The following is a 63,175-nucleotide window of genomic DNA, read 5'->3' as shown; positions in this document are numbered from 1 at the left end:
AAGATATAAAGCAAGGCTCATGGTAAAGGGATTAACTTAGAGGAAAAGGGTTGATTACAAAGAAATGTTCAGTCATGTATCAACTAAAGATGCATTCAGAATAATCATGGCCATTGTCACACACTTTGATTTGATTCTACACCGAATGGACGTTAAAATAAGAATTTCTTGAATGGCGATTTGGATGAAAGTATTTATACGAAACAACCAGATGGGTTCATAGAAGAAAGAAAGGAAAAATTGGTTTATAAACTGAAGAAATCGATATATGGTCTTAAGTAGGCATCGAGATAGTGGTACTTAAAATTTTAGAAGGTAAAAAAAGATCATGGATTCCTAGAAAACCCTTCAGACACTTGCATTTACCTACGATCAGTGGGAGCTATTTCATCATATTTGTTCTCTATGTAGATGATATTTTTCTTGCAACAAACAATCCAAGTTTATAGATGAAACTAAACCTTTTTGTAGGAAAACTTCAAAATGAAAGACCTAAGGGAAGCCTCACATGTCCTTGGAATAGTGATCAAAAGAGATAAGAAGAGAGGGTTATTGGGATTGTCACAAAAGGGATATATAGAAAAGGTTCTTGAAAGATTTAATATGTCCTTACATGGCACTACAGATATGCCAATCTCGAAGGGTGACAAGTTAAGTAGAGAACAATGTCCCAGGAATGAGTTAAAAGAAAAAAATATGAAGGAGAGACGTATGCTTCACTTGTTTCTTTACTTGTCAGTAATTTAATGTACGTTTTGGTATGTACAAGACCTGACCTTGCCTTCACAAGTAGTGTACTTGGAAGGTTCCAAGATAATGCAAGAAAAGTCCAATGGAATGCAACGAAGAGAGACTTGAGGTATCTTCAAAGGAGGTTCACAGAAAATCTGATAGCGTTGATTCGAATTTTGTTGGATGTCCAAACGATCTCAAGTCCACTTTAGGCTTTGTTTTCACCATGGCTTGTGGAGTCGTGTCTTGGAGAAGTGTGAAACAATCAGCAACGGCAATATCAACTTTGGTAGCTGAGTATCTTTCATGTTGTGAAGCCATTGATCAAGTTATTTGGTTGAAAAACTTCATTACAGGTTTCAAAGTAGTTGATCCGATTGCAAGACCAATTCAGCTTTTCTGTGATAACAACACATCAATTTTTTTCATTAAGAATAACAAGAGGTCATCAACAACAAGAAACTTGTTTATCAAGTATCTCATTGCTCGAGAGAAAGTGATGCAAGGAATGGTGAAGATTGATTATTTGCAGATTGGAGAAATGGTTGTAGATTCGTTGAATAAAGAAGTTCCAGTCATGGTCTTCAAGAAACATGTTGCAAAGATGAGAGTGCTGGCAGAATTTGGTATGGTGGAATAGTGGGAGCTAAGTACTAGTTTAAAGTTCTTATTTTTAGTTGTTTACTGATAGTTGTTATAAACTCAGTTTCAATTTCATGTTTAAATATTATGAAAGTATGCTTAACTAATAAAGTTAAAGTTGTGGGGTTGTTAAAGTTCTTTCCCTTGAATGCACAATTTGGTTATGACAAAAACGTGTATTTGATATGCATGGTAGTTTACCGGTTTGTGTTACTGTTATCCATAAGTACAACGAAGGAGGTTTTCACTATGAACAACCGTCAAGATAAATTGATATTCAATTCTAAAAAGGACCAAGTATTAGATGTGAATAAACAGCATTACAGACACTTCTAATGCATTGTTCATGATTTGATTGGAGTTTGTTGGTTTGTCTAGCTTTATGCAAGTAGCTAAGGATATTATTTGAAATAATGAATATGTTACCCTATAGTTCTTCACAGATGTTGTTCAATGACCTAGAACTTGACATCAATACGGTGTTAATTCTAGTCTCGTGGCCAATTAAGAATAGTTTCATATTAAGATAAACAATGCCATGCCAAATGTAGCTCTAGTGGGAGAATGTAAGTTCTATAGAGAGCTATACACTTGGATGGCTATTGTTGTACACATGAGATTATCAGAGATTAGAATTAGCTATGTTTGTAAGCTGATAAGGAACGTGTATTATTAGAGATTCTAGCTTAAACAGTCATGACAATATTATAACACTTCTATAGGATATGAATGATGGATTGATAACGATTACTCAATGGGAAGAGTTCTTGTTATTCACCACCGCCCATGGTATAAATATTAAGGGTCCCTGCATTCCCTTTACATACAGGCAGGGAACCCTAAAGCTCAGGCCCCATTTACTAAGAATTGCATACAAAGAAGGAGAGTTGTAGAAGGGCCCTAGGACTTTCAAGATGTCTCCTTCAGGTTAGTGGTCATTTGGTATTGTGATTTACTTGTTTCGCACGTATTGATCTTTCGCATGGTCCCTTTAACTAATTTTATGGTTTACTCACGGCATCAAGGGTCAGACCATCCCATTAAGCATATTATCCACGTGTCCTCCTATTGGATGTGGTTAATTTATGTCCCTAAAAATACAGCATACCAAATATATTTTACACTCATTTTGTTATATGTAAAATAAAATAAAACTATTTAAAAACATTACCAAACAAACCCTAAATTTCTTATGAAAATCTGAATTTGTACATAAGTATTTCTAAGAATGGATAAATTCCCAAAGGGATACATAGTACTAGGAAATGCAATTCGAGTCCTTTCATCATCTGTTACATTTCTATGTTCTGTTTGTATGTAGCTTTATTGATGGCCCTTATCTTTGTCTTCATTGAGCATACAATAACCTTTGACCTAACAAGCATCATGAATATTTGATTGTAGGATAACATCAATATTACTCCGGTGGGTGAATTTGACAGATATATTCATTAACTTAATTTACAAATTAACTTCGTTATTCAGTAGATAAGTATAAAGAAAAATAAATGATTTAGAAGTAACACACAAATTAAGTACTCCAAGTCAAAGAACTTCCTTTTAAATTACTTTGTTCCACTAAATAGTAGGATAGGATGATTATCATATAAAATAAGCAACTAGCCAAACATGAAAACCAACGCTAGCGCAGCCTTGTCTGTGTACTTAGTGGCAGATTGGAGACGATGCAAACAATGTTTTGAGAAAGTAAGATATTAAGTTTATTGGTTTACTGATTGGAGGAAAAAGCTATGCAAAACACTTCAACTTCAACTTGTTACAGAGAGTGATATGATAATGAATTACTTGATTGCATGAGTGTTTCTATTATAATATCAAAAAAAAAAAAAAATTATGTCATTTAGAGTCATATATTACAACTTTCTGTATTAATTAATCATTATTTAGAGGTAATTGAAAGAAATCTGTTTCAAAGGGAGTTACTTATAAATAACAAAAAGGAGAATTTAAGAAGTATACAAGTGAAGACACTTACATGTTGTGTATGACAGTCCACATCCAAGTGGAGTACGTTGGAAATTCATTTGATTGATTGAACAAATTTTGGTAACTACTAAGTAGGCATTTCTGGCAGGACAATTGTAACTCCAATGATGTAGAGTAGTATTTTCCACATCCAAAGCCAGAGTTTATAACTCCCAATCTATTGAACCATAATGAAATAGAGGTTATTGTATATAAGAGCTTTTTTTAAAGGTAATTAGATCTATGGTTTCTGAATTTTGGTCAAATTGAAGCTTTGGGTCATGAACTAAACTTTGTGGGTATTGGTCCTTGAACTTATTACAATATGTAGCAATGGTCTTTTAGATGAATTTTCAACAGTGTTAAGCAAAGAATCATCGATTCACTTTGTCACAAGTTCCAGGATCAATACTTATAATTTATTTGTTAAAAAAATTAAAACTCCAATTGGGCCAAAATTTAGGGCTTAATGCTCCAATTTTCTATATTTATTTTATACACATATACTGTCAAAACAAAGGGATAATTTATTTATTTATTTATTTTTTTTAACAAATGATATTGTCTACACTAAGGGGGTGGAGGATTGGGCTAAACTTCATAATGGGCTAGCAATAATGTGGTTCAAATTCGCCTTTGGCGAAAATCGAACCTAAGATCTCTCACTTACAAGTGAAGAGGAATACCCACTAGACCGTAGCACAAAGTGGCAAGGGATAACCGAATATTGTACTTTGTATACAGTATGCTAGATGATGACATTTGAAGTGTTTTTAATGTGACACAATGGAGAAGTTATAGATTCAGGTTTCACAAATGGTCACCCTAGGATAAAGTGTTAAAACACTAAAGAATTGAGAGAAACTCAATTTCATTGATGCTAAAATAAAAAGATAACTAAAGAAGTTGTTTAAATAGTTTTACGAAATCCTAACTGTAAAAGGAAATATGACAAGAGATTTGTCTTGTCATTCCCTTTCTGAAAATGTATCTTGGCTAGAAACAGGCTTTGAAAACACTATTCATCGTAAAACACACTATTTGCACTAAAATCACTATTAACATTGGAATTGCCAATTTACGCTCGTCTTCTAGTGTTTTTTTTTTTTTTTTTTTTTTTTTTTTTTGAGAAATAGGTACGATATTCATTAATGCGAGAGATACGTACAGACTGATACAAAAGGCCTTGATAAAAACCTTGTCGAGGATTTCAACCCAGTCTAAGGGAAAAAGAGTCTCATGCACCAAACAAATTAAGAGTTACTATCCTCAAAGAGAAGCTCCAAAATTACATTAGTAGGTTCTTCAAACCAAAAAATAGAATTTACGCAATTCAGAATCGTCCGCGCTAATCTATGTGAAACTTTATTCATATCCTGTTCACTAATTCAATAGTCTATATGCCCGACTTTACTCCTGTTCACTAGTATATTTCCAAACGACGAAAAATCATCTTGACCATCATGTTTGAGGGCTGCTATGACAAGCAGCGTATCACCCTAAAAAATGTGGCTTGTAGATGTTCCTCTCTGACTAAACCCGCTGCATCTCTAGCTGCCAGAGTTTCGGCCAGTAGTGGGGAAGAGATGGCATTATACCTAGTTGACAAGGCTGCCACAAATGCACCCCTATAGTTCCGAATCACCACACCAACCCCACTGACGCCCCTTTGCTCGTCCCATGCCGCATCAAAATTACATTTAAACCACCCATAGTCCAGTTTCTTCCATTTTTGTGAAACTTTGGTGTTTCATTTTTCCTTTTTTTCCATGCCACTATTGGAATTCCTTTAGCTAACTAATTGCCCTGACATTTAATTATGTTGGTTCGAGTGCTTTTCCTTGCCACAAAAATGAGTTCCGTTCTTTCCACATTCCAGAGGAGAACCAAGAATAGATCGAAACTCTCTCTTCACAACTCACCTACAAGTCTTGCTATCCAATCCATTATATGCTCCTTTGCGGCCGTCCGACTACGGATCCCCAGCGGGCTTGACAACCAAATCGACACCGCTCGTGGATAGTTTCTCAACAAGTGTACTAAGGTTTCAGTTTCTCCATCACAAAACATGCATGTTTCGTCCGTGGTGATTTTCTTCTTTCTTAAATTATCCCAAGTTGGTAGTGCTTTCCAGCAAATCCACCAAACACAAATATTCACTTCCTCCTATACTCGAGCCCTCCACAAGGCTTTCCATAAGAATTTAACCTCTATGAAATCGAGGAGCCACCACTTTCTTGTCCACTTACCTCACCCGCAAATCTTGCTAAGTGATAGGCACTTTTCGTTGTGAATTTCCCATTTGGTTCTTCATTCCAAATCAAGTGATCTGGCTGTTGCAAACAACTAAAGTGTATGCTTTGAATCAAAAGAGCTTCTTCTTCAAAAAATAAGTCGTGTATAAGATCCAGATTCGACCTTACTCCCCCCTCCACTGAGATCAATTTATTCACAGTATCTGATTGATTATTTCCTACTGAGATAGGACTGAGCACTTTGAAGAATTTTTTTCCTTGGTAACCTACTATCACCCCAAACTTTAATGGATGCACCATCTCCCACTCTCCACCTACCTCCGCTCTAATTATTTTACGAGCATCCCTTATGCATCTCCAATAGTATGACGAGTTCGTCTTCACCAGAGCCAAAAGGAAATCCGTTTGAGGATAATACCTAGCCTTGAAAATTAGGGAAGCCAGAGAAGATTGTTGGTGTATTAACCACCACTCTTGTTTCACAAGCAAAGCAAGATTGGAAGCATAATATTTTTGAAGCCAAGACCACCGTCTCCTTTTGGTTTACACAAATTTTTCCAACGAGACCAATGTATCTGTCACTTTCCTTGTTCCTTATCCCACCAAAATTGTGCCACCATTTGATTTAACTCATCACAGAATGTTTTCAGTGACGAAAATGTTTGCATCGTATACATAGGAACCGCTTGGGCCATAGTTTTTATTAAGATCTCTTTTCTGGCACTACTCAAGAGGCTTCCTTTCCACTCATTTAGTTTCTTCGAGAGTCCGCCTTTGATGTAGGAGATTGTATTCTTCTTCGATCTTCCCATAAACACCAGCATTCCAAGATAACGATGATGGAAAGGAACCCGAGGCATATTCAGACAATCTGCCAAGAATTGATCATCATATTCGGTTAAGCTACTGCTGAACGCTACACAACTCTTCGAATAGTTAAGAACTTGCACCAAGACATTTTCGTTGATTTTCAGTAATTGCTTGACCTGTAAGCATTTTTGGTACTACGAGAAAAAAATGAAACTATCATCCGCAAACAGTAAATGGTTCATGGACTGGGCATCCTTGCATACTTTCACCTCATAATTCGGTTCTGATTTTTCCAAGCATAAAACAGTGCCGAAAGTCCCTCCGCACATAATACATATAGAAACGGAGAAAAGGGGTCTCCTTGCCGAATACCTCGTTTTGGAAAAACATATCCCACTGGCTCATCATTTAATTTGAAAGAATATGAAACAATAGACACACATGCCATCACCAAATTAATCCACATTTCCACAACACCTAATTTTTCCATTATTTTCTGAAGAAAATTCCACTCAATACGATCATATGCTTTAAATCAAAATGTATCATATTCTTATGAGGTTTACTATATCTTTTTGGCCTCTTTTGTACCAAAATCATCAAGAAAAACCATATAAGCCGGTGTTGGCACCTGGTAATCTACTCATATAGTTTTCTAGGTAATATTATTTCTTAAATATAAACTTTTAAGATCAAATTTAAAAAATCTCTCTAATTGAATGCTACATTTAACCAAGGTTCTAAAAGACGTTAGGCGCTAGTTGGGCAACGGGCTAGGACTTAGCGCCTAGGCGTGCTAGGCGGATTTAATAAATATATTATATTTCATATAAATAAATGTCTATTTATACTTAAAATATATATAATTTCACCATAAACTACAAAACAGAATGACATATATATTATGAAGTATTGGAACATAATGAAAACATAGGGAACAAGTGATATAATGTGTGTTTATTTAATTATGTAACAAGTCTCTTACAATTTATTGAAATAATAAAATGCAAAATGAAAGTTATCTATTTTCTGTCTAAGTGAGTCGCACCTAGGCAAGTGCCTAGGCGAGTCTGGACAGGCTAGACGGGTGTCTAGGTGGTCTAGGCGGGCACCTTAGCAAGTCCAGGTGCCATTTCTTAATTTTCAAACACCTAGGCATTAATCGGGATTGTGGCCAGCTGCCTAGCGCCTATGCAAGACCTAGGCGGGAATTTTTATAATAGTGCATTTAACTCATTTTTATACTACATTTTATATCACAATACGTGGCATTATGTGATGTATTGAATTTAATATTCAATGAGAAAGAACAAACATTAAATGAGATAAAATCACAAAATTGATTGTTACAATCCATTTATTACGAAGTGTTGTATGAATATCATTATTCCTCTAAATTTCACATTCTTTTTCTTTTCTTTTTCCAAAAAATGGTAGCCAATTTTCGTCTTCATATATATGAAATGTGAGTGCACAAAGAAACTAATCTGAACCTATTCTAATCCTAACCCATCACCCCACTACCCTCAGGCAAGCCTAATAACTTTGTTATACCACTTGAACTAACTACCCATGATCAGCTAGTTTTATCATTGAGCAAGTCAGAAGTGAAAATTCATCGAGAACGGCCTTGACCCAAACTAATTGGCATGAGATTAAGCTACAGTTTCAATTTACTCAAACACGCAATAGAAACATGGTTTCCAAAGGATGAAGAAATTTTGTCAATTAGATCTTTGATAAAACAGATGCATAAAACTACGCCTTCAAATTAATTCCAATCAAGAAAGCCAAAACACTTTTGTTCGGGCTAGATTGTCCCTCACACAACTCCTCTTGTCTTGCTTGTCTGTCAAGGATTTCTCGTTGGTTTACTACAACATAAGTTTAAAGTTAGTTTGAAAGGTACCTCTGTGGGGCCTTTATTAGGCCTTCAGGCTCAAATCAAGACTAATATAAATCCGAACATGCCACTGTTACCTTTGTTTAACAGATTGTGCTTTTAGCTATTAGATTAATTGATTACTTGCGCCACAAGTCACTTAGACTTCTTAGCTTGATCAGATTATTTACAGATGGGTTAAAAGTTTATCAAGTTCTTTTTGTTACCTTGTAAACAGACTTTTATTCAAATATCATATGTTTGGTTATAGGAAAGTTCCTGTTTTTTTTAAGTGCTTTCCTTAGTGGCAACTTGGGTTAACAACAAGGAAATAAGAGTTATTAGTTTGATAGGATTAAACATACAGAAAAACCTCAAAGTAAGCAATGGAAAATGACCTTGAGACTAAGTACGATGCATAAAAGTCAGATCTACTTTACACAAATGCAAATAAAGGAAAATCGGGCAAGGTTACAACCTTGGTGGGCAAGGTTTGTCTCCTCGCATACCACTTCTCCTTGTGTTTTTACAAAAGCAAGCACTTCTATTGAATAGAATAACAACAAAGGTCTACAAAAGGGATTCAACACTACAAAAGGGAATATGTAGCATAGCTTCTAAAACTAACAAAAGAAAGCTTTTCTATGGTTGAAATATAACTGGAAAGATGGCAGACAAAACAAAGTTATCTGGTTTTTTGTTGTTGAGTTCAGTGAGTGTGTTGAGAGAGCTTTCTGCTTGCTTTTCTTGCTGCTTTTATAGACTTCTTAGCCCGAGTGTCCAAGCTTTCCCTTTCTAGTGCATTGCTCTATCGGTGATTGCTCTTGGAACAGGGTGAGTCACCATTTTTCTTTTCATTATTTACTTACCCCTACCATGGAAAAGTACTTTTTCACCGAGGGTTAGCTGCCCTCTACTCCTTGTCACTTCCATCATAAGCTTGATGCCTATTAGCTGCCAAATAACTATATTTAAATCCACCCTGGGCTGCTGCCTTCACCAGCCCGAAACAAACAAGCTTTTTGCACACCTAGGCTTTAATTGAATTGAGTCCAATATTAATTATCCACCCAAACAATCCAATAAGTAAATTTCCTCGTTATCTCTCGTATACCTTTTTTGTTTTTGAGGTGTTTATTTATTTGGCCGATAAAGAAAAATGCATTGATAGTTAGAAATAGTTTTTAGCTTAAATGACTAATAAGACAATATACCCGAGGTTCTATTTTCATGGCTCCTCCTTTAGTTCGCTTCTATAAATTAAATAAACATAATTAAGGACCCATCTCATTAATTTATTTTGTGCTTGGGAAATTTGAACCAGTAAACACACATATGGATTGACGTTGAAGCCACAGTAACTGTCCTGGAATACAGAACATAGCCAGAGGTGGCCTAAGTTATTTAAATGTGTCTTGCACTAAAATCCAACTGCTTGTTGCCCAACTTCGGTGATACACTCGGTGTTAGGGTTTCATTTTGTCTCTACTATCTCCTCTCCTAAGCCCATCTCCCTATTTAATCCGTTTCACCATTTGCTTCCATATCAACTCATCCATCAATATCTCTCTACATATCTTAAATGTTAGTACAAGTACCATACTACCATGGCTGAACTCGGCCTTCTCTCCCGGACCGATCTCCAGAACTTACCTCTCTTACAACAAAATCAACACCAAACCCAGTTATCAAGCCCTAATTTGGTCCCCAAAGCCTGGATGTGGAACCCTAAGCCAGTTCAAGAACCCGAAGATGACTCATGGGAGGTGAGAGCCTTCGCGGAGGACACTGGTAATGTAATGGGCACCACATGGCCTCCAAGGTCTTACACTTGCAAATTTTGTAGAAGAGAATTCCGATCCGCCCAAGCCCTAGGCGGCCACATGAATGTGCACCGCCGTGACCGGGCTCGCCTCTACCAATCCCATCCTCAGATGAACCCGGCAGCAATCTCATCAGCTTCCACTTCCTCATTCATAATCCCAACTCAAGAACTTGTGAATAGAAATGGTGGATTATGCCTTGTTTACCAATTGCCAAGCCCTAGTAGTATAAATGAGGCATCCTTCAATACTGCGACAACTTTGATGAGCTCAAGTAGCACAAATGGTCATGGTGTTGAGTCATCACCATCCACTCTTCTTTCAGTTTCACCCAATATTCCACCTCATGATTACTTAGTCTCAGTTGTGCCACCAGCTGGAAGAAGCAATTCTAATTCCCAATATTGTCACTCAAACAAATCATCAGCTCATGATGATCCGGAACCCTTAACGTCCGGAACAGAAAATGGCAATTTTGAAGAGCTTGATTTAGAGCTTCGGCTTGGGCATGGTCGACCGGCAATACCATCTTGATTCTTCGCCAAACAAGAAATTAAGGGACGATTGATATACAAGCTTATTAAGGCGAGTGTGTCTGCAGCTAGAAGTTGGAGACAATTCATACACACACACACACACACACATATATGTCCGTAAGAGTAAGATGCAGTACTCTTCCTAGCTAGCTTTCACAGAAACCTGTTTGAGATTATTTATTTATTTTGTATGATTATTTTCTTGTTTGATATAACTAATTATTCTTATGTGTGAGTTTTGAAGCTCGTTACAAATGTAAGAGAAGAATTAAGAAGCCATTAAAGGCAAGGTTTTATAATTAATTATAACTAATAAATTCAAAGAAAATCAAGGTTTTATAATTAATTCTGGAATAAATTTCTATATTTTGTATTTTAATGAAACAAAATGTTTTAGTAGTAGTGATGGAGTGAGATAACAGCTTGCAGTGCAGTGTCATTTTCTGTTACAGATTTCTGAGTAAAGACTAAAGGTGTGCTGCTGTCTCTGGGCATACATTTCCGTGGGGATTATTTCTATAGCTTTTAATCCTTAAATAAGATGAAGTTTAGAAAAATGTCTTATACAAGATTAAAAATTAATTTTAGTCTCTAGACTCTATTTAATGCCAGCATATGTATTTAATGTTTCTTTTTTTTTATTTATAATTTTATGAATTTAAATTTTATGAAAATATTATAAATTTTAATTCTCATTATGGTAGGCATCTTATATAAGAAAATATTTTCGTACAGATTTTTCGGTACACTTATATTTTTGCATATTTTCTTACCTACCACTAATTCATAAAAATATATTTAGGTACGAACATTTCGGTACAATGGGTTAGTATTGTGACAGCCCGTCCTGGATTATTCGTACCGTAGGTGTGAAATGACGATTTTGCCCCTAGTGGTTATGTTTCATTTTGGGGTGTTTGTTTTGTGGGCTTGTTGGTTGCATTTGGACCACACACACACTCTCATCCCTATCTCTTTCTCGTATACCTTCCCTATCCCGTTTCTCTCTCTCTCTCCCTCTTTCCCTCTTCTTCTTCTTCGTATGGACAAGTACCAAAACCCTAGCAAACGTTGTAGATCGAGGTGAAAAACTATACCTTTGTGTTCGTGAGGTTCATACGAGTTCAACCATACCCATTTCAGGTAGGAAATCCTTCGATTTCACGTCGAACCATGGAACCCCGATTTTGGTCACTGTTTATGCATACGTGAAATGTTGTTTTTCAGGGAATTTAAAGCTTGTAGGAAGCTTAGTGAGGTCCTTAGGAAGCTCGGGGTGGTTCGTTGGAAGGTTTTGGACGTCGGGATCGTGAGTTGCAAGTTTGGGCGGATTTTGTGAAGTTTCTCCGGTGAGATTCCATGAATTTCAGGGGTTGAAAGTGGTAAGATTTTGTTCTCCTTGTTGTAAGCTTCATTTTGGTGCAAATTTCATGAAATTTGGTTGAAAAACAAGTGAGAAATGAAGGTTTGAAGTTTTTCCGGCGACACCGACGACACCGGAGGTGTGCTGGAGAAGATGACGGAATATTCCATCAATTTGGACGAAATATTCTTAACGGTGTTAGGTTAACTTTAATGAAATCTGTTAGTTTTAACGGAATATTCTTGACGGCGTTAACTGACGCCGTCAGTGTGCCTGGCACGTGGCCGCGTGTGGGGGGCACGTCTGGCCGTGCCTTGGCCGGCGCGTGGGGGCGCGTGAGACGTCGAAAAATTATTTTAAAATTATAGGGGTGTTCATGAGGTTGAGTAGATCACGTTGGTGTATTCATACACCCCATTTGAGCATTGTATGAGAAGTTATTACCTAGTTTTTGTTATGTGCTTTAAATTAACGTTTTTATAGTTGTTTCGCATATAAGTGAGACTTATCCCGAGGACAAGCGCAGTCACTCGAGACAAGGGGGTTACGACCCTTCCACATACCAATGAGTGGGCTTTTGGTTTTCCGTATATACCTATATATTGTGGTTTTTCCCATAAAATGAAATGGAATGTTTATATGTTTTAAATGCCATGCATAGCGTTTGCCTATTTATTTATGCATTAGTAGTTGCATATATGTATGTTCGGTGTTGCGGACGCGCAGGTAAGTGCCAGGTAAGTTATGGTTTATGATGATTAGTAGTTATGTGAGATACATAGAGAGCTTATAACCTGCACCCCCGGTGTTAGTGCTCCCGCTCAGAGTAGGGCACAGTCCTTCATGTGATATTCACCTCCTGCACCACACGCTCATCTTAGATCCAAGTTAGGTGCACAGTCCTGTTGTACAGACCACTTTAGGTGGTTCCGACTCGTAGGTGACCCACGATTATTCGCCCAGTCTTCACGTGATCATAGCACTTGAGCGTATTTATTTACACCCAGTCCTGTCGTACAGACTACTTTAGGTGGTTCCGACTCGTGTGTAGGTATAGTTAGTGAGTTAGAGAATTAAGTTCTAGATTCAGCCGTACATGTCACGTTAGGTGACTCTGGCTGACATATTACATTGCATTGATTGGCATTACCTAAGCTACGTACATTTTATGTAGAGGTATTCGGCATGGCATATTTCTGAGCATGTTTTCGATATATGTGTATATTCTATTTTCTGGGAAACTATACGGGTTTTACGGCGAGGATTTAGAACTTTTGATAATGAAATGATTTTGAAAAGCTTTGTTTTTGCCCACTCACACTTTCTGTTTTGCGCCCCTCCAGGTTCTAGTTTGGATTGCTCTTTTGGTGGCCCACGATGAATTCACGGCATATCTGACAGATTATCACCAGTGTAGGACCCCCTTTGGGTGTGTTTTAGTTAGTATTTGTTCCTCTAAACTGCACTAGGTTTTCTGTGCTCTGAATATTGTTTTTCACACTTACGCTTGCACATGTATGTTAATTACTCTGTGTGTAGTTTGATTTTTATTTATTCGTACTTTCATTATTATTCTTAGCTTCCGCACTGTGCACATGGTTACGTCACTCTCACGTGACAGCCAACATGTCCTGATTTCGATCGGGGTGTGTCAAGTATAATATGTTTAGGTACGGACATTTTGGTACACTAATTTAGTATAATATATTTTGGTACCGACATTTTGGTACACTAGTTTAGTATCATATAGTTAGGTATGGAATTTTGGTACACTTATGTTTTTACGTATTTTCTTATCTGTCACTAATTCACTATAATATATTTAGATACGGATATTTCGGTACACTAATTTAGTAAAATATATTATGATATGGATGTTTAGGTACACTAATTGAAGAAAGTTAAATAAAATTGTATAATAATAAATTTAAAATTTAATGTAATAACATTAAATAAATTATCTATTAAATATAAAAACTTTGACAAAAAAAAAAAATTCTATTAAATATAAAAACAAAAATACAATATGAATTTGAATTAAGTACATATTAAGGGTCTGAAATCAATAATCAATCTAACACCAGGTTTTCTTTTAAATTTTAATCTTCTTGAAGGATTAAAATTCAAAAACCCCTTATTCTATGTACGTATTAGGGCTTAATTTCCATAAAACCACAGAAATGCCAATTCTCCCGATAACCAAGTCCTGATTTGAGCATTTGATTGGTTAGCCAGCCACTAATAATTGCATGCATTAAAAGGGTTCCTACTTCCTAGTCATTTTTGGTAAATTCATAGAGGAGTTCATATATATCATGGTAAAATGCATTTACGTATGTGCTGATCTACGTGGATGTTTCCGGCAGAGAAACCTTATTTCCAACATCTTTTATTATGAAGGGTTTTGGGTTCCAATATACAGTTAACTTACACCACCAAATTATGATATTTCAAATGTTTTATTCGTAATCATTCTCCACTATCATATTTCAAAACTTAAGATTTCCAGTTTCAATAATACAAAAAAAATAAAAAAAATGAAAGGAAATATGTGTTCCATATTCAAAAAAATGACCGGTATTCGTCAAGACCAGTCTTTCCGCACACTAAAAACTCTATTATGTGGTTGAGTTCGGCCTTACTTTGTAACCCTTCTCAATTATCCTCCAACAAGAAAATGTAACAGCTCCAAGTCTACCACCTGAATAGTTCCACCTAAAAAGTTCCACTTTTTCAGGATTAAGTTTTGTCCTGATCTATCAGCTAACAAACATATATTATTACTTTTTAGAAAATCATGACAGGATGAATAGCTCATACGTACAACAGAGAATGCCTAGCTTCCTCCTCCTTTTAATTACGTTGTAATTTCAAGTCAGGATGTCCTTTATCATAAAATTATCTAATCTATGTGTACCACAAAATACATTTGTTCATAACCATCTATGTTTTAGCACCTCTTACAAATCAGCTTAGGAAATCGGTCATCTAAACTATACAAACATACATAGTTTGTCTATTAAGAACGATACGATACTGATGGAAATCAAGTGGCAAAAATTTCTAGGAGGAGCCTAAACTCTGCTCCTATACTAGTTTTAGAGCCTAAACCCTAGTATAAGAGCAGATATAGGTTTGGTTTGGTACTAAGGTGATTCTGAAAAACGCTGGGAGCTGTTTTTGTGTTTGGTAAACATTCAGCTTCAGCTTTTTTTTTCACAGTTTTGGGTGAAAAAAAGCCAAAAACAAGAAGCTGCAAAACCCAGCTTTGAAAAACTGGCTTTTTTTCACATCTGTTTTACATAAAAGTTTACTAAACACTATAATACTGCTTTTTTTTTCAAAAGCACTTTTACAAAAAAGTTTACCAAACACTCTGCTGCTTTATTTCACAGCTGCTTATTCTCATAGCATAGCAGAAACAGCTTTTTTTTTCAAAGCACAGCAATACCAAATCAGCCCATAGTATCGACGTGCGAGCCATAAACATGTGCCTGGTTTACTAATTAAACAACACACTTGAGAGCATCTCGAATTGGAGAATTGAAATTTTGCATGAATACTCTTTTTTTTATTATTATTATTAACTTTTTCTGTAAAAGATGACACAAAACGTTTTCAAATTACCTCTTTTTTTTTTTTTTTTTTTTTTTTGTGGACAAAACGTTTTCAAATTACCTGGATACCCAATTGTAGCTCAAATGAGTAATGCTAGGAAGACTAAATTTTCAAACCAATAATGTTTCACCAGTAAGAAATAGGCACGTTAATCGACACTTGATTAATAATTCAATAATTAATAACCACATCATTTGGTTTACACAATTTGTTTTTAAATTTTGGTTTCCTTAACTTTACCTTGGCCCAAATATATATAGCAAAGTATATATGGCAAATAAATATTCTTGTAAAAGGAAAACAGTAATCTACATACACTATGAACGCTACTTTTGAGCCGAAGCACTTGTCTATAAAGTGCGATCCCTTAGCTAACTTCCAGAATCTTGAATAAGATCATATGACACTAGAGATCCAATGTTTAAAAATTCTTAAGTTTTCTTTTTCCCTGCAAGACTGGCAACTATGATTGTCAGACTAAGTCCCAATGTAGGCTAGGTTTGAAGGACGTACTTGTTGTCAATGCAAATTTCCGCCGTCTCTAGTTTTGACGAAAATGCACCTGCAAAACAATCAACAATTTTGATCAAAGACCTAAGCCTCACGCGCCCACAAGGTGGGGAGGAGGGGCGTTAAGCCAATGGATCTCCGACACCTAAGTTAGTTTCTCTGAGAAGAGTAAAGTGTTTAGGGCTTTTAGGGGTAGCAAAAGCTTTTAAAATTTGGTAGAATATGAGGAATATATAGGAGGAGAGGGCCGGCCATAGTGTTAGAGTTTTGCCCTACACATGGCGGCATCCTATTGGCCAAGGTTTATGGAGAAATATTCTCATGATATTAAATGGGAAATAATATCTTAAGTTAATGAAGTAATTATCCCTAATTGATTTAAATTGGGATTACTTACTTGAATGGAGTCAATCTTCAATTGGGAATATAATAAAGATAAGATTTGGGTAATTAATCCTTATCTTTAATGCTTTGACTTTTCCTTGCCAAAGGCAGGTGAGCTGTGGGCAGTCGTATTCAGTTGCTGAGACCTTTAGGGGTGTGAACTGCACGTGAGAGTATTTGAGGAGCCTGCCCATTTAATGAGGGTAATCTTGTCTTTCTTGAGCAAAAGTCCAATTGTCGCCTCTAGAATTTTTTGGATTATTTTAGGCTCCACACTTGTGGCTTTACTTTCTGCAATAACTAGATGCACATTTTCAGAAACTCTATTCTTGGTTCTGCTCATGGAACCTAAATAAGTGTTTATGCCTGCAATGTCTCTAGTTGCTCTTGTACTTTCTCGAGGCATTGGGCCATCTTTCGATGCTTCGCTGCGTAGTTCCCTGAGGTTTGGTTGGTGATCAACTGGGAATCGGAATAGGTTTGGTTGGTGATCAACTAGGAATCGAAATAGATCACAAGCTTTTTCACTACTAAATCTTTCGCCAATCAGAAACGTGCTAGTAAGGCTTCATACCCTGCTTCGTTGTTTGATGTTTTGAAGCTTAGAATGATCGCCTACTCGAGCATCGAACCATCTGGGGTAGTGAGAACTAGGCTTGCTCCCGATCCCTGGTAGTTGGATGATTCATCGACGTGTAAGTGAGGCTGGTGCGACTACGGTGTGCTTAGCTGCCTTTGGGGCATTTCTGTCGGAACGTCTGCCAGTTTTCATGCCTTTAACATCGTGCGTCTAGATTGTGCGAAATATCGCATCATGACGATGACTACGTATGTTTGAAGGTATGGCTTGAGTTTCTAGGTTGCAACAACTGGTGCGAAAATCAAAGTTTTGATTTTCAAGTATATAGTTTCCGCATCGATAAGAGTTTTTGAACGGAATACAAGTGGTCAGGACCTCAGCCCTTTTCGTATAAGGGTAGAGCTCATTGTTGCTTCAGATACTGCCATATAGATGCATAAGTCATCCGCTGCTTTCGGCTTGGACAGTAGGGGAGGTGATGTCAGGTACTTTTACAAGTCCTAGACTGCTTTCTCGCTTTCTCACATTTTGGTCAGTGGATCGCGAGATGAAACGATTGAGTGCAACTGCTCGCTAGGTCAGACCTTAGATCTCCTTTAAGGTAGTAGGGGACTTCATATCCAGGATAACTCAGATCTTCTTTGGATGTGCATTCGACGTAGTCTGACCGCTGCTTAAGGTAAAGGAAGATGTGCTCGGCGCCTTCTTAGGGTTTCCATCCTGATTCATCTGCCAGGGCATTGTTGACTTTAACACCATCTTCTTGGCCCATCTTTCGTGGTTGCTATTTGGTGAAGGTAGAATTGTCTTTCTGCACTTCAGCTACTACTGCTGAGGCAAAAGGCTTCTTCTTCGTCTTCTTGAGAACTTGTACAGTGCATTGCCTAGACATGGCCTGGTCACCTTTGATCTCTCCGACTACTCCTATCGGGATACGAAACTGGATTTTCTAATACTTGATCGAGGTCACAGCTCCAATCTTCACTATCCATGGTCGACCCAAAATCTCGTTATGGGGTGATGGGTCGCTAATGATCATGAAGGTCTGCGATGAGACAATTGGAGGACTGGTTACGTCAAGTGTGATTGTGCCAATGGCAATTGAGGTAAATCCATTGAATCTGGTCAAGGCCTCTGCTTTGCGTTTGATCGTGCTTTCCAGGCCCATTTTCTGATAACTAATAGTTGTAGGATATTGACTGAGTTGCCATTGTTCACCATAATTCTGTCAACGATAGAGTGGGCCAGTTGTGCAGAAATCACCAAAGCGTCATCCTGGGGAAAGTTTACTCCCTTAGCGTCCTGCTCGGTGAAGCTAACGATTGGTCCAGGTACAGCATTTATGGCTTGAACATGAAAGATCGATCTTGCCTGCTGGATCTTTCTTTTCTTGGATTTATTGGTGGCCCCCAGATGCTCGGATTCAGCAAAGATGTTGTTTATTCGAATTGTCTTTGATAAGGTTCGGCTTTGGCATCTGCTTCGGCCTATCGACATACTGGTCGCACTAGTCTTCCTTCACGAACTCCTCAAGGTACTTCATCCATATGGTGCAGTCGTTGGTTGCGTGCCCCAGACCTCTGTGGAATAAACAGTACTTTGTCTGGTCCATCTTGGAGCTGTCCCTCTTCATGGATTGTAGCATCTCAAACCACGGCTTGTCCTTAAGGTCGCGAAAGATCTAATTGATCGGGACCGAGAACTTGGTGTGAGTTTTAGGCGTCATGCCTTCTTTCGTCAGGGATCGGTCCCTACGTCTGCTTCCTGGCTTGTTTTTGTCATTAAGCAGTTTATCACCTTCCTTCTTCTGAGCTGGTTCTACGTCTTTGCGCGGCTGCTTATACGGCTTCTAAGAGCATTTGACCTCATCCCAGAGGGAGTGTTTTTTCTGCCAAAGCATAAGAATCTACCAAGGTTAAGTTCTCGCCCATGATCAGCTCTCCTAAAAGTGGGTGATCTACTAGGAACCTCTTCCGAAAGGCTGAGCTTGCAATGCCATCATTGAGCGGTGTGACTCATTCGGTTCCTTCTTCATGTTGAAGAGGTGATCAGACTTCTTCTTGATTGAGCAATAGGAAGAATATTCCTTAATGAAAACCAAGGGAAATTATCTGAAGTTCCGGATTGATAGTAGGGGCAGGGTGTGGAACCAGTCTTACGCCTCACCTTAGAGCGTTATGGCAAAGATTTTGCACATGAAAGCGTCATTGTTGGTATAAAGGGTCATGGCACTTCGGTAGTGCATCAGGTGCCTGTCCGAATCTTCATCTCTTCTTTGAAAAAGGTGAAATGTAGCGGGCTAAACTTCCGCGGTGGCTCCATCTACTCAATCTCACCTGTAAATGGTGACCTGCTTATGTTGGCCATGTCTCTACGAAGAGCATCATCGATAGGCTCAATGCACTGGAATCCACGTAGCTACTTTGCTATGAGCCTTTGTATTTTCTCCAGTATTTGTGCTTGGTAGGGCAGCAGAGCCTCCAGCTACCCTTGGTATTGATCTGCTGGTCCATGTTGCTCTTTAGCATGTCCTGTTTGTTTATGCCGCAGTCGCAATACATGTGGTTCATTATGTGCTACTCGTCGTCCCGCTTGATGGGGGCTACCAGTGAAACTTGAGCTAGATTGTTCTCGTGCTCTCCTCGGTCCGTCATGTGGCTACCTACTTTAGTGCCTCACAAGATGATCTCTTTGTGGGCCTATCCTCGTGTGGACACTTCGCATGGAATGTCCTGAGTACTCATCGAAGTGTGGACCCAACCTCGAATGCACACTGACTTATGAACCAAGTCGGGAATGAATGTTTCTCTGCACATTGAGACAGGAGAAGACATTTTCCTGAGGGCCCAAATGAGAGTGCACACAACCTAAACTCATGGGTCGTGGTGGGCTGAGATGTTCTTTACCAAGGTGTCGCTGAAATGAGTCACATTTTTCCGCCTTTGTCCTGCTTCGAGACACCTTGTCTGGGGAGCGTTGCATCTCGAGTGCTCAATGAGCTAGTTCACCAAAGTGGTCTGTTGCGCAAAGGCGTTCGTCAAATTGGCGACCTGCTGGGGCAGGTGGTGCTCACCACTTGGATTGGAAAAGTTTAGATAATAAGCATCTCCATGTGTGGTAGAAGTGTAATGGACTGCAGGTATAAAGCTTGAGCCCAAAGCGGGCATTCCTATAAAAACAGTAGGGGTGAAAATAACCCTGGGTCGATCACGGGACTAGTGGCCAGAATCTGTATCACCAGAAGTGACTCGGATTAGATTGGGCCGCAAGTCAGGTCACAGGAATGGGCCACGAGGTGGGCTAACCTGGCTGGATGGCTGGACCGTGCACTGGGGCACGCTAGGTTAGCATGTGGGCCGCTTATCCTCAAGCATGTGCTGCGTACTGGGCTAGCGCATACCCTTCTCGAGCTTGTGCTACATCTGCAACAAGTGAGGCTCGGCGTTGGGCTTGGGTCGTGGCGACTTGGGCTACTAGCTAGGCTTCAACTACTGCTGCTTGAGCTGCCTGGCTAGCAACTTAAGCTGCTACGGCTTTGGCCTCCTAGGCTCGAGTTGCAGCTTGAAAACCCTGGGCCTCCTGCCCATGAACCACGGAATGGACCTAGGCCTCCTGCCCAGGGTTTTGAGAATTAGGCTGCTGCAAGGGCAGCGATGCTGCTACATGTGTCGTGGCCTAGTGGTCTTGTCGTGGCTGCTGGATCGCAGCAACGGTGGTGATGCGGCCCTGCAATGATGGGGCTCCACTTGCTGTCGCACTGAGACTTGAGGATCACCGTCGTGGGGCTATGTCCTTGTCTCCGTTCTCCGGTCTAAATCTTTGTATGTACAGGATTTCATTCATCGTGGTTTCTAAATTTCCTACCATTATTTCCTTTTTCCAAGGATTGATCAAGAAACTTTTCTAGAAAAAATTAATTGATACAACGTGTGTGAATTCAACGTAACAAAAAATTCAATAAACCAAATGTAGGAGGCTTCTTCGAGTATTTGAATAAACTCTCAGTGAAAGCACGAATTTGTTGATGTAAATGTAAATTTCCACCTTCTCTAGCTTTGATGAAAATGCACCTGCAAAATAATCAACACCTTTGATCAAAGACCTAAGCCTCACGTGCTCAAATGGTGAGGGGGGTTAGGCTAATGGATCTCCGATGCCTACGTTAGTTTCTTTGAGAAGAGTAAAGTGTTTAGGGCTCTTAGGGGTAGCAAAAGCTTTTTAAATATAGTAGGATATGGGCTATATATAGGAGGAGAGGGTTGACCATAGTGTTAGGGTTTTACCCTACACATGGCTACATCCTATTGACCAAAATTTATGGACAAATATTCTCAAGATATTAAATAGGAAATAATATCTTGAAATAATGGAGTAATTATCCCTAATTGATTTAAATTGGATTACTTACTTAAATGGAGTCAATCTTCAATTGGGAATGTATTAAAGATAGGATTTGGGTAATTAATCCTTATCTTTAATGCTTTGACTTTTCCTTGCCAATTGTAGGTGAGCTGTGGGCAATCATATTCAGCTGCTAAGACCTTTAGGGGTGTGAATTGCGAGTGGGAGTATCTAAGGACCTTACCCATTTAATGAGGGCAATCTTGTCTTTCTTGAGCAAAAGTCAACGTGTTACCTCTAGAATTTTTGGAATTATTTTAGGCTCCACACTTGTAGCTTTACTTTCTGCAATAACTAGATGCACGTTTTCAGAAACTCAGAATCTTCTTTTACCAAAAGAAAGCAAACATTCCCCTAAGTGCGGTAAAAAATGTTAAATGTAACCTCATGATTCTCAGGTCTTTCTCTTCAGTTTTGTATATACATATTCTTTACCATATCTAGCTGTAACCGTCTTAGACTTCTCCCTCTTCATAAGTAGTACTCTTTATTCGCTGCCTACCTAGAGTAACTAATTGGTTGGTGTTGTGGTCGATCTAATTCTCGACCTATCACTATAAGATGAATGGCTAGTAAATATAAGTTGAAGGGGTCGTATATATGCACCATATATGTTGGGTGTTTTTGATAAATTACACATCACTTTGTCATCAGATGCCAAACCAATACAAAAAAATATACTTCAAAATTAACATTTTCCAAATTTGAATCCACCTAGCTCATGGGGCCTCATCGATAAATCAACGTTGCACTTTTTGTAGATATTACATTTTAGGTCCCTATTTAAAAATCATTCATGCAATTAGGGTTTCTGAAGTAATGATTTTTTTACTAATTACCTTTTTTTTTAAATGATCTCTGAATGACAATTTAAGAAATATAAACAAAAAATGATATTCTTATCATATATTTGTATCAACTCTCTAATAGAGATGTGATCCACAGATGTTGGTGGGCACTACCTCTATTAAAAAATAGTACAAATATGTGATAAATGTAAAATTACTCAATATAAACACTTTATGTTGATGGTTGAGCTCACAGCAAGATCCTTTTTGATAAATAATATAAACGAAACCCTCTTAACAATGGTTATATATAATTATAAATTTATAAGCACACACTCGTACCATTAAGAATCTAATTTCTTCATCCTTATCACGTAACTTATTCCAAACATAAGAAATTAACTGAGATTCCGTTAGTAAGCAAGTATATGACTTAAGCATTGGGCAAATGAATTAGAGAGCATAGATTTTGTTACCAGATATGAACCCTAGAATGGTGTATTTATACCAGCTGGGAGATAGACCCTTTTAGGATAGAATCCTAGTTCTAAGCCAGTAGATCCTAGAGGATATCTAGAAGTAGATATTGCATCCTCTTTAGGAGTGTGATTACTTGCAGTGCACGCCAATTCCTAGATTGTAGGAACTCCAAGACATATCGAGATCTGGCCAATTCCATACAGGATTAGATCAAGTGTCATCCTAAACAAGCATGGTCATTCCAACAAAGTCACTCAGGCTTCGATCGTCCATTGCCCAGAACAAAGTGATGGTGGCACCATCACTCCATTTAATCCAACTCCGCTCGAAGCTGGTGAGTCCATGATTGAACTTTTGAGGTAGCTGTTTTCAAATCAGCTTTACTCTTGTCCTAGAAAATCATGGTCCTACAATTGCCCCTAACTATGTATTTGATAGTTATCCGTAAACCATTTCTTTCGGAGTAAGCTAGAATACATAATTGTTTGGTCTTCTGTCTTCATATGGTGTCCTTTGTGGGATAGTGGAGATGCTTCGATTTCAGACGTGCAGTCTAGAGCATTGTGCCATAAAGTTTGTAATGATGAAGAGCATTGTGCGTGCACATTTTGCAAAAGGCGACCATTTGTATCTTCAACTGGCTTCGGTCTTCGCATACTCTACTCTTGAGTGAAAACTTTTCATCTTCAACAGTGAGATCTCTTGAAGCCTTTGCTTTTAAATGGCTCCCTCATGGTTGAAATCCTCCATTTTTTTCCTCATTTCTTTCTTTCAGTTCACATCATGATTCCTCATCCTTTGATTCACAACTCTCTTTTCCAATCCAGTTTTCTTTTTGAACCTTCGGTATATAGAATCTCAAACCAAAAACTTACTTCTACCATACCAATATTTGCCAAATAAGGCTAGGCAAGAGGGAATTAAGCTACCATATCATAATAGTGTTCATTGCTTCTTGCAACTTGTTCCATATCATTCATCCACATGCGGCATCCTTCTCGCAGTCTGCGCACACGAGTTCAGTCTCAACAAAGTATTGAGATTCTTCAGAGGATTCTTCGCCTTCCTTTGAGAGTCGATGCCGATGATGACCGAACCTCATCAGAGTTGACGATCCTAGCCAAGTTACTTTGTAGTCTTCATAGGAAAATTTACATGTCAAGGGTGTGGGTTTGTCTTCCGCAAACATTACATTTTCGTGCTCCTTTCATGGGACTTTGATAATAAACATGCGTTCACATGAATCTTCTTTTCTTCTCATCCCTTGCTTTCTTGTTCACGGAATAAAATTTTAATTTGACAAGTCTTTCCAAAGTAAACAAACTTTTAGAGAAAATGAGTACAGAGCGAAATTCAAGTAAGCTTGTGGGCCTGGGACAGAGCTTAAAGCCCCTTATTAACATTGATTCGGAGAAACGTCACCTCCCAAACTTTGTATTTATAAAAATTTCCATCACGATATCCGGAGTACCACCTTACTCTGGTACCGAGCATTAAAAATTAACCCATGGTAAACTTTTTGCTTCCCATTGGCCAAAGTGCATTTATCGGACTAAGGATGAGAAAAGCTTGAATTGTACCTAAAATAATAAATATTTTCACTTTCTTACCTTGGATTTCATGTTTGCAACGTGATGCTAAGGTAGGATTTTCTTCTTAGTTCGAATTCCTTGTCCATCCCCAATGAATCCTAAACAAAAGTTCTTTAGAGACTTGGTCATCTGCTTGTGGGTCGAAAATACTTTTAGAATCCTTGTCAAACCCTATGCATCAAACTTGAGCATTTCTGATCCGACTATCATGACTGAATTGGTCAAAGCATTTAAGCGTATCAGAGCTCCGTTGGAATAAAATTCTTCTAGGGATTTCCTAGTCTAGATGCTCCCTTCGAACCTGCTAACACATGGTGTCACAAAACACACTTTAACTTAGTATGTTGGTTTGTAATAGAAATAGTCGTACTCAGGGTCAGAGTTTGGAGCCACCCTTGGGTGATTTCTAGATCGCCCTTTTGACTATGCTCTCAAATGGCGTAGAGGCCAGGTTTGAGTGTTATAACCCACAACCCTTCTAGTTGCATAAACATTTCGAAGGCTAGATGGTGCATTGGACTTCCGAGCCAGGCCGCATATGCTTGTGCTCGTAGCCCGTCAATCATAACTGGACTTATTACCGCTTGAGTCTCCCAAGATGTTAATCGATCGATACATAACGAGCTAAAACAGACACATCTAATAGTGTTACTTTGAGTTTTTAGACTTACAATCATGCGCAATTTTCAAAGTCTATGTTTTTTTGCTTAAATGATCGAGGTATTCCTTGCATCACCGAAAAAACAAAAAGAGCGGAACAAACATTGAACATAAGATGAACCAACTGTAGAATTTCTTTATTGATAAAAGAAATAGGATTGTTTGACAAAAGGGGTGTGATTGAATCCGGGATGGATTGCCTACATAACTCCAGGAAGGAGAATCAAATCACTGGTGCAGTTATAAGAAAAAATGGTATAACATAAGAGTTACATCAAGGATCATTTTTGAGAAGCAATCTATGGTTGGGCATTAGGGAGATGAGTTCTCCATGGACTTGTTTTCGTGTAGATAGTGACGTGATTAAGTCCGGAATGGACTACCTGCATATACAAAGAAGGGAATCAAACCGCATATAGTGCAAATGGTACGTTTAGGGGTAATATCGCTTAAGCTTAGTGATGTTTCATTTTTGGTGATTGAAGTTCTATCCATGCCCTGTAGATAATAGGTTCTATACCCTCTTTCTCTAATGATCTTATAGGGTCCTTCCTAATTTGCCCTGAGCTTGCCTTCTCCTAGCACCTTTGTATCCTCGAAGATTTCTCTTAGGACCAAATCTTCAACTTGTAGGCTTCGAGGTTTGACACCCTTGTTGTAATATGATCGAATATGTTGTTGGTAAGCAGTGAGTTAGACATGGGCGTCTTCTCGTTGCTCTTCTGCAAGGTATAAGTTTGTTTTGAGTGGGAATACTTATGTTCTGTAAGCCATTGAGTATGGTGTTTTGTCGTGGCTTTTCGAACTATTGTATTGTATGCCCATAAGACCATTGGCAATACTTTTGGCTATTACTTTTCTTCTCAAGTCTTTTCTTCAAACATTGTAAGATGATCTTGTTTGAGGCTTTTGCCTACTCATTGGCTTATGAGTATCTCGAAGTTGAAGTGAGATGACAAATTCTAAGCTGTTTGTACCAATCTGTGACTTGGAACTGGTGAACTGCAGCCCGTTGTCTGTGAGTATAGTGTGCAAAATTCTAAATCAGCAGATGATGTTCTTCCAAACAAATTACTTGATGGTTGCGCAAGTGATCCTAGGCAAATGTTTCGCTTCTATCCACTTCGAGAAATTATATATTGCTGCTATTAAGTATTCTCTATTTCCCTGGGCCTTTTTAAGAGGTCCAACGAGATCAATGCCCCATTGCATGAAAGGCCATGACCCTGTTAGAGTACTAAGTTCTTTTGCATGTTGATGGTTTATAAATGCGTACCTTTGACATTTATCGCAAGTTTGGGCGCAGCTAGTAGCATCTTGTTGCATGGTAAGCCAACAATATTCCGCAGTTAGTGCCTTTTAGGCAAACGATCTTCCTCCAACATGTTGACACATACTCCGGAATTCGCTTAGGATTTGCAAGCCTACCTCTGAAATGACACATAAAATGTGGGGTCCAGAATAGAAGCATCAATAGAGTTTCCGCGGATGATCAGTGATTTCGTTCATCCAGCTCTTGAGTGTCGATGACGGCAATTACCTCTAGCTCTATGTCGTAGATACTTAGAGTTGTAAGGTATTCAAAATGGATCATTTGTCGAAAGGAGTAGTCGAAAGCGAGGCTATGTTTGCAAATGTGTCGGCATGGTTGTTTTCTCCCTTTAGAATTTTCTGGATTTCATATCTTTTAAATTTATCGAGCAACACCTTGACTTTGTTTAGCTAAAACGCCATTATGGGATGATGTGTGGTGTAGTCTCCTGTGACTTGGTTGACTATGAGCATCGAATCATAATGAATTGACAATTCCTTCACCTGAAGTTCCTTTGCCACCCTTAGTCCTGCTAGAAACACCTTATACTCTGCTTCGTTATTACTTGCCTTGAATCCAAGCTTCAAGGTTTGCTTGAGTGTGGAGCAGTCTAGCATTACTAAGACTATTCCCACTCCAGCTCCTTTTATGTTCAATGATTTATCTACGTAGAGCTTCCAAATGCGTGGGTTCTCAAGCAGTTCTTGGGAGTTCGTGGTTCTTAAAGTGCCTTGTGATGCCGAAGTGAATTCTGCTACGAAGTCTGCCAGTGCCTGTGCTTTGATTGAAGTTCTGGGTTGGTAAATGATCTCGGGTTGTCCCAATTCAATGTCCCATTTGGTGACTCCAGACGATGCGTGAAGGCTATGCAGAATTGATTGCAACAAATACTCCGTCATGTAGACTACTATAAATTATTGAAAGTATAATCGAAGTTTCCTGGCTACTATTACCAACGCAATGAAGAGCTTTTCCATTTTCAGATATCTGGTATCTGGTTTAAGAAGAGCTTTCGATACGTAGTACACCAATTTCTGCTCTTTCGAGTCTTCTTGAATCAGAGTTACACTCACTGCACAATCTGATACCTCCAAATATAGGTACAAGTCATCTTTGTCGACTAGCTTGGGCAGCAACAGGGGTTTAGACAAGTATTCCTATAGCTTTGCAAAGGACTCTTCACACTCGTCCATTCAAAGAAGGGTTTGCATTTGTCGCTGGATCGTGAGAAGAATCGGCTGAGAGAGGTCGTTATTCCTATCAAGCTTTGTATCTTCTTCATGATTCCAGCCTACATCTCCATGATTGTCCTGATCTGATTTGGGTTGGCCTTGATTCTGCGCTTAGTGACCAGGTATCCTAGGAACTTGCCCGAGGCTACTCCAAAATTGCATTTTTTTCGGTTTAACTTCATATTGTACTTCCTATGTAGACCAAATAATTCATGGATGTAGGTCAGGTGGTCCTTTTTTTCTCTTGACGACCATGTCGTCTACATAGACTTCCATTGTTTCTCCAATCTTTTCTTTGAAGATTTGATTAACAAATCTCTAATAGGTTTCCCCTGCATTCCTAAGACCAAAAGGCACAACTTTGTAATAGTACATACCTCGGCTGATGATGAAGGATGTTGACTCCATGTCCGAGTAGTACATCTTTATCTAATTGTACCCAGAGTAAGCATCCATGAAACTTAGTAGCTCATGACCTGCAGTCGAACTACCAGTAGGCCGATCATTGGAAAAGGATACGAATCTTTTAGACATGCCTTGTTCAGGTCCGTGAAATCGACTCACACCCTCTATTTGCCATTTTTCTTCTGCACCAGGACAACGTTAGCCAACCAATCTGGGTGGTGTACTTCAACGATGAAATTGGCATCCTTGAGCTTCTCAATCTTGGCTTTTATAATCTTACTTCATTAGGTTATGTGATTTTGTTTGTGTTGCATGATCAATTTAGCGGTTAGGTCCAGATGAAAACGATGGCAGATCATAGAAGGGTCAATTCCTAGCATATTTTTTACGGACCAGGCGAACACATCTTTGTTGGCTCGGAAAAAGTTAGTAAACAACTTATTCTCCTAGTCATTCAGCTACGATCCAGTCTTGGCTTTACTTTCATGTTTGTTGAGATCTAAGTTGATGTATACAGTGTCCTTGTCCGCTTTCAACTCTGGAGTGTTATCATACCGGGGGTGAAGGTCCAATTCAAATTTTTTGTATCTCTTTTATTAACCCTCAGATGTTATTTCTATGTTGACTCGTCCATGGGAGAGCTGGAGCTCCGTTCTCCCTTTCGAATCATGTTCATGTTTTCAATAGCACAACAATGTGCCGTCGCTTGATCCCCTTTTATTTCTTTCACCATATATGGAGCGAGATAACGAAGTGGTTGATGGTAGGTAGATGGAACGACCTTCATCTTGTGCAACCAGTTCCATTCATGGCGTTATAAGGAGTTAGGCAGTCCATAACGTGGAAAGTCATCAGATGGTTGCAAGGTTCTGCTTGAACTGCCAACTTTACCATCCCAGAAACCAAATGGTGGCTCCATTGAAGGTGTTGAGGATGGTATTCCCCTTGTTGTTCAAGAATGCCCATCTTTTCAATGGCGTCCTTAAGGATGACATTTACTCCTGTTCCGTTGTCCACCAAGACTCGGCTAACCATGCGTTGGAGATTTGTACCTTGACGGCAAGGGCATTGTCGTGAGGTGAGTTGACATCTTCTAGGTCTTGATCGGAGAACATCAAAATGTTCGAGTCGATAAATAGTGGTTTGTTGATTGAAGCCACCATTCAATGCTCCTTGCAGGCCGTTTTTCTTTCTTTCCAGGTATTTCCAAGATATTCTAATTCGCCATTTATGCAATTTACTATGGGGGAGTATTTCTTTTCCAAATACTAGATAGGATGAAAGCCTTGAAGCATTTTGGATTTTCTGTGATATGCTTCAGAAGTTGTGGGGTGACCTGTTAAAACTCATATCAACAATTTCTGTTGGAATCTGGTCGGGCATTACCTGGACAGATGCCTCCTTAAACTGGGAGACATCATCTTCTAAATCTTCCACTCGCGTCTTTAGGTCAGTGAGTCTTACTGGTTCTTTGGCTAGCAGGCTCTTTCGAAAGTCTTTTAGGAATAGACATATCTCCATCACATCTTCCGATATCTGATTTATGGCAAAAACTCCATTGGTCCCACTATTAACGTTTTGTGTGGGGACAGCACGATCGTTGCAAGATGATTTGGGAGGAATCTCTATGGAGGTAAAATGATTTGGTTGAGAGGAATATGAGTTATCTTTCAATGAAAGCATCAATTGTTGGAACCGAATTCACGCGCCATCGTGAATGGTAGAGATGCACAAATCAGAGTAACCTGTAAAAAAGCAAACAACCGTGAGCAAGCCTAAGACTACCGGGGGGTGTGCTGGCCAAAAGTTCCTCAACGATCAAGTTAGTAAGCAAGTATAAAACTCAAGCGGTGGGTAAAAGAATTAGAGGGAAAAGATTGCGTTACCAGAGACAAACTAGAACTTCTTTTTCAGTTTGACTTGATAGAGGTGGGGAATGTGATGTTCCTCACTACTACAGGAGAGGCTAATACTTGACTAAATAGATATAGATACAAAATGAGGGACTAACGGTAACTTCTGTGCCAACGATTATGCCGGTCTTGGAAAAATCGGGGTAAGGATCTTTATCTTTGCCTTGAATCATTGGGTTTAGACATTACTTCGGTGATCTTTAAATCGTTTCAAAATGGCAGCAACATACCATTTTTTGTGATAAGCGGAGAATAGAAACCAAAGTATAAATGAGAGGAACAAAGGATTTTAGGGGAGATTGTTCGTCTCCTAATGGAAAGAAATTGATAAATTCTATTTAGGCTTATGGAATTTTGTATAGAATATCAAAACGAAAAGTGATTCAATTTCTACCATTATTATATTGTGATATTCCATTCCCACAATCAAGACAATTGGCTGAATCTCGTGAAACCATTTCGTAGAAGTTCATTAATATCTTCTTTTTACAAAGCAATCAACTTCGATTCTTGAATAATCCACATCACTTCTGCTTCTATTGTAACAAAAGATTCCCTTCAATTTGAATTAGCAAAAGCAATGTCTTCTTGCATAATATGGATTCTAAACATTCATGATCTAGATATGAATAAGTCGAATTACTTATCCCTCAATCTATTAGTGAACTATCTCTTTAGGGAACGTGAAAGATGTTCCACTAGAAATATTCTTGTTATCATTTCGACTCATACTCCCCAAAAAGTGGCAGGTGCATTTATAACAGCTACGTGAGAGACATTTTTAGGATAGAATCCTAGTTCTAAGCTGGGAGAATCCTAGAGGATATCTAGAAGTAGATATTGCAACCTCTTGAGGAGTGTGATTATTTTCTTTTTGTTGTTTTGTATATAAAATATTGATTCTTTATCCACTTGGCATCACTTAATTGACCTTGTGGATCATACATGGGTGCACATCAACACACTAATAGACTTCTTAATAGTGTTAGACTTCTTAATAGTGTTAGACGGTAAAGACAACATTGATGACTAAAGTAAGAGATAAGGGATGATATTGATGAGTTTCAAACATAAAGAACCAAACTAATGAGTTGATAAAACCTAAAGGACCATTTGTAATAAAAACCCTCAACTATATATTTGTACCATATACCCTAAATCTATGTGCGTAGGTTTTTTTCTTCGTTAGTTAAGGATCTTCCTATATATGATCTATTTGGGCTTGAAATAACAAGTTGGGTTGTTCACCCAAGGACCACGGTTCTCAGCCCAGTAAATATCTTTCAGGATAATGGGCTTTTAACCCACGAATAGGATTGGTTTGACCAAAGTCCTTATGAAAGTAGGATTGTAGAAAGCTTAAGTATAAGGGTGGCTCGATTGAATCCTACACGAATTAAAATTGCCAAGTATAAGAATAAGCCCTAGATAAATATAGATTATCTCAGGGATTAGAATGCCTACGTGATCAAATAAAGATGAAGAATCTCATAATGGGACTAGGTCAGGGTCCTAGTGAGAATCAAAAAGGCCGAGTCTAGATGGAGATGAAGTTTCTGTTGAGAGGGGATAAAGGAATATCCAAATAGATGTCAAGCAAACATAGTCCAATTAGGACTTTACCTAGACAAGCTTGTTTATCATGGAAGCCTCGCCTATACATGGAAGAGGCTTTGCAACATTGAAGCCCCCTTCAGCTTAACAAATAGCTTGCTCTACGCAAAAATCCTCGCTCTACTCGAAACCCTTCTCACACTTTTTCAGAAGAACACTAATTATCCTAACCCTCTCGTTAATACATCTTCAGTTTGGACTAATAGCACTATGTTGACAACCGACAACATCTTCAGTTTGGACTAACAACACTTGAGTCATAGAATTAAGCGGAAGAGGCAACTTCATTAGCTTTCCAGCGAAGTTGAGTGTTCAATGATTGGTTATTCGTCTCTTTTTAGTACATGTGTCCCTACAGCCTAATACCGATTTGGTGCACCTATATACTTACGAGTTTAGTTGAGGTAGTCGAACCTAGTGCAAGAGATCTTGAACTTCGCAGTGATCTAGGCAACATGTCTTCAGGTACTAGAACCCAAGGCCGATCCGTGTTCCTTTCTTGGTTGTATTCACTCAATTACAGAAGTTAGCAACGCATTTAACACCACCATACACCACATCTATTCTACTCACTGGACCGAACTCGGTTGCGAGTTAGCACACTACATAGGCTTTGTAACTTTTAGGGTCAACATAATTAGACTTACTAACTCGTTAATTAACCTCATCCTTAATTACTATCTACTGAGTAATATTTTTTGCTTGTGAAACGTGTACTTAAACAATAAATATTTAACTCTGCACCCACAATAATGAATTATATAGTCAAGGCATGATTATTACTTTATTTTTTAATAAAAAGCAAAAATACTTCTCTAAGCTAGTTTTAAAAAAATATTTTATCCGGTAATTCACTACTGCTCTTAAGATTCGGATAATAGGAAATCTAGGTAAATTTTGAAAACACAATCACATACAAAATTTCTCCTCACCCTTCTTCCGGCCCCTACCAATAATCCCCAACTAGAAAAAGAGCCAGCAAAGAGAGCACATACTTCATCATTTTCATCTATGCTCGCTGCTCGGTCCCCTCCTTCAACTGTTCCCTCTCCTCTGGATGCATGCTATGCAAATGCAAGCATAGATGCTGAGATATCTCTAATAATCATGAATTTCGTGTCCACTGTTTATTGTTTAATCAGTGGCTGAGTACACTAACGCAGAAACACTTCCAAAATAAAAGAAAATTCCAATTAATTGTTTTATTTATGTACTTTTAACTTTTTAACATGAGGGAGATTGAGGCTGATAATATCGAGCAAGATCCGGACACTTAAAAGTTAGATTAAAAGGGAGGGGGCGATATAGATGTAGGATTCTTCCTTCCAAAAACTCATAGTAGTATACCATATGTTATTATACAAGTGATGAAATATTTGTATTAAAAATTAACAACATTAAAAAAATTAACAACTTAAAAAATAAAAAAATTTGCACTTATATAATGACACGTAATGTACTTTCTATATTCGGTCACAGTAAAAAATCTTTCATTGGAAAGTAGGTTTGAGGTTTAGTCGTGGTCAGTGCATGGGCTTCGATTCCCAGTCAACGATCAATATAAACGTTGCATGTCTCTTATCCTAATCTGCATGCAAAAAGCTGTCTCTTTTGCCCTTTCTTCAAGACAATTGACTGTTGCTAACAGTGACACTTTTTAACTCTGCATTTTGCAATGAGAAAACTCCTCAGAGATTTGGGGGCAAATCCCATGTGCCTGCGGCAAATGCTACTCTTTACTCATAGATTCAGCTCTATGTTCAACCTAGCTACGTTTGGGTTAGTATTTGAAAATATTATTATTAAAGAGTATTTTTCACCTATTTTGGTCGATTTGATCCAAGAGTATGGTTGGGGAAATTGGTACCCACGTGAATAGTTAACTGCTTTAGCTTCTCTTTTACCAGTCTTCACCCATTGTGCCGTGACAATTACTATCCACAATTATTATTATTATTATTATTATTTATGCATGCTGGGTTAGAAATTATAAATTTTAATATTAGTTTATAATATTTAATTTGTATGTGTTATAGTGAATTCAAATTCATAAGTTGCATATGTTCGTTAGAATTCTAGACAACAGTTACCATGTTTACAAACGATTGGTTTTTAGTTCTATATAAACTCAAGCATCTCGTCCATTTAAATGAATTAAGAAAAGAGTTTTCTCTAATGTCTTTTATTATTTGTCAGTCAAATTTCAAGTCATGTCTTGATAGTACAAAATATATAAAGTTTGTCAAAGTCCGAAGAATGAGGTGCTTGGACTTCGGATTATAGATTGTTGAATTATGGGAAACAGACGTCTACTGAACTACAAGCACAAGAGTAAGGGCAAAATTATGTCTGCAGGACATTGCATTTATATGCAAGCCCCAATCTCCAAGTTTGTCAGTCTTTCTTACTTTCTCTTTAGTTATTTATATAATCTTGTATCTTTATGAATATTATCATTGGAATTTATATTGTTATTTTTCATATTTTTTTAATATTGCTCCAACAATCTAAAGACTGAAATTTCTATGGAACAATTAGAAGATATGGATGTGAGAAGAAAAACTTACATCATAATATGTTCAATGAGTCTACCCATCATTCGTCATCATTTGGAGGAAATAAACGTTTCTCTGATATGGAGAGAATTGTCACTGGTTTTTAATACAGCGAAAGAAAAGTGAGAAATCATGATGATAAGTGGATGGATATTCATATATATAATCAGTTTATTGAAATATGATGGGTTGTTTCTTGCATCTGCTTATAGTCACTAGTCACGCAATTGGTTTGTGTGTTTTATATATGATTGATATATGTATGTGTCAATACATTATTAGATACTTTAAACCCAGGATTTGCATACTAGTTGTACACAATTCTATGCCTCAAATGACCGTTTGAGGAACCACTGAACCATGCACATTGGTTGTTTTGTGGTAATTTATATCATATATGTTAATTTATATTATGTTTCAGTGATTAGTTTTAGAACCTTATATATATGGGGTAATTTTTATTCAACTAGTGTCAATGTCTAGATGGAATTAAGCCAATTAGTACTTATACTTAAAGCATGTAGATAACTTCCCAACAGCACGGTTATTCATGAGCTTGGTTCATGCAAAGTCTGGAACTCATACCTGTTCATGAAAAAGTATATATTTGTATATACTGACAATCAGTCATTGGATGGGTATCCTTGCGTCAAGGCCCATATGAATTAGTATGATTGTAGATAATATGAAAATATATCTCTACATATGCATTACTTTACTTGCCGGAAGGGTGATATGCTGGAAAGGCATGACTATTTTTGTAACCACCATGACGACAGATATATGACTTTGAATTGCAACTGTGGCTTACTGAATATGTATGCTGTACTTTTCAACTGATTTGGATGATGAGGAATTCTAGTCCTATCCCAACATACTGGATTATGGTTTCCCAACCCTTGTGGCTTTGAAAAAGTGGTTTCTTATTGGAAATCAACAAGGCTAGGATTGGGTTTTAATGCTTAATATCCCCATGTTGTAGTATGGTCAGTTTACGCACACACTGAAAAGATGTATCGATTAAAGCCACGTGAACACCATGTGTAATGGATTCATACCAGCTCATGAAAGAGTTCCTTTCACGGAAAGGAGATGTGCCGAAATAGAGAAGTTTGGCAATTGAAATGTTGGAAGGCTATAAATAAATTCGAAAGGATGTGTGTGCCTTTTATGCGGAAGCTTGAATGTCAACACACTCCTACAAATACAAACATCTGCTCTGACCCTCCATGCATGTCTAGAACCTCGTAGGTCGTCGGGTTAGCTACGGTATGTCAAGTTGCCCCTTGGTTTTTGTCTCCCAAGACCTAGAGCCGAAAGTGATAGCTCTAAAGACCTAACTAGAATATTTGAAATGTGGAAAAGCTTGTGTTTCTTATGTTTCTTCTCTTCCCCAAAGCCTCCTTATATAGTGGTTGGGAAAAGTGTACAAAGACTGTAAAGCCCATGAAAATCACAAGTATATTCTAATATGAATGTCTCTTGATTTTCATCTAATTATCACATAGATAATTAGGAGGTTAATATCCTCATGTGGATGGAATATCCTTTGATATTTGATGAGTCGATATTTTACTATATATTTTACTCTATTCTTAGTATTAATTTATTGGTTATTTGGGTAGAATTTTGATTCTTTGATTTATATTCTTAATGTAGGACATTCGATTTACTCTGCAACAAAAAGCAATCAAATGGATAAATTTTGGAGTGATTCTAATTGGAGGAGGTTCGTGAGTCTTTCAAGATGATTGTATCAAAATTCCAGATTTTTCCACAAGCTGTTTGACCGTGGCAATGAAATAAAGACCGAGCGCGCAACTTTCTCAAATTGACGTTTCTGGACGTTTTGGGTATTTTGGAGGTCAAAATGGCATATTTTGAGGAAGATTCCTTCTGAGGATTTGTAGGGACAACGTCAGATTTCAAAGAAGACCTTTTAGGACCAAATTGGAGTTGATTTGGTCGGTCAAAAGTCTGATATTCTGAGAAGTCTGAATTTCAGTTTAAATAGGAAACCTTTTACTTTTTGTTTTATTATTTTATTATGTTTCCTAGTTTTATTCTAAGACCTTTTAGGGTTTTATTTTGTAGTAGTATAAATAAGATATTTAGCCAGTAGGGTTAACGAGGAGAAGAGGGGAGAAAAAGCACGCACACTTTAGAGAGCTTTTGGATTCAAGTTTATTTTCAAAAAAAAAAATAAATAAATAAAAAAAGAAAAAAGAAGAAGATAATTAGGAGGTTAATATCCTCATGCGGATGAAATATCCTTTGATATTTATTTATCCCATAAGATAAATCCTACATGAAATATGCCAAATGCCATTGGATTTTTCTAATGAAGGGAATGTAATGGTTTGTTTGATTCTAATCAGACACACCTATGAGGGTTTTCTTTATGAAAAAATAGAATAAATATGTTGATTTGAATTGGTATATCTCACAAGCGATGCGTAGTTTACATTCTAAATGCGGACACGTTGTGAAAGAGCAAACTTTGTATGGATCATTTGGTCCTTTTCAAAATGAATGAGTGGGTTTCAGAAGTTATGTCTCTCTTCCATTGGTATAGATATATGTGTAATCCCTCATCCGAATGAGTTATCAACTGCTTGGAAACGCCATTCACCAAACTGGTAATCTATAACCATGGTGGGTCAGTTGGCAAGTTGTATATATCAAAGTGAATTTGATCTGTAAGTGGTATCATGGTGATCTGTAAGTGTCATGGAAAATTGCCAATTGTGAAATGAATCTTGTGTTATTCTCACATGATCAATTCAACGTAACGATATGAGGAGCTATGTTATTACAAGACAAAAATCTCTGTGGTATGTATTTCGAATATGCGCAAGAGGCAGGTTGGATTCATAAATACATAATTATATGAACACGCATGCTGGTCAAGTTTTGTCTTTGGACAAATTATAAGGATTAGCTAATTAACATCGATGAAGGTATTACTTTGACAACTACTGTAAATTAAGAAAGTCATAATTTCACTTGCATGTTAGTCATGATGATCGAGTTGCCTGCAAGCAAGGGTTAAGCATTTCAAAGTGAAAGTTTATCCATGGAAACTTATCAAAGTTCAAAGGTTGAAGGTAAAGTGCCAATTCATGCTTATACAAATAAGGCGAATGAGGCTTCAAAGTTTGGAAGTTTAGACAAAGAACCTATCTTTCTCATTTTCTTCTTAAAGTGTAAAAGTGAATTATTGATAGTGTTAAAAGCAACCACAATGGAAGGGGATTGTGGGGATAACTTAGCTATCTTTTGATGTATGAGATTTACTTAATTAAGAAGAATGGAAAAGTAATTTGGTAATTGAATGAGACAATCAAGACGTCAGCTCTTAAATGAGAAATTTTTCAAGGTATAAAGAGGTTAGAGACCTTCCTACAAATTCCTTAAATGTAGGGGAGTATGCCCAAGTATTAGCAAATTACTTACAGTCCCAACATGTACTTTTGAGGACTTGACATTGTAAAACAACTCCTCTCATATAAAATATAATCTCATAAGATGGATGGTGCACACCATTAAAACTAGTCAACCAAGTAGTGGATCCAATTATTAAAGATTAGACTAGAGAGTAAGTTGATCATCGAGGCAAGTGAGGTTAAAGCCAACATAACTAATGAATCAGCCTGACGAAAACCTAACTTAGTTGATTGAAGATCCCATGGTCCGAGTTTAAGAGGCAAACTCATTGGGTATGATTTAAAGAAGTTAACACACTATATAACACCATTCCAATGGTGGAAAAAGTGTGTTGTCTGCAGAAGTTTTAGGGTGTATATTTATGCTTAATGGCACTGATATCTTATAAATAAGAGGAATATTGCATAGCATTCTTAATCAATGGTCGCCTATATGAAAGTACAAGTGGGCCACTTCTATGAGTACAAGATGGCTAAATTCTCTAACGTTATCATGAAACCTAGATTTGTTCAGGACTAAAATGAACACAACTGTATGAACCGTAATATATTAGGACTAGTGATGTGTGCTGCTTATTGTCTCGGTATCTTCCCCATCCACTGCGTCACCAAGTAAATCCGATAAGTATTCACTAGGTAGGTTCAAGTCCAAACCTCTCCCGATGCATCTCTTGTCCTCCTGCACTCTCGAATTATTCCTAATTTTGCATTCATGTGGGGGATTGTTGGAAATTATATATTATAATATTAGTTTAATATATTTAGTTTTTGTGTGAATGAAAAAATAAGAGTCAAGTGTCATAGCTGAATTCAAATTCATGAGTTGCATCTGTTCGTTAGAACTTTAGGCAACAATCACCATGTTTCAAAAAGAGTGGCTTGAGCTCTATATGAACTCAAGCATCCCATACGTCTAAATGAATTGAGAGAAGATTTTTCTTCAGTGCCTTTTCTTTCTTTTTAGTCAAATTTCGAGTCGTGTCTTGAGAGTAGGAATATATGAAGTTCATTGGAGTCTGAAAAATAAGGTGCTTTAACTTCAGGTTATAGATTGTTGAATACTGGGAGATAAACGCCTACCGAACTACAAGCACAAGGGTTGTGGCAAAGTTCTATCTTTAGGACATTGCATTTACATGCAAACCTCAATCTCTAAGTTAATTATGTACACAATTGATGGTGTGATTTTCTTTATGAATATTACCATTGGAATTTATAATTATATTTTCATATTTTCTAATATTGCTACAACATGCTGAATTATGTTTTTTGTGGTTTCGACATTCGTTTCAAGATAAGGACAATCTCACTTTTTTCCATTGATCAAAATTTCATTGCAAAATTTTTTTATTAAATAAGATAACAATATATTAAACTATAATATTTAGATTGAATTCCCTAGACACACAGAAAGAAGCAAAAGCCATTAAACACACAAGAATTAAAAAAAATGGTAAATTACATTTTATCTCTTCAAGTTTGGATGCAATTGCAACTTCATACAACATCTTTAAAACCTTTCAATCTCATACATTTAGTTATCATTTATTTCAATTTCATACAGCGCTTAAAAAATCTAATAATTTAACTGTTAAGTAATGACGTGGCAAATGCAAAACCCTACTTTTAATAACGCGACAGTCAATTGTGCCACGTAACAAAATATGAATTATAAAATAAATAGAAAGTTGGTCTCCACCACTACCACTTCATCTTCTTCGCTCTCCATCTCTCCTCTCTCTCCCGTTTCTCTCTCTCTTTTCCACCTCAAATCTGATAAAATCTGAAACGCGCAGATAGTGAGCTATGGAGGAACACCGGAATTTGTTGTGCCGAAGCTGCTATTCTCTCTTCGCTCAAATCATCGCCCAATTGCCGCCGGCGACCCGTCTCTTTCGTCTTTCCCAACCCTTTCCCCAACTCTGCCCAAAAGACGGAGGTGAGGACCTCTTCATGCACCAGTCATCGATCAGATCCGACGGCTTCCGCACCATCTCTAAAGGCAAGTCCTTCGAATTCCTCTCTTGAAGACGCGTCTTTTTATCAATTTTTGGTGCCTAGATGGCCTCGGCGGCCAACATCATTTGAATGTCAGCCTCCTTCTGAGACATCTGAGTCGGTGATGCGGTGGCAGTAGCCATCGTTGAGACTTTGACAGAGAAAACAGGAGATAACCTTCAGAAAAGGAGTGGGTGGTGCCGACAGCAATTTCAGCCTCGGATCGAGCAGACCCGTCGGTGGGTGGTAATCGAATTTTGGAATTCAGGTGGTGGATGGGGCTGTTAGTGCAAAGATAGAGCAAGGGAGAGAGAGGAAGATCCATGCAGGGAAGGATTGTGAGGATTTGACGGGAAAGTCGTGGAGCAGGAAAAGGACATGATGCGAGCAGATGAAGCAGACGACGTGAAGAGCGAAGGTCTTAGCGGTCCGCTTCATTTTGGGGGGTCTCGCTAAGACCCTCTAGCGAGCTCTCTAGTCGGGACGAATCCCCTTTAATCCCACTTAACCTAGTCCCAGCACCTATCAAACATGGGACTGTAGTCCAGTCCAGTCCAGTCCCATTTAATGAGGCCAAACAAACGCACCCTTACATTGCCCAAAGCTGCTATAGTCAGTGAATGTTCAACATCATATTCCCCATTTGACCATCTTCTTCAAATATAAAGTTGTCAATTCTTGTGCTTGCTTGATCGTCCATCTCTAACTCCATAAACAACTTGGTAGATTAGTCCTATAGATCATACTCGTTACCACATCCATTAGGGTTCTATTCCTTCTCTCAGCCACTTTGTTTTGCTCGGGTGTAAAAGGGGTGGTATATTAAGCTACAATTCCATGTTCTTGTAAAAATAAAGCAAAGGGTCTAGGGTGTCAGCGAGTTTATGTGTATCTTCCGTAGTATAAATCTTGAAAACTTCTAAGGCTTTTGATTTTTCTGAAATCAAATAAATGTAACAGTAGCGTGAAAAATCATCTATGAAGGTTATGAAATATTTATTTCCTTCAATTGTTTATGTGGGAAAAGGACCACAAATATATGTATGGATTATTTCTAAAAGTTGTTTGCTCCTAGTTGAACCGTTCTTTCTTTTATTTGTCATTTTTCCCTTGACACAATCAATACAATATTCAAAATCGTTGAAATTCAATGGAGGCAAGATTTGGTTTTTAATCAAAGGTTCCATTCTAGGTTTTGAAATATGACCAAGTCTCTTAAGCCAAAGATTTGAAGAGTTCTTTGGTCGTGTGGTTTCTTTCTCAACATTGAAAATATTTTTAGTTTTATTTAATTGAAATTTGAACATACCATCACATAAAGAACCGGTACATAAATGAGAAGAATTGTAAAAAATGTTGAAGCCCTTATTATTCAAAAGTAAAATAAAAAACCTAGCAAAACTAACTTCGAAATTGAAACTAATTTCATTCTAATAGAAGGTATATAAACCACGGTATCAAGTTCTAAGCAAAAACCAAAATCTAATTTTAACCTAACAGTTCCTATTGCTATGACTTTAACTCTCTTTTCATTGCCAACTGAGACTTTGACTTCATCCTTATTTGGTGTTCTCTTTGTTATGAAGCCACCAAGCACTGCTAGGCATATCAGTTAAATTTGATTCAAAACAAGCAAAAACATTTTTACCTTTATTTGCCTCCTGCTTTGTAAGCCATGCCTTGTACTTAGGACAATTTCTCTTCATATGGTCAGGCTTTCGGCAAAAATAACATTTGAAAACTATACAATTGTTACGGTTGAAAGTCCTTTTAGAGATGGGAATATTTCTTGCATTTTCTTTCCTGGCACCCTCAAACCTGTTGCTTTTGGTACAACCTTGAACATAGTTCACATACTCCCCTTTTTAATTATCACTTCCTCCCCAACACAAATAAAGATTAACTCATTCACATCCCATTTGGCTTGCAAAGCATTGTAAGAAACTTTCAATCGAGTATAGAAATTTGGGAGTGAATTCATGATTACATGGACCAAAAAGGTTTCAGATATTGGTACCTCAAGATTTCTGAGTTTTCCAGCAATGTCGATGACTCTAAGAATATATTCACGCATACTTCCTTCACCATCATACATGATTGAAGTAAGTGAATTCATGAGGTTGCCAGTTTCAGTTTTCTCGGACTCTTTGTACTTCTCCTCAATGGATGTCATGAACTTTTTTGCATTCATTGCCTTTGGGAATCCTCCACGAACAACATATCATTAGTGAGATTCGATTTGATGTTTGCCACTTTTCATACTTTGATCTTTCGTTGGAAGTGCTTCCATCGATAGACAGTGTGGGTTCCTCAGTTCCCAATGCTAAATCCATATCCATAACACCTAGAATGAGTTCTAAGTCTTGTTTCCGTTTCTTATAGTTGACACCAATGAGTGGTTCAACAGTGCTGAGGTTCATGGAACTAGGGTTCATGGTTGCAACATGAAAAATATTAATCTTTAATCCCCATTCTTTATATCATAAACTCAAGAACCTTTGGATTAATGAGTTATATGAAGGTTTTTCTTTATTCATAGCACCTTAATAGCCAAAATACATTTTTCTGTAGTCATTGTTACAACCCTTTATGGATTCCAAGAAGTAATTGTGTTCATACCTTGGATTGTGAAGTGCCATGCCATTTGAGATCAGAACATAGACTACTGATCATCTTTAGATGATCAATGACGATGCTTCAATCCCAATGCCAATACTAATTTCGTATTCTTAATATGAATCATATATATTGCACAAATAGCTTTAGCTATCATATGCATACACATGTTCTCCTTGTATAATACGTAATTAATCATTAACCTAAATTTTTTTTAAAAAAATAAAAAGCAATTCTTTATGCTTTCCTTTTAGGGTCAATTACTATTTGAAAGCTCTGATCCCAAATATAAGATCAATATACGTGGAACAAGTAAATCATGACACCAAATGACCACTAACCTAAAGGAGACATCTTGACAGTCCTAGGGCTCTTCTACAACTCTTCTTCTTTGTATGCAATTCTTAGTCAATAGGGCCTGAGCTTTAGGGTATCTTGCATGTAGAAGGGAGTGTAGGAACCCCTAATATTTATACCATAAACGGTGGTGAATAACAAGGAATCTTCCCATCGAGTAATCCTTATCAACCTAACCTTATCACGTTATCAAACCATCGTTCACATCCTATATAAGTGTTATAATATTGTCATGACTATTTAAGCTAGAATCTTTAATAATACATGTTCCTCATCAGCTTACAAACATAGCTAATTCTAATCTCTAATAATCTCATGTGTACAACAATAGCCATCCAAGTGTATAGCTCTCAATAGAATTTACACCATGGGCCTTCCCAGCCGCCCATAAGACGTCCTGTCATCGAGCCATACTTAGTCCAATGGTGGCAGGGCACAGACTCTTCGGAGTCTTCCTGTGGGTGTCTGGTGCAACTGCACTTTTACCACTAGAACCTTCAGGACTACTAGCTGGAAAGACTATGGATACTAGTAAGATCATCAAGAACTGCCTAGTATGCTCTACAGCCTCCCCCCTTCAGTTGTCTACTAGGGTTTTACTATAAATATCCATATCAAACAGAAGAAACAATAATCGCCACGTAATATGCTCATAACTTTTTCAAGTTCTCTTTTTTGTCTACTACTGTCTTAACTTAGGCATCAAAAGCCCTTTAAAGGACATCCACCCTTTTTTTAGAGTGTTCGTCAACTAGGTTAATGGTGTTTATTCTCTTTTAGGTGAAATTTCGTCAAATCAGCTGTGTACGAAATTTGCATGCCTATATTCATAAAACAAACTTAGAAAATAAAAAATTCAAAATGCAATATTTATAATAAGTTATGTAAAACGTAAAAATTGATGTTTCATGTGTATTTCAAGAATGGAAACCAAAATATTAGAAAATACAAGATACCTTAAAAATAAAAACATGTATGCTACCACCACCTTAACATGGTCATCAAAATTGGCACCTCAATCACTTTTTCCAATACCGTTGTCACCATTTTTGCCACTACCACCTCCAGTGTTCAAAATATCCACTAAATTGACAATATTTGCATCGAAATATCCAAAAAATCAAGGATCGATATGGAAGGGTGGGGAGGTGAAATGCAAACATCACCCCTTATCGGCGAGATATAGGAATGTCAATAAATATCGATGATATTTACCGATTCACACCAGAAATTTTTCAGAAACCCATTGTAAATTTCGAATTTTTGAAATTATTTTGAGAAAATTTTCTCTAATTTTGACTAAATTTGAACGAGTTGACGTACCAACCATATTGCAAATTTCCATAGTTTTCATTGAAGGCAATCAATATCGATATCAATATAAATTTGCATATCGATATTTCCACCTAGATCGACATTTTAAACAATGATCACCTCCCACCACCACCACCACCATTGCCACCATTGCCACCACCACCTCCCACCGCTACTACTTTTACCACTCACCATTATCACCACATTCTCTGAAGCCATTAGCCATGCCACAATATGCCCACTCCCACCTTCACCATTTTCGCCACCATCATCTCCACCATTGCCATGACCCTTCATCACAATTGTGGGACCATGAATATTTGAGCCCATGACACGGGGCACTCAAGATTGTCAGAATGACTGGAAAGCCATTTGAGTGAGATTAGAGCTACGTGGGTATTTCAAAATCAGATTACCATAGGCCAAGGTAGTCCGGCACAGCTCCATTAGCTCTAAGCCATTGAAGATGTTACTTATCTCCTAAGTAAGGAAACCCTATTCAAGTCAAATTACATATCTTGGAGATTAGGCAACGTAATTGCAATTTTAGGAGATATCTTTTCCTAGATTCCCTCATAGATTGTCTCTCGATTTAATTGGGCTTACTCTCCCTACAAGGACTCTCAAGATGTCTATAAATAATCTAGCTTGGTTATTTATCTCTCTAGTTTTGCTATATGCTATCACTCATACATACTCTCTCATATGCGATATCGTCTAGCGTAGACATAAAGAAGCATCTCTTACATGCAAAAGACAAGGCACCTTCGCTAATGATGTATTCTGATGTATCGCACATCATGCATCCTCTTTTCATAAAACTACACCAATGACTTGATTCTCTTTCTCTTGAGATATTTGGGTAGTCCGAACCAAATTCAATCGCATCCCCGAATGAATCCTATTTTCCCCTCGCCGAAGTTCATGGGTGATTTTGAGTGGATTACACCTCCATCCATGGTGGTATGCGAGTTTGGTTCCAACAACTACTACTTTCATTAAGAGTGAACTCCTATGTATGAGCCTCTAATTGGTCCAGGTGTAATTCCATCAATAGACCACAAACAAATCAGATTGGTCAAATAAATAGCATTCTATACAATGACTTAGGCATCGAGCATGGGCTAACGTCAGGAACAACATGTCCAGAACCTAAAACCCCAAAGCTGAGAATGATTTCTTCATATCCTAGTGTGTCTTTTTTCTTTCTTATACCATTCTTAGTGGTATAGGGAACTCCCTAATTTCCCAAATATTGCACTACCTTTGTAACTATGCAAGCGATGTCATAGTCTAAAATACTCAAAACTTTTAGTGTTAAATGAGTCTCTTGTAGCCTATTCTGTGGCATTCTGGTTTGCAACTTAGGAGGATCGAGTAGCATTAAGCATGGTTACGATAGGCAGACTACGGACATAAGGACATGCCCTTTTGATATGGAAGATTCAAGTGCACCATCCAGCCTCCAGAACGTTTATGCAACCTAAAGGTTGTAGGTTATATCAATTAAAATTGGGCTCTACCCCATTTGAGGGAATAATCGAAAGGACGACCCAAAAATCATCTAATTAGTGGCACTGAACTCCTGCCCCAAGTACAATTACTTCTATCCCGGACCAGTGTACTAAGTCAAGTATGTTCTTTGGTGATCATGTGCCTAATGCAAGTCTCAAAGCAACACCCAGACTAGGAAACCCCTAAGATGAAATTTTCTTCTAAATGAGATTTGATTCACAAAAGAGCTTTAGCTAAGTTAGCTAAGTGTAGTCTGATAGGAAAGGCTTAGGTCAAATGAATATAGGGTCTGACAAAAGGATTCCAAATGTATTTCTAACCCATGTATAAGCAACCAAGTCACTCACGAAACTTTTTATTAAGCTTCGCTAGGACATTCATGCAATTCGGACTGGGAAAGAAACCATTTCTTGGTGACACGTTGCAATTATTAAAATCCTCAAACCTAGAATGGGGTAAGATGAAAGAACAAAAAAAATCAAAATCATGCTCAACTTTTCACAACAACACTTAGATTAATCTTCAGCAAGTGTCAGCAATTATTCTTACTCAGCCAAGAAGGCAACTCAAACATGTCGAACTAAGATTAAAACTTGGAGGCCATTTTGGATATAACCCATCATTTTCTCATCCTTAATTAGATCAATGAATTAGAGCAAGTTCACAACAAAAGATTTGTCATAGGTCTTAGATGTGTTGGACTAGGATGGCACTCTAATTACTGCAGTGAAAATGCTTATAAATACTAAGTTTAGGGGATAACATTTACTGCTTCAATGTTGTCAAGGGGCTCTAGAGCTTTGTCCCAAGCCTGAAAACTTATTCTTGTTTAACTCCATTACTTATTACTCCAAGTTGGTTTGCTTCAGAAAGATTGTTGGATTTAACTACATTCTGCAATAAGGAAGCAAAGATGAAAGTTTTAAGTGTTTTAGTCCAACAAGCTTAATGACTTGAGTAAAATAAACTTAGCAAGATATCTTCTAAGGCATCTAAGTCATTCAAGGAATAAAAGCAAAATAGGTGCATTCCACCTTGCATCTAGTTTTTTAGTTATGCATTCAGAACTCTGACCAAGGGTCTGTAATATGGTTTGGAAGTTTGAAAGATCAGATCTTTGAGAAAGAAGCAAGCAGGACTAGCCGGATTTGGCTAGCTCCGGCTAAATAAGAAGTTCTAAGGTCATTCCGATGTGTATTCTAGAAAAGGTCATTCTGGAATGATTCGCTCATGGACCATTGGTATCTATCCATCCTTGAGCGAAGTGCACTCTTAAAAGCAAAGTCAGAGGCAATTGTGGACCATTAATTTTTGGGCTTATGACACATGGCACTTAGGGTGGTCGGAACGACAGAAAGCCCTTCGAGTAAGATCAAAGCTACATGGGTATTCTGGATCGGATCACCCCAGGTTAGGGAAGTCCAACACGACTCCATTTGGTCTAAGCCCATAGAAGATATTACTTGTCTACCAAGTAAGGAAACCCTAATTCAAGTCAAATTAGGATATCTTAAGGATTGGGCAACGTAATCGTAATCCTAGGAGGATTGGATATGTTATCCTAGATTTCCTCCTAAATTGTCTCCCGATTTATTGGGACTACTTTCCCTACAAGGACTCTCAAGATCTCTATAAATACCTTAGCATGAGTATTCAACTCTCTAGTTCTGATATACACTATTACTCATACATATTCTCTCATGCACGTTGTAGTCTACAGGTGGACATGGAGAATCATCTCTTACACGCCAAAGCCAAGGCACCTTCATCAACGATGTATTTTGATGTATCGCACATCATACATACTCATTTCTTAGAACTACACTAATGATCTGATTCTCCTTCTCTGGAGATATGTAGGTAGTCTAATCTAGATTCAATCACATTCTTAATCAACCTCATTCTCTACTCGTCGGAGTTCATGGGTATTTTCAACTGGATTACACCTCTATATGTGGCGGTGTGCGAATTTGGTTCCAACAACAATAATGTGTACTATAAACATCGTTAGTCACCATCATTACCATTTACACCGTCACCCCTCCTACCATCATTACCTTAAACCTTGATATTGCCATCGCTTATAACCCAACACCACTAACACTTGTCACCACTACTACCACACCGCACCTAACTATTAGCACCACCTTGCTGCAATCGTCGTCCTACCATGATCTTCCTCCATCTTAAAAGTTATATTACAAAAACATTACTATCAGACATGATTTTTTTTTAATTTTTTATTTTATTTTAAAGTTTTAGTACAACACATGTTTTCTTTGTCAAAAAATCATTCCCAGATTAAACTACCTAATGCATTCTCAAATCATAAAAAATTAATAATCCTATTTTGTATTTTCGGTTTACAAAACATTTCTTAGGAATTGTCATGTAAAACGTTACTAATTGGGCCTGTAAAAATCTTAATAGGCTTATAGGGTCACAGTCTTTGGAATGGACTGGATGCATATACCCAATTGCAACTATAGTTGAACCCAATACATAGACCAATTCTAATCCCATTGTTATGACCCAATTTAGCCCATTTGTTGTGCTAAATACGAGGCCCAAATCCTTTTAACCCACTCTTCAAAATCCACATTAGTTCTTAAAACATATAAATTCCAACCATGGTATATAACATGATGATCTCACACTCACAGCTTGGTCTCAGCTTCTTAAACTTCATGGTTGAGCTCTTCTCCATTAGCTATTGTTGTCATCTTTCATGATTGCACCTTCATGCATGTTGAGGGACCTCTACATGTCAACCCTATTAATTAATTCATTTGTGATATTGCAATATGGTTAGATGTGTACAAACGTTGGCATAATCACCATGTGAAGCCCGATAAACCTTCACATACATACGCAACGTTTTCAATTTCAAACCATCAACCGTTGTCCCATGCAAATGTTACCATGTGCTGGAAAAGAAACATCAAATGGACAAACAATAAAATTTGTATGTTTTTTCTTTTGACATGTTTTGTTGAGTTTCACATTGACTATACAAAAAGAGAAATAATAGTTTAAATATCCTAAGCCCACTCAAACTAACACCGAGGTCTTTTATGATAAAACCCCATACCTGACGAAGTTTGTAGGTGGTAATTACTAAGTTGGAGATGGTATTGGTATTGTTGGTAGTGGGCCTACATCCGTGATATTAGCAAGTTCCTAAAATTTGCAATCCAAATTGGGTGGAGATTTTTTGACGTGTGAATAGATACTAACTGATGTTTAAACTGATATGCAACTTGAGAGAATAAACTCCAAACCATATGGGTACTAAAACGACAACCACATAACCCTCTTATAATCTAGTTTAATTATTTAGCCATATTTATTTATCCTTGCAGTTAGTGAATCTTGCAGTATTTCTTCCCTCTAAGCTCCTTAGGCTTAGGAATCATCTTTGTGTTGTCGGGCAAAATGACCTTGGCTCTTACCAATTCTTCATAAATCTTAGCAGCTTTGTTGAGATCAAAAGATTAAGTTTGGTAGTTTGGAGACTTGATTGACACAAAACCCTCATCATTCATCATTATCTTTTGATATTTGATAGGCTATACCAAACCCTTCACCACCAATGGTTTAAATGGTGTCACCATCTCAGATGCACACACATTCATTTCTCCCTCTAGGGTTTCTATGTCCTTCATTGGCTCCATGCCTTCAGATTCCACCTGGTGTATTGGACGTGTATTCTTGTACAAAAGGAGCAAGCTTTAAGGAATGCTTTATTTGCTGCTCTTTTTCCAACAACTTCTCATACTTCATGGCTACAATTACCAGTTCTTGGAGTTCAACAAATTGCACATCATAGAACTTCTTTCTTAATGGCAACCTCAAAGCTTTCTGAGCAATGTCTATGAGTTGCCCATGGTTTATGGGAAACTGGCACCTTATCCTAGTCTTCATGAATCTCATCATAAAATCCTCAGTGGATTCATGTTCATACTGTTTGACTTCTACTAAGTCATTGATAGTAACCTTAGGCTTTACCCTGTATAATTGTTCATGAAAAGCAGTCTCCATTTGCCCCCTATTGGCAATAGAGTTAGGGGTAGCGGAGAATACCATTGGAGGTCAATCCTACAAACGAATTTCCAAACAACCATAACTTATAATAATCATCCTCGAATGCAACACAATGGTTTGAGAATTTGAAAATATGATCTTTGGAAGACACTACTATCTTCTCCATTGAAGGTGGGAAAAGATGGCATTTTGAAGTTAGTAAGGAAAGGATTCTGCTCATCAATGTGTGCTGGGTAAGGCTTTTGATGGGTCACTTTGTGCATCAGGCGGACTTGCGGCTGAGCATTCTGCATAATCATCCTCCTTAGTTTAACTATCTCATTTTTAAGTTGCTAGTCTACTGCATGGTTTGTGCAGGAGATGATGCTGCTTGCTTTGGGGCTGTTCTCTCAATAAGTTGGCATTTTTACCATCGCCTCGAGCTTCCTCAAGTTGGCTTCTATGCCACCCTTATTGACCAGAGGAGGAGGTCTATAAGGAAATGGTTTTACAGTAGGTGCAGGGGCAAGCTTTTTCCGGCCATTTCCCCACTGGAACTGGATGCCACATTAGTCCCAGTTTGTCCAGTGGTAATCCTCCTTGTGGTTCCAACTGTGACTACCTTGGGCATACTTGTTTTCATAGGTTCTTCGGCTTGGGGAGAACCTCAAACTCTTCTTTATCTTTCCCCTTTCTTTTTCTCTCATCGGGCAATGAGAGGGGTTGATGCAACACCCTCTACTTCTGAGCCTCATTTGACCACAATGCTTTCTTTTGTGAGGGAGGGGGGTGTGGTGTAAAGAAATCCACCTCCAACTTCCTTTGCAACTTTCCCATGATAGAGCACAACCTACTAACATTACCCCTTTTTTCCAGTGAAATTTTCTCCATGCTCCTTAGCACTTGGATTATGGTAGAATGCAACTCTTCATTTGTAACGGTGTTGCCCATGTCCCTGAAGGAGTTAGGCTTCTCGCGATCTCCTGATTTTGAGGGATGTTAGGATCTTCTGGCTGGTCCGCCATTTCAACTTAGTGGTGTAGGTAAGGTCCGACTAAGTTGAACCTTTCTCCGAAGTCTCTGTTCCTTCTTTTGTGTATCGGCATGAAACACAATGAGTCCCACCGAGCGTGCCAAAGTTATGTTCGGTCTAGAATGTACCTCGCACAACTCTCTCTACATGAATGATGGATTCTAGTATTAGACTCTTAAAGGTGTCTTTGTGGAGCCTTGTCAGACTCTCAGGCTTCCTTACAAAGCTTAATAGAATATAGGGTGTGCCATTGTTGGCCAAGACCAACATATTGTAAGTTGATTCGTGTTTTAAGCCCTTTGCTTGCGCCATACGTCATCTGAGCTCTTTGATTGAAAGATTGTTCATGGAAGGGTTAAGTTCATGATAAGTTCTTTTCTTTTCCTTGAGAACAAGACTTTTGGTTTGTGTTATATGCCAACTTTATCATGAATCAACCGATAATAATCTGAGTTATCTTATTATGGTTAATGATAAGAAGTAAAACAAAAAGGGTTGACAACAAACATTAAGCACTCTAACCCTTGATAATCTTAATGAAAATGAGAGCACAATATATAGAAAAGCAATAATTAATGCAATAATCAATGAACATAAGAGTTAAGACAAAGTTTCAACCTAGTTGAGCAAGAGTAACCGCCTATTGGGCAACTTCTTACAACAATGAAAGGTACAAACTTGAAAATACTGACCGAAGGAAATGACAATAATGAAATCGGTTTTACAACAAAGATGTAGCAGAGCGAAAAAACTATAGAGGTAATGACTGGACTACAAAAGGAATGTAAGTGAAGTAACGAAGCTTTTAAGAGGCTTTTTTGAGAGTTGAGTTGAGTGTCCATTGGGCTTCTATCCATGTGGGTTAAGCTTTCCTCTTTTGGTACATCCCTGTTTCTGTTAAGTGGCAGATGTGACTGTGTTGGCAAGGGGTGGGTTCACACTTGATTCACTTTTATTTACAAGTTTTTTCCATTGAGAAGCACCTTTTTCCTTGCAAAATCTCGCTAGCTTGATCATTGTAGGTTTGCCGCACCATAACTGCCACATCATAATATTTAAAAATGTTTGGGCCAAGCTACTATTCATTTTAATCAAAATTAAATACCCAAAAAGGAATTAGTGATTTCCGAAAGGAATGGGCCACGTAAAACAGGCCCAATAATCATCAGTCTAAGCACACTCACCCTTCAATATTAATTTAACGGTAACTAATCGGTCAATTTTTATTTTTATGTTCTTCATTGTTAAATTAAAGTCAAACAGTGATTGTCCTTTAAAACGTTGAATCAGGGAGAACGGGACATATATAGAGTGATTGAAAATTTGATGGTGCGATTGATCAGAGAGGATTGGTTAGTTGGGTCTTACTCTTATCAGAAAGTCAAAGGGGTTGGACACTCTGATTTAAAATTAATCGCTACCTCTTTTGTCTCTCTGTTTGTCTTGAAGGTCATCCCCTCCCCTCGTGGGTTTGTCTTTTTATGACATCAAAGTTCAAGTCATGTGCTCTTCTTTACCCACGCCACGCTCTCCGTCAGTAGTCGGTCAGCAGTCAGCAGTCAGCAGTCAGCAGTATGTATTGGTGGTTGTACACCGTACACTTACAAGTAGTAAAAGTTATAGCTTCAAATCTTTTGTATTCAGAGAGAGTGCGAGGAGAGACTGACCTGAGTATTACAGAATCTGGCAGACCACCATTTATATATATATATATATATATATATATATATATATGTTTGTGTGTGATTCAGAAACTACTCAACTCCTCTCTCTCTCTCTCTCTCTCTCTGCGTGACCTAAAATTTGGGGGGCCTTTCCTAGGATGACTGGGAAGGACACGGTTGTTGGCATGGAAAAATTAATAGCTTTATCGATCTGCTCCAAGGTCTGCTAATTAAGCAAGGCAGAGCCCTTTCTTTCTTTCTTTCTGAAACCAATCTTCTTCCACTTCCACCTGTTGATTGGTACTGATATTAAACTAAACTTTGCATTCATTCATCACACCAAGCAGAACAATCGTTAGCAGTTACATGACATTAGGGTTTGTGATAAAACCCACCAATATAGTAAAAGGATAAACAAAACCCAAGTGGTTAAATATTTTGACAGCGAAAAGCAAAAGGGAAATCTTTTGCCTCCGTTTTGGGCTTGAGTCGAGCTATTCTCTAAACACTACGATTGGGTTTTTGCTATATCATCTTAAGCATAATCTATTAAGTCAAGTGACTCGATGACATTATATAGTTTATTCATTCTTTGATGGAATATTGCTTCACTCCTTATCTGAATGGGACGATGCATGTCTCGATATTTCTTCTTGGTGTAGTGTAGGATTATTTGTAGCTCTTGATATATAGTCCAACAGGAAGGAGATTTGGAGTTTTTTTTTAGTACAAGCTATATTACGCAATCAATTGAAGAAGAATACCCTAACTACTAGCAATCCACAACTTGTGAAAGAGAATGGAGTTACAGGGAAAGCTGAAAAAAGAGTGATCAAAGAAAGGAGTATTGGGGTTAGGTAAAATGTGGCAGGAGTACCGAGTACCGCTATGGTGCATGCAAGAGGGCTTTCTTTCTTAAAAGGTCCCCCCCGGGAGTTACGGGCTGAAAATCTGACCAAGGAGCTGGAGATTGGAAGAGAGTCCAATTCCCAATGGAAAGGCCAATTAAGAGAGAGAGAGGGGAGAGAGAGAACTCTGGCCCCGTGGCCTCGTGGCCGACAGCTATAGGGTGCTCCTTAACTTGCCCTGAACTTGCCCTGCGTTTTTTACTTCGAATACGGATCAGTTCATTATATGTCATTGTAGAAATAAAAATATAATTTTTTTTCTTCTTTAAATGTCCGACCATTTGTGTAATAACGTATAACTTATAATTCACGTGTTGTGGGAACCTTGAAAAATCAGAACACTGAAAAATCTTTTCACAGATGGAATCGATGTTGATATGTGGAATGAAAGTTTCAGCATGGTGCAATTAATACTCTAGTGGTACTGCTAGCCATGATGATCATCTTTACTTGCATGTGTTGACCATGCCCCAATAGTCTAACCAACCAACTCATTTCACTGAATCCCCAATATATATCATATATATGAAAAAGTTAATGTTTCAACATAAAATCAATAAATAATATGATAAGTACAAATTTACTTACAAGCGGGTGACTTGAAGCACGTGTGGTTATTGAAATTTATTCTCAACACCTTCTCTTATATGTGACAAATTTTTAAGTCAAATACGTGGGCAACACAAATAGGTGACTTCAAGCACATGTGGCCATTGAGTTACACAACCTACCATAATAAAAGTCGAGATTTCACAATAATACCAATTGACCGTATGGAGAGTAGCACAACTTATAAGTTCCATAAAAATTCTCCCCTCCTATGAAATACATTAATTCTCAACAAAGAACCTTAGTTGCTTAGAGCATGTTTCTATTTATTACAAATTCAAGTGCATGGTTGAGCAAATTATTATGTACACATAGTCACTACTAGGTATAACTGTTTGGGCGATGAAGAGATAGCAGTCGCGTAAAGGTAAATACAATCGCCGGAAACATTGGGTGGCAAAGAGGACGTCGTGCAAATTCTGTCGCACAAAGCTCGTAATGTCAAACATTGCACGATGTAGGAAAGTGCTTCGTTGTGCAAAATAAATGTTACACGACAGACATGGTGGTCGTTGCGTGAAATGAGGAGTGACGAATGAGTGTTCGTTGTGAGTGATACTCTGAGCGACGACACTAGGGTTCGACCCCCAAACCCTTGTGCGACAGACATAAAGTCGTCGCAATAAGATTTTAAATTTTTTTTTTTAAATAATTTTTTTTATTTATAGTTTATTTTTCTTTTTAAATGTTGATAATATTGTTTTATGTATAAATTAATTTAATGAAATTAAAAACAGAAAATGTAATGAAGAAAATTGAATTAAAAAGTTATTGAAATTGTACATACAACGGAAAGAAATATTTTAAAATTTGAAAACAATTTTTTAAAAAAAAAACTAGAATATGTAGTCGTCCACATCACTATTGCCTGCTGGTGGTGTTGTTGCTGCGTTAGGGGGTTGGGAGGTTGTAGCTGCTGCGGCGGGGGGCTAGGAGGTCGTAGCTGCTGCGGCGGGGTCGTTGCTAGAGGTGGTTCAACGTCAGGGAACCGAATGCTAGAGATTTGAAGGGTGAGACAAATTAGGTTCATCAAACTACTTTTGGCCGCAAGCTGAAACTGTTGGGCAGCAATCTGCTCTTTTAGGTCTGCCACTTCAAATGTCAGCGAATCGACCTCTTCTGTTCTCTGCCTAGAGGATGAGGCAGACGGATCCCAAATGAGGGCTTACCCAAGCCTCCGGTGAACATTCCCATGCTTATGACCGAGGGTCTAATCGAGTGTGTCCATCATGATCTAAAAACCGGCATCCTCAAGGGGAAACACCTCCTCGATCAGGGTCTCTCGGGGAAGCTGGGAAGCCACCTCCTCTAGAATGGTTTGGCCCTTCTCCACTATGGTGGACTAGAAAAATGAAAACAAACAAATTAATTTTAATATACATGTAATTAATATTAATACTAATTGAATATTAAAAAATTGAAATAATTTACCTGAAGTTGCTCCTTCAGCTCATCCCCAGGCTGAACGTACACCTCATTGAACATGACAATCTCAGGAAAATTTGACCCCCACTGAATAAAAAAAAAAAGGATTAACTCATAGGTTACCAATTATGTAATAGAGAGTAAAAAGAATCAAAACTTAAAATAAATATACGATTACCTTACGTCGCTCCTCCAACCTATAAGAGAAGCGTCATGAGTTGGAGCGGTGAAGAAGTTTCTTTTTCGACCGATTGATCGAGTTTTCCTTCACTTTTTTCTGTTGAATTAAAAAAAACGTATTAGTTTAGATATTTATAACAAATTAATGAAAAGTTAAAATATTATTTAAAAATATAAAAATTTTGATTAAATATTATTGAAATATATATTATACTTACGAGGTATTTCTCATCTTGAAAATGGCCGCAAAGTCACTCCCATTCATCCCGGTAGTCCACCAACTCTATAGGGTACCCAACTGCAAGAGCGACCTTCGGACCGTTATATTTCTTATAATGCTTGTGGAGGTCACTCTTCCATTGAGTGAACCCACTGGCGCAAGGGTCATTGATGTACTAGTTTTGATTGGCATTGAGGTTTGTGAGCTCATAGTGATGCTGCAAAACTCAACAAATAAATAGTAGTTAAAATTTATAATATTTGTATACTTTAATAAAAATTTAGTATTTGAGGTTGAAAATACTTATCAATAATTTATGAAGAATGACTTCCTTGACTTCAAGTGGGACAGCTTTCCATGACTCCCACAGGAAGGGGCAATGATTCCTTTTTTTAACTACCAAATAAATAAAGTAAACATTAGACGAATTCTATTTTCTACCGAAAATTCAGCAAAACCTCCCCCAAAACTATAACATTTCCTAAAGCCTGTAGACAATATAACAACAAAAACACATCCACCCAACAATTCAAACACTTTATACCAACTGGGGACTTTAAAACAAAATTTACAACTTTTATCAAGTGTTTTCACTTCTACTTGCATCACTGGTCGTGAATCTGTGAAGAAACTACACACATATTGGATTGCACATGTAATTAAGTAAGTTGAGAACAATATTGATGTGAGTAGTCTCATCTCTTTGAAATTTTAACACACCATATTTGTAACTTGAAAAATATACTAAAGATTTTCACTAATGACAAAATAAATGAATAAGAACGATAACTTTTTAAGATTGTAACCAAAGAATTTATCAGCAAACTTTTTCTAAAAAGGATTGAGGATCTTCTTTTGTGATCCACCAACAGATATTAGTATCCTTCTTGACAGGATTTTGTAACTAATGACTTTTTATGAACCTACCCAAAAAATCAAATAATTTAAAAGTTCGATTTTCACAATAACCAAAAAAACTTTCAAAATTTCAATTATACTATGAGAAAGATGCATTACCTGTCTTGGACCATGGATAGAAGAAGCCTCACTATCCTGCTCAGCCTCCTCAGAACTCTGAGGTCGTCGATGAGTCTGTCGGGCGCTTAGCAGAGGATGCATCATCAAAGAAGTTGATGAGGTAGGAGCCGTAGACACCGTTAGACTGAAAGGTGTGACTAGAGAGACACTCATTGTGGTCATGTTAGGTGGGAAGGTGGCAACAGCACTACCTGCTAGAAAAAGTGTCTGACTGACCCAACTGGATGCTCGACAGTTTGAAATTCAATTCGACGTCTACAAAAACAATAAATAAAAAAGTTACATTCCACTACTTTGACCTATTAATAGCTAGGAAGCTAGAGAGAACATATTATGGCTAAGAAAAGTGGCAGAAATGATGAATACCAGAGATTTACCATCAGACAGAAAATGACAGATTGACATCTATAGGAAGTCGATAATGATTAACATTAACTAATTAATCTGGTTTGGATATACTAAAAACATCATAACCTTGAAGCAAAATAGGATATATCTTTCAATTCATTAATACCATTAAAGAAGGAATAGAATTACCAAATCACCCATACACGCGCAAAACATATATTCATGCACAATAGGAACATCTATAGTATCCCACATGCCTAAATATTAAATGTGCAAACCTATATGTATAACCTATTTACATGCCTTATGCAAAACTTACCACGAGCACAAGCATCAGTATGATAAACATGAAAAACAAAAGTTAAAAGGACAAAACATGCAGATGTAGGGAAACACTACATTCAACCTTAGAAAAGGTTTGCCTTGTCGGTTAGTTGAACTGATGAGCTCTGCCAGAATAAGGAAGCATGCAGTCAATAAACCCTGTATTGAAAAACAGTTTGCAAGACAATGCAAAACTTTGCCCTCCAACGATGGAGGGAAGCCTGTCAAACTTTACAAATCAAACAATCAGAATCATTAACAAGAGAAAGGTCTGAACCTGACGCTATATCATGTACATATATATAAACTCCATATATTTTTACATATTAAATCTACTTCCATATAAAACAACTAGATTTACCATTAACAAGAGATGACCAACAGAGCTTTGGTTCGTGTCCTGATTCACACTTACATTTAAATGCTGACATTTGTAACAAGTGATCGCTTAAAAGTACTAGGTTTATTTTTGGTTTGTTCTATATGTTGTTTTGATAATTTGATTATTTACAACCTCTGTGCATATTTTGACCGTTCATGATGGCCAATGGAGCTTTGGTTCGTGTCCTGATTCACACTGACGTTACTAAATATCTGAATTTCAAGGCTGTAGATGGTAGCTTCGTGTATAACAAAGGGAAGGTGTGATTCCTAATAATTTCCAAGTTCTCTAAAAATGACATATATGGAACTACTAATCGATTAATACCATTAACAAGAGAAATGTCTGAACTTGACACTATATCATGTGCATATATATAAACTCCATATATTTTTACATATTAGATGTACTTCCATATAATGCAACTTGATTTACCCTGCATCTTGCCCAAATAAAAAGCCATCACCCAATATTCTCAATTCGAAAACCATAACCCAATATTCTCAATTCGAAAACTTTAACCCAAGCTTCCCAATCCAAACCCTAAATCCTTAACCCAGGATTCCCAATTCGAACCCTAAATCCCTAAATTTTCTAATTAAAACAATTCAATAGAAAAAATGAAAAATTGCACTAATAAATAATTGAATTAAGGGAGGGTAAATTAAGGGATACTGGGTGCTTACCTAGTAATGTTGCGGCGGCGGCGAAATGGTGTGGCATCAGAGTGCGGCAGATGAAAGAGGGAGAGTGATAGAGAGACAGAGAAACAGAGAGGGTGACAGAGAGAGAGAGACTGAGATAATGAGCGATGAAAGCGAGAGATGGAGATAAACCAGATAGAGATGAGAGTGAGATTGAGACAGAATTGAGAGAGAGAGAGAGAGAGAGAAGATTGAGCTTTACATGCATAGAGAGAGAGAATATTGAGCTTTACATGCACATAGAGAGAGAAGATTGAGCTTTACATTGAGCTTTACATGCATAGAGAGAGAGAGAGAATATTGAGCTTTACATGCACATAGAGAGAGAAGATTGAGCTTTACATGCAGAGAGAAAGAGAAGAGTGAAGGAGCTGAAAAAAAATGCGCCCAATTTTCACCAAAAAAATCAAATTTTTACCTGTTTGCACAATGGGGGTGTTCTAATTTTCATCGCATGACCAGTTTTTAAATAAAAAAACAAATTTTTAAGTATTTGCGTGACAAACATTTCCAAAACGTCGTCGCGCATGCTTGTAAATTTATCTTATTTTTTGTTTAAATAAATAATTTTTTTTTTTGTTTAATTTATTTTTTACAAATTTTAAAGGAAACTTTTGTTTGCATAAAAAAATAAATGCCATTCAATAAATATCATTACATTTACATCACAAATTTTCATTAATCCTCGTCTGAACTAGAATAAATGTCATCACTTTCGTCAGATTCAGACTCCTATTCCTCCTCGTCTGTAGGCACTTCAACATCGTCGTTCGCCCGCTTGGGTGCATTGTATCGCAGTAAATCCTCGATGTTAATCATAATGGAGTCAATCGGTGTTTTGATTTTAGGACCTCCAGCTACTTGATATGGTTCTTGTACAATAGTCCTATCCCGCAGTGTATCTGCACCAAGTTCCATTGAAGTCTCTAGTTGTTGGTCAGCAACGTCACCACAACAGTCATCGTTAGCAGCGGTCCGAAATATCTTCCATCCCTCTATGCTCAATCTTCTAAACTATTTTCCATCCCTTCCTGCCCTTAGGGTCATCTATATAGAAAATTTGTTTGGCAATCGTTGCCAAAATGTAAAGGTCGTCGTTATACTAACATCTGTTAGTGTTAACCGATTGCAAACTTTCGTCATGCTTAACACCTCCAACCCTACATTTGTATCAAACCACTGACACTTAAACAAGATAACTTGACAACGGTCTTTGTAAAGAAATTGCACAACACTTGTCAGTTTTCCATAGAAATCAATGTCTGCATTGTTGGCCGCACCCGGGACATGTACTCCACTATTTTGCTTACATAGCTTGTCATCGCGATTAGCTGCCAAAAACTTGATGCCATTTACATAACAACCAAAGTATAATTCTGTGCTTAGGGGCCCAATAGCCAAGTTGTACAATTCTTCAGTGTAAGCGGGCGAATTCATGTCCTTCAATTTCTTCACCTAAATTAATGATAAAAAGTTGACCTGTTATTTTGCCGTTTACAATTATGCAAATAACCCAAAACACGAACAACTTACATTTTCACGAAACCAACGAGTAAACAATTCACGGTGCTTCTTGGCATATAAATATGAAGGATGTTCCCACTTCATCAACTCTTCATGCGCATCTAGGTAGGTAATTGTCTCGTCACGATTGTTAAGTGCAAACTAATGTGCTACCTTCATATCCATTTTGTTAAACAACTCCCCTCTGATTGGTTCACCAAAAGGTCATGCAATTTGGGCAAAAACAGAAAGTTTTTCACTTCTCACACCATCGTTATTATTGCGTTGTTGTTGACTGAATGTAGTCTCAACATGTTGTAGGTACATTGCACCAAATGTAAGCAACTCAAATGCAACCCATGCCTCCACGATTGATCTTTCAGCCTTTGCCCTGTTTCGTACACTTTTTTTTTTAATTCATGAAGTAGTCTGCATCAATAAACAAAATAACGTGTAAAATTAGTCAAATCGTACATACATCACGAAGTAAAGTATTTATAGCGATTAAATACCTTTCTATCCAATACATCCATTGATAATTAACAGGTCCGGCTAGAAGTGCCTCGTCCGGCAAGTGAATCATGATATGGATGATGCTTGTGAAGAAAGCTGGAGGAAATATTTGTTCAAACTTGCATGACATTTCAATAATATCGTTGCGCAACTAATTAACATCGGACTTGCGCAAAGATCTTGCCGTTAATTGAAAGAATATCTTGCCAACAACATAATCGGCTTGACCACATGTTCAGGCAAGAAGTGTCGAATTCCTACTAGGAGGAAGCGTTGAAATATCACATGACAATCATGACTCTTGAGGCTTGAAAATTTGCCTCCATCCACATTTGCACAACGGCCGATGTTTAAAGCATACCCATCCAGAAATTGTACAAAAGATAGAAACTGCAAAAGCTTTTTTCTCTTATCCAGTTTCACCGAAACTGATGCAAGCTTCTTTCTAGCTATGTCTTTGTCCCTCATCATCCATAAACCTGGCCTAATGCCCATTTTTTTTTCTTTCTAGATTGATCTGAGCTTTTATTGTGTCCTTTGTTTTTCCTTCGATGTTTAGTATAGTTCTGACCAGTGCATCAAACACATTTTTCTTAACATGCATTACATCGATGGTGTGTCTCAATTTCAATGTCGACCAATACAGGAGCTTGAACAACCTCGTCTTGTGTGTCTAATTCAGATGTGTGTCTGGTCTTGTCCTATTTACAGATTTTCTCGACGGAGCAAATTCCAAATGATTCACTTGAGCCTAAAATTTCATCTCCGGACCATTCTCTGGGTCTTGTTCAAATCTCTATGCCGTTGAAGAAGGCAGTCTCGTTTTGACACCATTCGTGGTCCCACGGCAACCATCTACGATGCCCTGGTAACAAACGTTTCCCACGTGCCAATTAGACGTTGTGTTCTCTTTGCAAACTGGGCATGCGTAATAACCCTTAGTGCTCCACCCAAACATCATAGCATAAAATCGTTTATAGTCCACCTCACTACTGCTCTCAAAGTGAACATCTTCCCGGTAGATTTATTGTACGTTGGAACACCATTTCTCATAATTATTTTAGTTTATCGACCAATGGTTGTAAATAAACATCAATAGACATGCCCGGATCTTCAGTTATCAACAATGTAATCATCATATATTTTTTTTCATGCACTTCCAAGGCGATAAATTATACGGAATTGTGAAGATTGGCCAAGTGTTGTGGTTTTGGTTTAGCAACCTGAATGGATTAAACCCGTCTATCGCAAGTCCCAATCTAACGTTCCAGTGCTCACGTGCAAAATCAAGGTACAGCCGATTAAACTCTTTCCATGTCTCTCCATCTACAGGATGTCTCATAACATTATCATCCACTCGTCTATCCTTATACCACCTTATGTCGCTTGTAGTGTGCGTCGTCATATACAATCACTGCAACCTGAGCTTTAATGGGAGATAACGCATAAGTTTTTGTGGAATCTTCGTTGTTCTATTCTAAAAGGTCATTTTAAATTGCGACTTATTACATACATGGCATTTATCCAACACTTTAATCTCTTTGTAGAGCAAAATGCAATCATTTACACGCGTGATTTTTTTTCATATATCTAAGACAACTCAACAACTTCTTTGCACTTTTATGATCTTTAGGAAGGCAATTGTCCTTTGGAAGCATCCTCTTGAAAACCCCCAATTGTTCGACGTAAGAAACTTTATTTTGCCATGCATCAACTCAACAATGGCCATGAGCACCAAAAATCCTTTGCAACCGGGGTATAATTCCTGCTTGGAACTTTTTAATAGTTTTTTCATATTTTTCAAATGCTTCACTGTCCATGGTGGGAGGGACGTCATCTTCTAGTTCCTCATTTGTATTCGAACTAGCATTTGGAAAAGCATCATTGATAATGTCCATAATTAGTTAATTTAGGTCCATAACAAATTCAACTGTCTCCACTGCTCAGGTAACGTGTGAGGATGAAGCATGCTATATTTGTTCTCCATGATGATTCCACGTAGTATAGGTCTTCATCGTCCCATTTCTAACTAAATGGCATCGAACAATTTCAAAATATTCAATGAACTGATTTATTCCATCCAAATAATCAGCAGCATAGATTATGTATCCACTATTTGTCCATATCCCGTGCAAACATAAAAAATTTACAAGGGTTACAACAACTTCAATTATGACATGCCATCTTGTGCCTCCGGTATAGGTCCTATCTCATTCAAGAATGCACAGTTATGTTTTGTAATTTATGGTTCCAACACATTAGAGTTCGATCATGGGAAAATTTTGGCAGCATCTCCCTATAGTTCTTCAAGTGCATGACGTAGATACAAAAAACTACGATGCATCCGAAGAATGCAAAGAGATGCTACCAAATTTCCCACGTTCAAACTCTAATGCATGAACCGCAAAAAACATGTAACTGTTTATTCTCAAATTGTCTAAATTTTGGGACAATTCAAGAATTAATTGGACCGCAATCATGCTTTCGCATCCATTCACGAAATCCTACTATAAACTACATATAAACTACATATAAAACAATTTAAATGAATGGAAATTAAATAAGTTAGTTAAGAAAATATACCTCCGAGATTAACGACAACACAACTAGAACAGCTGGAAATTCCAGCAGGAAGGCAGTTGTTGTAATTGTTTTACAGCTTCTGCCTTCCTACATTCTGGTTAAATTTAGTAAAGTGAAAAGACTTTGTGTGATGAAAGCATCATTGCACAAAACATGGTGCTTCTACTTTTGGCTCCATCCAACTACTTTTGTCGCGTTTTTAATAACACTTTGCACGACAAACTATGAAAATTTTCATTTTTTGAAAAACAAAATTGAAATTTTCCATTTTGTCTTCAATTTTTATTCAAACCACATATATACTTAATAAATCCAGAATTTATTTCATTAAGCCATTTGTGCATAATTAATTAATATAAATATTTACTAAAATGCATTAATTTTATTCAAAATAAACAT

At 37.6% G+C, this 63,175-nt stretch overlaps 2 protein-coding genes and 1 pseudogene across 2 annotated transcripts; 1 reads left to right on the top strand and 2 right to left on the bottom strand.

Moving 5' to 3' along the window:
- Nucleotides 1-9,914: 9,914 nt before the first annotated feature.
- LOC137730878 (uncharacterized) lies at nt 9,915-10,764 on the top strand. Its single transcript, XM_068469872.2, has one exon. The coding sequence runs from the start codon at nt 9,915-9,917 to the stop codon at nt 10,662-10,664; it is 750 nt and encodes a 249-aa protein (XP_068325973.2). The 3' UTR covers nt 10,665-10,764.
- A 16,000-nt stretch (nt 10,765-26,764) lies between these two features.
- On the bottom strand, nt 26,765-27,253 carry LOC137732914 (uncharacterized). Its single transcript, XM_068472163.2, has one exon. The coding sequence runs from the start codon at nt 27,251-27,253 to the stop codon at nt 26,765-26,767; it is 489 nt and encodes a 162-aa protein (XP_068328264.2).
- A 13,823-nt stretch (nt 27,254-41,076) lies between these two features.
- On the bottom strand, nt 41,077-44,134 carry LOC148690230 (uncharacterized; annotated as a pseudogene).
- Between the last annotated feature and the right edge of the window lie 19,041 nt (nt 44,135-63,175).

The sequence above is a fragment of the Pyrus communis genome, chromosome 16, assembly GCF_041283825.1.
Source record: "Pyrus communis isolate YQ-2024b chromosome 16, ASM4128382v1, whole genome shotgun sequence".
Lineage (NCBI taxonomy): Eukaryota > Viridiplantae > Streptophyta > Magnoliopsida > Rosales > Rosaceae > Pyrus > Pyrus communis.
The sequence above is the reverse complement of the archived record's forward strand: the minus strand, read 5'-3'. Positions and strand labels throughout refer to the sequence as shown.

Bases quoted from the DNA above. Each gene is read 5' to 3' on its own strand.
- LOC137730878 (XM_068469872.2), top strand. From the start codon at position 9,915: ATGGCTGAACTCGGCCTTCTCTCCCGGACCGATCTCCAGAACTTACCT.
- LOC137732914 (XM_068472163.2), bottom strand. From the start codon at position 27,253: ATGACGGAGTATTTGTTGCAATCAATTCTGCATAGCCTTCACGCATCG.